At 42.1% G+C, this 72,089-nt stretch overlaps 4 protein-coding genes across 4 annotated transcripts in view; 1 reads left to right on the top strand and 3 right to left on the bottom strand.

Annotated features, from left to right (window-relative positions):
- LOC124038106 (phosphatidylinositide phosphatase SAC2-like) overlaps positions 1-21,826 on the bottom strand; it is a 32,106-nt gene extending 10,280 nt beyond the window's left edge. The window contains exons 1-10 of the mRNA XM_046353573.1: positions 21,481-21,826; positions 18,765-18,845; positions 7,323-7,459; positions 5,767-5,895; positions 5,400-5,567; positions 5,125-5,181; positions 1,628-1,826; positions 1,308-1,487; positions 1,026-1,093; positions 761-885 (exon numbers count right to left, since the gene is read on the bottom strand). Of these exons, the coding sequence (XP_046209529.1) occupies positions 761-885; positions 1,026-1,093; positions 1,308-1,487; positions 1,628-1,826; positions 5,125-5,181; positions 5,400-5,567; positions 5,767-5,895; positions 7,323-7,459; positions 18,765-18,845; positions 21,481-21,577 (1,241 nt within the window). The 5' untranslated portion in view covers positions 21,578-21,826. The remainder of the gene's footprint in view (positions 1-760; positions 886-1,025; positions 1,094-1,307; positions 1,488-1,627; positions 1,827-5,124; positions 5,182-5,399; positions 5,568-5,766; positions 5,896-7,322; positions 7,460-18,764; positions 18,846-21,480) is intronic.
- Positions 21,827-26,909: 5,083 nt separating this feature from the next.
- LOC124038712 (BAG family molecular chaperone regulator 3-like) lies at positions 26,910-36,859 on the bottom strand. The gene is made up of 4 exons (XM_046354795.1): positions 36,791-36,859; positions 29,924-30,262; positions 29,354-29,704; positions 26,910-28,954 (listed from the first exon to the last, which is right to left on the bottom strand). The coding sequence occupies exons 1-4, from the start codon at positions 36,857-36,859 to the stop codon at positions 28,145-28,147; spliced, it is 1,569 nt and encodes a 522-aa protein (XP_046210751.1). The 3' UTR covers positions 26,910-28,144.
- Positions 36,860-39,321: 2,462 nt separating this feature from the next.
- On the bottom strand, positions 39,322-44,753 carry LOC124037177 (BAG family molecular chaperone regulator 3-like). The gene is made up of 4 exons (XM_046351845.1): positions 44,539-44,753; positions 41,181-41,519; positions 40,611-40,961; positions 39,322-40,203 (listed from the first exon to the last, which is right to left on the bottom strand). Exons 1-4 carry the CDS (start codon positions 44,731-44,733, stop codon positions 39,394-39,396), a joined length of 1,695 nt encoding a protein of 564 aa, XP_046207801.1. The 5' UTR covers positions 44,734-44,753; the 3' UTR covers positions 39,322-39,393.
- A 4,859-nt stretch (positions 44,754-49,612) lies between these two features.
- On the top strand, positions 49,613-71,390 carry LOC124038105 (nucleolysin TIAR-like). Its single transcript, XM_046353572.1, is given in 14 exon segments — positions 49,613-49,802; positions 55,045-55,141; positions 57,445-57,594; positions 63,009-63,063; positions 63,561-63,648; positions 67,633-67,708; positions 68,048-68,156; positions 68,257-68,352; positions 68,497-68,581; positions 69,113-69,236; positions 69,361-69,518; positions 69,922-69,960; positions 70,058-70,097; positions 70,099-71,390. Coding segments are annotated over 14 exon segments (1,227 nt in total). The 5' UTR covers positions 49,613-49,773; the 3' UTR covers positions 70,180-71,390.
- Positions 71,391-72,089: the final 699 nt, after the last annotated feature.

Genomic DNA, 72,089 nt, shown 5'->3' with positions numbered 1-72,089 from the left:
TTGAAATAAATGAATAAGTCCCTATGAATTTTACATGAATGGGCAGGGGCACAGCAATGGGTGGACCTGGGAGGACATAGGCCCACCCACTGGGGGGTCAGGCTCAGCCAGTCAGAATTAGTTTTTCCCCATAAAAGAGCTTTATTACAGACAGAAATACTCCTGTTTCATCAGCTGTCCGGGTGGCTGGTCTCAGATGATCCCGCGGGTGAATAAGCCGAAAGTGGAGGTCCTGCGCTGGCGGGGCTACACGTGGTTGTGAGACTGGTTGGACGTACTGCCAAATTTTCTAAAATGGCATTGGAGGTGGCTTATCAGAGAGAAATTAACATTCCATTCTGGCAAGAGCTCTGGTGGACATTTCTGCCGTCCGCATGCATATTGCACTCCCTCAAAATTTGAGACATTGTGCCATTGTGTTGTGTGATAAAACTGCACATTTTAGAGAGTGGCCTTTTATTGTCCCCAGCACCTGTGTAATGACCAGGATGTTTAATCATCTTCTTGATATGCCAAACCTGTCAGGTGGATGGATTATCTTGGCAAAGAAGAAAAGCTCACAAACACGGATGTAAACAAATTTGTGCACAAAATTTGAGAGAAATAAGCTTTTTGTGCATGTGGAAAAATGTCTGGGATCTTTTATTTCAGCTCATGAAACATGGGATCAACAATTTACATGTTGTGTTAATATTTTTGTTCAGTATTAAATGACCTGTGCAGCCAAGAGCTGATTGTTTCTGTGTATCAATTTTCTTACCAGTGCTCATGGAAGTCAAAAGAGACATATGTAAGGTTAGGATTGTTGTACAGAAGGACTTGTTTGAGATATGCGTCGCCAATAATCTTCTCACGCCCACTTTGGTCCACTAAGTTTATGATGACCTGTCAAAACATAGTTGCAAATTGCATCAACTTTACTATAATGATAAGTCTTTACGTAGGTAAGTCTAAGTTAAACTAAAACTCAAGCTTTGGTAGTGATATCAAAGTAATGCCAATGCTGTCTGGCATACGATTCTCACCTGCTTCTTGTAAAGGTTGAGCTGCTCGTCAAAGTGAGCCGCAAAGTAAGGAATGGTCTCCTTTTCTCCTGAAAAGATGATTATAACATAACGGGAAAAAGTATATGATGGGGTCGATTCATTTTAGCTTGCCCAGTGCCCTGGGTGGGTGGAGTATGCATATTTAAGCCCATTGCATTAGTCATAAAAATACATTCGGCCCACCCGGGGCACTGGACATGATTAAACGAATGCACCCATTATTCCCAAGGCAGTATTTTGGATTGTAAATATCCCACTGACCTTTCTCCAGCCGAGGCCTGGGGTTGTAGCGGTAGCCTGCTTGGCTCCAGAAGACAGGCACCGAACCGCGGCTCTGCACAAAGGACAGTGAGTGGTTGTGCACGTGTATCAGCTGCTCTGTCTCCACAAAGTTAGCCACGTGTCCATCTGTGTCTACCCCTCTGCGTTTGTACCGCATCCCTTTGGGGAGAAGAAAACTATGATCATTAAATTCACCCACCAATAATGATCAGAATTTAACTATGACTTAATCAAAGTGTTGCAAATAGACCCTAGCAATTTGGCCTGGGTGTCCATGACCTCTGACCTCTGCACTGTACCTGCACGGTGGCGACTGCGGCGGGAGATGAGGGCCACGGTGAAGCGCGGGTGGATGTCGTCCACGCAGGTGAGCTCCTGGAGCGGCGTATCGGGGCTGCTCTTCTCCTCCTCTGGGCTCTCATTGTAATTCACTACCAGCTCCTGCACCTGCACAAAGCCCTGAATGATGGGTGTCACCCAGAAGTCCACCTCTGGAACCTGCAACACAACAAGAAAAGTTACAACTCTGTACAGTGATGCTAACTTGAGATGTATAAAGATGGAATGCAGTAGTTCAGTATACAGTACCAGTCAAAAGTTGACACACCTACTCATTCAAGGGTTTTTCTTTATTTTTACTATTTTCTACATTGTAGAATAATAGTGGAGACATCAAAACTATGAAATAACACATATGGAATCATGTAGTAACCACAAAAAAAGTGTTATACAAATTAAAATATATTTTATATTTGAGATTCTTCAAAGTAGTCACCCTTTGCCTTGATGACAGCTTTGAACACTTGTAATTATCTCAACCAGCTTCATGAGGAATGGAATGCATTTCAATTAACAGGTGTGCCTTGTTAAAAGTTAATTTGTGGAATTTCTTTCCTTAATGTGTTTGAGCCAATCAGTTGTGTTCTGACAAGGTAGGGGTGGTTTACAGAAGATAGCCCTATTTGGTAAAAGACGAAGTCCATATTATGGCAAGATCAGCTCAAATAAGCAAAGAAAAATGACAGTCCATCAAGTTCATTAGAGTTAACTGCACCTCAGATTGCAGCCCAAATAAATCATTCAGAGTTCAAGTAATAGACACATCTCAACATCAACTGTTTAGAGGACACTGCATGAATCAGTCTTTCATGGTCAAATTGCTGCAAAGAAACCACTACTAAAGGACACCAATAAGAAGAAGAGACTTGCTTGGGCCAATAATTCTGTCCTTTGGTCTAATACCAAATTTGAGACTTTTGGTTTCAACCATTGTGTCTTTGTGATACGCAGAGTAGGTGAACAGAGGATCTCCGCATGTGTGGTTCATACCGTGACGCATGGAGGAGTGATGGTGTGGGGGTGCTTTGCTGGTAACACGGTCTGGGATTTATTTAGAATTCAAGGCACACTTAACCAGCATGGATACCACAGCATTCTACAGCTATACACCATCCCATCTCATTTGCGCTTAGTGGGACTATCATTTGTTTTTCAACAGGACAATGACCCAAAACACACCTCCAGGCTGTGTAAGGGCTATTTGACGAAGGATAGTGATGAGTGCTGCATCAGATGACCTGGCCTCCACAATCACCCGACGTCAACCCAACAGATGGTTTGGGTTAAGTTGGACCGCAGAGTGAAGGAAAAGCAGCCACATGCTCAGCATATGTAGAAACTCATTCAAGAATGTTGGAAAATCATTCCTCATGAAGCTGGTTGAGAGAATGCTAAGAGTGTGCAAAGCTGTAATCAAGGCAAAGGCTGGCTACTTTGAAGAATCTAAAATATATTTTGATTTGTTTAACACTTTTTGGGTTACAACATGATTCCATGTGTTATTTCATAGTTTTGATGTCTTCATTATTATTCTAGAAAATTGAAAAAAAATAAAAATAAAGGAAAAATAAAGAAAAACCTTAAATAAGTAGGTGTGTCCAAACCTTTGGCTGGTACTGTATATTTAACATCGATTAAAAGGAGTATGATTGCTATCCATTCAAATCACTCCAATAATACCTGCCACTAAGTGTTTCCTTGCTAGAACATTTCCCTATTGTTCAGATAGGGTTCTGCAGAAGCGTTCAGTGTCACACCAGTGCACCATGACCATCTGTACTCTTATACAGATCCTTCGGAAAGTATTCAGATCCCTTGACTTTTTACGAATTTTGTTACGTTACAGCCTTACTCTGAAACTGATTTTTTTTATTTATTCCCCTCACCAATCTACACACAATAACTCATAACAAAGCAAAACAATAGGTTTAAAATGTTTTGATATTATATTTAAAAAAACAAAACAGAAATATTACATTTACATAAGTATTCAGACCGTTTACTCAGTACTTTGTTGAAGCACCTTAAGCAGTGATTACAGACTCGAGTCTTGGGTATGACACTACAAGTTTGGCACATCTGTATTTTGGGAGTTTCTCCCATTCTTCTCTGCAGATCCTCTCAAGCTCTGTCAGATTGGATGTGGAGCGTCGCTGCACAGTTATTTTCAGGTCTCGCTAGAGATGTTTGATCGGGTTCAAGGTCAGGCTCTGGCTGGGCCAGTCAAGGACATTCAGAGACTTGTCCCGAAGCCACTCCTTCATTGCCTTGGCTGTGTGCTTAGGGTCATTGTCCTGTTGGAACGTGAACCTTTGTCTGAGGTCCTGAGCACCCTGGAGCAGGTTATCAAAAATGTCTCTGTACTTTGCTCAGTTCATCTTTCCCTTGATCCTGACTAGTATCAAAGTCCCTGGCGCTGAAAAACATGCCCACAGCATGCTGCTGCCACCACGCTTCACAGTAGGGATGGTATTGGCCAGGTGATGAGCGGCACCTGGTTTCCTCCAGACGTGCCTCTTGGCATTCAGGGCAAAGACTTCAATCTTGGTTTCATCAGACCAGAACATCTTGTTTCCTATGGTCTGAGTGTCCTTTAGTTGCCTTTTGGCAAACCCCAAGCGGGTTTTCATGTGCCTTTTACTGAGGAGTTGTTTCTGTTGGGCCACTCTACTATAAAGGCCTGATTTGTGGAGTGCTGCAAAGATAGTAGGGTCTCCCCAGGGTCTCCCATCTCCACAGGGTATCACAGGATATCTCTGGAGCTCTGTCACATTGGCCATCGGGTTCTTGGTCATCTCCCTTACCAAGGCCCTTCTCCCCCGGTTGCTCAGTTTGGCCGGGCGGACTGCTCTAAGAGTCAAACTTCTTCCATTTAAGAATGGTGGAGGCCACTGTGTTCTTGGGGACCTTCAATGCTCCAGACATTAATTGGTACCCTTCAGATCTGTACCTCGAAACTATCCTGTCTCGGAGCTCTATGGACAATTCCTTTGACCTCATGGTTTGGTTTTTGCTCTGACGTGCACTGTCAACTGTGGGACCTTATATGGACAGGTATGTGCCAATTCAAATCATGTCCAATCAATTAAATTTACCACAGGTGGACTCCAATCAAGTTGTAGAAACATCAAGGATGTTTAAATGGGAACAGGATGCACCTGAGCTCAATTTCAAGTCTCATAGCAAAGGGTCTGAATACTTATGTAACTAAGGTATTTCTGTTTAGAATTTGCCAACATTTCTAAAAACCTGTTTTCGCTTTGTCATTATGGGTTATTATCCCGAAGCTAGTCCTGCTTTGTGGATTTTTGTTATTTTTAATAAGGCTGTAATGTAACAAAATGTGGAAAAAGATACAGGGTATGAATACTTTCCGAATGCACTGTATCTGATAATTCACAAATTAATATCTAGTCTATCCATTCCTGCCAAACCAGTCTTGAAATGCATCAGTTACCTGCAGATCAATTAGCTCCTGGACCATGTGTTTGTTCCAGAAGAATCTGTCATCCACCTTGAAGAGGAAAGTAACTATTATCAGTCAAACACAATTACTTTATTTTAATTATTTAAGCTTGGTTAAACTTATCTTAAAAGACAGGAAATGTGTGGCAAAATACTACTGTACTTAAACCAGGCATCTCAAACCGGCGAACCCCAGGCCAAACGTGACCAGCGATCTGATTTAGTAAATGCGACCTGTGTGCTTTGAGTGTAGTAATAACCACTTACCTGTTTCCATTGGGGTAAGTTGGACTTTTCTGTGTCTCCCTGCCGCTGCACAGTGTTGGTGAGGTCATAAGTCATGCTGTAGTAGAAGGAATCGGAGTCCATGAATACCTTGTACAGCTCGTCGAGCAGCCGCCTCTCGAGACGTTCCTTCTCTTTGTTTTCCTTGACCTGAAAGGCAGGGGAATACTGGGTGGTGGACATGGACAGGGATGGTATTAAATTGTCAAAATAATATAGAAAAATAACTAACAAATAACCTATAAATGAAAATAAATAAAAGCAAATGTACCAATTTAAAAAATGTACAAGAGGCATGTAAGATGATAATAAATGGGATATCTGAGCACAGAACTACAAATTCTATAACCTTTTTCTTAGTGGGAGCCCCAACATTGGACTTGATCTGACTCAGAGTTTTCATCAGGTACTTCGACTCATCTGGTGACGGTGCAAGCTTCTCTGGCTTGTCGATCCCAAAGTGATGCTTCTTACAAAGCTAAAAGAAAAAGGAGAGACTTTCTTTTCCACTTTCTATCAAAATTGTACATTGCTAACATACCAGCGTCATCATCCCCTGTAGTGATGTGTAACAGGAATTAAAAAATTAACTATGAGAAATACGCTCACTTTTCCAACCCATCTGAAGGCAGAATTTGAATAAAAATTGTTCTTAACTGACTTGCCTAGTTAAATAAAGGTTCAATTAAAAATGACCCTTAATTCAGATCAGCTTAGGCTAATTGAGTATACCAAAGCATTCTGAATTGACCCCAACTATTAGACTTCCTCATAATTTAGTTAATGATTAAAGTTTTCCAAATATATTTACAGGGAATGATAGACAATTGGGATCATACTGGTGGACATGTCTATGAGGTTGATTGACAGCTAATCACTATGGTGTCTTTGAGTTAATTGGTTCAGTCCCAATGTGATTGCTAGCTAATTACATCAATTCAAAGCTACCAACAGTCAAAAACATCCAAAACAAGTGGTTCAGAAAACTCTAAAACAACTTGACAGGGCTACTGAATTCCTAGACGGGATGGAATAATAATTCTGTGGTATGGACAGTATGTAGGGCTAGGTTCTAGAAACATACCAGAGACACGATTATCCAACACATCCCGTTTACTGGAAAGTTTCACTTACTTTCTCATGATCAGTATCATCTGTATCATCATCATGGCTCACCTGTAAGACTGGCATCTAAGCAAAATCCCGATTTCTCTGAGATCATTTAGCAAAATCACATTACTTTGGTTTCTAATTAAACAATTCTGATTAACATTGGCAATGCAGAAAAATAACACTAATGTAGTGTACCTTGGATGTTCATCTTACAAGGTGATTAATTGGACTCATCAAGGTGTCAATCAAAACAGGGCAATTGAGATACTTACTAGAAACATTGAAATGAAATCATAAAATTGAAAAACACTAAGGGTAGCCTAGATTATAGCGGCAAGCTATGGTTTTCATCTCATCATGGCTGCATCCTACATTAAAGAAAGATGCACTATGCAGAAATCTCTACGCCATTTCCTGGTTGCTAAAATTCTAATAGTATAGTGTAGAGAAGCATTGTACCATCTATTGTATTTTCAGCTGTTTGAAGCTGGTGTACATAACCAAAGGTAAAAGCCATAAAAACAAAACTTAAGAACAGGAAGCATAGAAATAGAGCATATCTACCGTTTCTTTCAATGAGAATGACAGCTCTATAAGACATTTCGATATGAATTTGGTCGGGTCGCCAAAAAAGCTACATATTGCAGCTTTAAAAAAGGAGACAATAGCACATCAGTGGCTACTTCAAAGTGATTACCGCTGCATTTTCACACTTAACGTCACAGTACTGCTTGAATGCTCAGAGCTCCATTAACCTCAAAGATAAAACGTGCCTCACAGACAATCTCTCACCTCCAGCTCCAGATCCAGTGGCTCTTCCTCAGACAGAGGAATGACAGCTATCTTGGTGATCTTGTAGACTTTGTGGTCACCTGGCATCTGGCCAACCAGCGCTTTTTGGCGGATCAGTATGAGACCCAGAGGAAGATCTACCAACAAGAAGGGGTAAGGGGACATCATCACAGGCACAGAATTCCACACATTCCATAAGGTTTGACTTCTAGGGTTGGGCGGTATCCAGACTTTCATATTGTCATATCATCCTTCTCTCACGGGAATTTACCGTTTTAGTACCCAAGGGTGCGCCAATCCCCCCCCCAAAAGACTTGGCGTTTATTACCATTATTATAGCACATGGAGGTTGCTAGCTAAATATGCTAATGAGCATAAACTAAAATAAACGAATTGCAATGACAGGCAATCCAAATCATAAAGTTACACATATATAGGTAGGAGCTACCTAATATCAATTTTGGTGAGTTTGGACATTTACAAGCGAATGTGAACGAGAGACATTGTGCAAAATAATTAAGTTGAGGCATGCTTATCTGATGGAAAAACAGTACTGGCTCTGTAGCAGCATGTGTATGTACAGGCTGTGTCTGTGTGAAGTCGCTAGGGCAACGGGCCTGCTCAGAGAACATGGGGGAGTAGCAAAAGGGCAGAGTATGGAGAGGAGAAAAAAACAAGAAAATGAAGTTAGCAGTGGCAACTGTACAGATAAAGCCCATTGGATGAGTTGACTTTTCAAACATGGCAGAAAGCGAACACAATATGATGCCCCGTCATTAACTGAGCCACTTAGATAACTAGCAAGTTAAACTTGGAGGTCGCATTAACGCAGAATTCAGTGTTTTTCAAGCAAAAAAAAAAAGATAAAATATTTGCGTTATCAGCAGACAGTGCTCTGACTAATGTGTAGCTACTTCTCCTGTGCTTTTCTCAGTGTCGCCAGCCTACTTCTCTCCGGGTAAAATGAAAGATTAACTTTAAACAAAAAATTAGGAAATGGAGCTACATTGTTTCTATGATAAACATTATAAATATGATGGCCATGCATCGTTTCAACCTGGTCTCAGAGCATTTCATATTATTCTGCATGACACTCGTATGGTTACATAAGACAGATGGTTAGTTAAGGCTAAAACTAAAGTCGGGATGGATGGGCATATAACGTGAACGTCTAGCAACCCAAAGGTTGCGAGTTTGAATCTCATCACGGACAACTTTAGCAACTTTTGAACTACTTTTTAGCTACTTTGCAACTACTTAGTATGTTAGCTAACCATTCCCCTAAACATAACCTTAAACCTTTAACATAGCTAGGCAAGGAGTTAACATTTAACGAGATAGCTAACGTTAGTAACCAAGCTAGAATTTAACATATTATACGTTATGCAAATTCGTAACATTGTAATTGTTTCAAATTCATAACATACAATACGAATCGTAATTCATATCATACGAAATTGGTGATGGCCATCTACAAATTAATACATACAGATGAAGTCGGAAGTTTACATACATATTTTCTACCACTCCACAAATTTCTTGTTAAACAAACTATAGTTTTGAAAAGTTGGTTAGGACATCTACTTTGTGCATGACACAGGTAAGATTTACAACAATTGTTTACAGACAGATTATTTCACTTATAATTCACTGTATCACAATTCAAGTGGGTCAGAAGTTTACATACACTAAGTTCACTGTGCCTTTAAACAGCTTGGAAAATTCTAGAAAATTATGTAATGGCTTTAGAAGCTTCTGATAGGCTAATTGACATCATTTGAATCAATTGGAGGTGTACCTGACGATGTATTTCAAGGCCTACCTTCAAACTCATTTGCCTCTTTGCTTGACGTAATGGGAAAATCAAAAGAAAGAAAGACCGCAGATTTTTTATTTAAAAAAAAATCACAAGTCTGGTTCATCCTTGGGAGCAATTTCCAAATGCCTGAAGGTACCACATTCATCTGTACAAACAATAGTACGCAAGTATAAACACCATGGAACCACGCAGCCATCATACCGCTCAGGAAGAAGATGCGTTCTGTCTCCTAGAGATGATCGTACTTTGGTGCAAAAAGTACAAATCAATCCCAGAACAACAGAAAAGGACTTTGTGGAGATGCTGGAGGAAACAGGTACAAAAGTATCTATCTCCACAGTAAAACAAGTCCTTTATCAACATAACCTGAAAGGCTGCTCGGTAAGGAAGAAGCAACTGCTCCAAAACTGCCATAAAAAAAGCCAGACTACAGTTTACAACAACTGCACAAGGGGACAAAGATCGTACTTTTTGGAGAAATGTCCTCTGGTCTGATGAAACAAAAATAGAACTGTTTGGTCATAATGACCATTGTTATGTTTGGAGGGAAAAGGGGAAGACTTGCAAGCCAAAGAACCCATCCCAACCGTGAAGCACGGGGGTGGCAGCATCATCTTATGGGGGTGCTTTGCTGCAGGAGGGACTGGTGCACTTTACAAAATAGATGGCATCATGAGAACAATTATGTGGTTATATTGATGCAACATCTCAAGACATCAGTCAGGAAGTTAAAGCTTGGTCGCAAATGGGTCTTCCAAATGGACAATGACCCCAAGCATACTTCCAAAGTTGTGGCAAAATGGATTAAGGACAACAAAGTCAAGGTATTGGAGTGGCCATCACAAAGCCTTGACCTCAATCCTATAGAAAATGTGTGGGCAGAACTGAAAAAGCATGTGCGAGCAAGGAGGCCTTTAAACCTGACTCAGTTACACCAGCTCTGTCAGGTGGAATGGGTCAAAACTCACCCAACTTATTGTAGGAAGCTTGTGGAAGGCTACCCAAAACATTTGACCCAAGTTAAACAATTTAAAAGGCAATGCTACCAAATACTAATTGAGTGTAGTTTGCACGTGCCCGTCCCTGATCACTCTATTGAAGAAAAACACTTGAATACACTTCAATATAAAACGTGACCTCAGTCAATACACAGCTGAACTCAACCTGCTCTCGCTTTCTCCTGTTGTGCTATTTACAAAACAAACAATGTGACTGGCTCAAATGTTCTGGGGAACTACGGTAAGCTTCACAATGTAAAATAATGGAACAGGTGAAATGAAGCGGATCGCCTAACATATTGCACAAGTTGACTGAAGGTATTTACTTAATGTAGCTAATATTAACATGGTATTGGAAAAACCCTCCCAGGGCCATTTCCAAATGGCCGTATATGGTACATAAACCACCCAAGCCTAGTGATTTATTCACCTTTTCTCTCTCTCACTGTCTGTCTGTGGTGAAACACAGCATCTGGCTTAGCGAACTGAAATTTCAAGCATTCAAATTCAATTGATTCGTTAGAATCAGAGGTATATACATGCTCTTCTCTGGTAAAAAACCAATGTATTATTCATGGACTACAGCTCTGCTTTCAACACCATAGTGACCTCAATTCTCATCACTAAGCTGAGAACCCTGGAACTAAACACCTCCCTCTGCAACTGGAGCGAGGACTTCCTGACGGGCCACCCCCAGGTGGTAAGGGTAGGTAACAACACATCCGGCACGCTGATCCTCAACACGGGGGCCCCTCAGGGGTGCGTGCTCAGTCCCATCCTGTACTCCCTGTTCACTCATGACTGCACAGCTGTCATTGAAAATAAGAATTTGTTCTAAACTGACTTGCCTAGTTAAATAAAGGTTTTTAAAAAGTGCCACAATTTCACCTGGTTAATATTACCTGCTAACCTGGATTTCTAGTAACTAAATATATACTTCTGTGTATTGATTTTAAGAAAGGCATTGGTGTTTATGGTTAGATACACGTTGGAGTAACGACAGTCCTTTCACGCGAATGCGCACTGCATTGATTATATGCAACGCAGGACACGCTAGATAAACTAGTAATATCATCAACCATGTGTAGCTATAACTAGTGATTATGATTGATTAAGTTTAATGCTAGCTAGCAACTTACCTTGGCTTCTTACTGCATTCGCGTAACAGGCGGGCTCCTTGTGAGGCAGGTGGTTAGAGCTTTGGACTAGTTAACCGTAATGTTGCAAGTTTGAATCCTTGAGCTGACAAGGTACAAATCTGTCGTTCTGCCCCTTAACAAGGCAGTTAACCCACCGTTCCTAGGCCTTCATTGAAAATAAGAATGTGTTCTTAACTGACTTGCCTAGTTAAATAAAAATTAAATAAAAAGGTGTCAAAAAAGATAGATAGATACACTGCTCAAAAGAATTAAGGGAACACTAAAATAACACTTCCTAGATCTGAATGAATGAATTATTCTTATTAAATAATTTTTTCTTTACATAGTTGAATGTGCTGACAACAAGATCACACAATTATCAATGGAAATCAAATTTATCAACCCATGGAGGTCTGGATTTGGAGTCACACTCAAAATTCAAGTGGAAAACCACACTACAGGCTGATCCAACTTTGATGTAATGTCCTTAAAATAAGTCAACATGAGGCTCAGTAGTGCGTGTGGCCTCCACGTGCCTGTATGACCTCCCTACAACGCCTGGGCATGCTCCTGATGAGGTGGCGGATGGTCTTCTGAGGGATCTCCTCCCAGACCTGGACTAAAGCATCCGCCATCTCCTGGACAGTCTGTGGTGCAACGTGGCGTTGGTGGATGGAGCGAGACATGATGTCCCAGATGTGCTCAATTGGATTCAGGTCTGTGGAACGGGCGGGCCAGTCCATAGCATCAATGCCTTCCTCTTGCAGGAACTGCTGACACACTCCAGCCACATGAGGTCTAGCATTGTCTTGCATTAGGAGTAACCCAGGGCCAACCGCACCAGCATATGGTCTCACAAGGGGTCTGAGGATCTCACCTAATGGCAGTCAGGCTACCTCTGGCGAGCACATGGAGGGCTGTGCGGGCCCCAAAGAAATGCCACCCCATGACTGACCCACCCCCAAACCGGTCATGCTGGAGGATGTTGCAGGCAGCAGAATGTTCTCCACGGCGTCTCCAGACTGTCACATGTGCTCAGTGTGAACCTGCTTTCATCTGTGAAGAGCACAGGGCGCCAGTGGCAAATTTGTGAATCTTGGTGTTCTCTGGCAAATGCCAAACGTCCTGCACGGTGTTGGGCTGTAAGCACAACCCCCACCTGTGGACGTCAGGCCCTCATACCACCCTCATGGAGTGTTTCTGACCGTTTGAGCAGACACATGCACATTTGTGGCCTGCTGGAGATAATTTTGCAGGGCTCTGGCAGTGCTCCTCCTGCTCCTCCTTGCACAAAGGCGGAGGTAGCGGTCCTGCTGCTGGGTTGTTGCCCTCCTACGGCCTCCTCCATGTCTCCTGATGTACTGGCCTGTCTCCTGGTAGTACCTCCATGCTCTGGACACTACGCTGACAGACACAGCGACTATTCTTGACACAGAATATTGATGTGCCATCCTGGATGAGCTGCACTACGTGCTCCACTTGTGTGGGTTGTAGACTCAGTCTCATGCTACCACTAGAGTGAAAGCACCGCCAGCATTCAAAAGTGACCAAAACATCAGCCAGGAAGCATAGGAACTGAGAAGTGGTCTGTGGTTATCACCTGCAGAACCACTCCTTTATTGGGGGTGTCTTGCTAATTGCCTATAATTTCCACCTGTTGTCTATTCCATTTGCACAACAGCATGTGAAATGTATTGTCAGTGTTGCTTCCTAAGTGGACAGTTTGATTTCACAGAAGTGTGATTGACTTGGAGTTACATTGTGTTGTTTAAGTGGTCCCTTTATTTTTTTGAGCAGTGTATATCAAATAAATAAATAAAAATAATAAAACATTTAAATCGGCAAAAATCGGTGTCCAAAATTACCGATTGTTATGAAAACTTGAAATCGGCCCTAATTAATCGGCGATTCCGATTAATCGGTCGACCTCTAGTGCGTATAGCCCAGTACATCACTGGGGCCAAGCTTCCCGTCATCCAGGACCTAAAAACCATGCGGTTTCAGAGGAAGGTCCTAAAATTGTCCAAGACTCCAGCCACCCTAGTCATAGACTGTTCTCTCTGCTACGCGGACGGCAAGCTGTACCGGAGAGCCAAGTCTAGGTCCAAGAATGTTCTAAACAGTTTCTACCCCCAAGCCATAAGACTCCTGAACATCTAATCAAATGGCTACCCAGACTATGTGCATATAGATGTGTAAAGACAGTTGGACAAGACGTGGTAGGTAACTATCCTGTTAATTGTTTACAAACAAATTAGTGAACGTGCTAGAAAGCTAAACAGCAACCTAGCTAACTTGATGAATGCTGCAGCTAGCCAAAAAGGACTTGTTTTGAAAGTTGGATCATGTTTTCCTTTGAGGGTTTAAAAAGTGTTCTTACACTATGAACATTCAAAGCAACTTGGAAATTTCCATGGCAGGTATTGTCACCTTAGCTTGCTACATAACTTTGAGTGATAGGAAGCATGAGCACCACAAATCAGTCTACACCACTGCGCACACACCCGCCGTTACAATGACAACTAGCGTAGCCATATCAGCAAATGACTGCTTTCTGAACACACAAACACAAATCCAATTTGGTCACTTGTAACTTACTGTTTGGACAGTCAGTATTCAAAAACTGATTTATGCGTTAAGGCCTGCAGTGTGAACATAGCTTTAGAGACCAACACAAAGGACCAGGTTCAAAACATTAAATCAATTAAGGCATGTTTTCATCAGTTCATATTTTCAGTACTGTCATGGTTTTGACCCAAGAACACAAATAAACCATGCGAATATAAAACATACCAAATAACACAACAGAAACAAAAGGCACGGGAGTTGGTGCAGCCCAACGTATCAGAACTCTGGCCACACCTCACAAGTGTGACTAATTGCTCATTACCTCCCCCAAGACATTTCATTGGTTAATTGTGTTTACCTGTATTGTATTTAGAAAGGGTAGGTGGCATAAACTGAACCACATGTAACATATGGAATTGCTTTAGTATACGCATTAAAATTCTCAATGCAAAGTTACACCCCACTTACCTATTTTCTGAGTTATTACATAAAACTGAAGTCAATTGGAAAATGTTTTTCCAGAAATAACTTAAAATGTATAACTTCAAATTAAACTAAATCATTTGCACTCATGACTACTGGTCTCAATAGCATTTTCAGCCAACTTACAAGTAAATTATTTATAACAATCAATTCATAAAGTAACTTGCAAGGTTGCTAGCCAACTAGCCTGTTAACGTTACATTAGCTCTACATGAGTTAACCAGTTGCTATCAACAACTAGCTTACAGCTACATTAAAGTAAACCAAAGTTTTGGAAATACATAACACCATCTTTCAAAGACCTTTAATACTGTTGATCACTCACTGCTAATTCAGAGGCTGTCCTTAAAGGCTGCATGTAACTGGTTTAAACATTACTTGACATAATTCAATGTGTATTTACAGATGGTGTCAAATCAGGTTATGCAGGGGTCAATTCTAGGACCTGTACTTTTTACATTGACAATACTGACCGTCAAAAAAAATGTCCTGCACTTGTATGCCGATGACACTGTAATGTATGCTATTGAACCCACGGTTGACCAGGCTCTATCTTAACTTCAATCTGCCTTCATTGTATTGCAGAAAAACTTTGACCTCAAATTGGTATTGAATGCAGGTAAAACCTTGTATGTTGGACTCGCATAAACATAACTCTGATGATTCAAACATACAGTGGGGCAAAAAAGTATTTAGTCAGCCACCAATTGTGCAAGTTCTCCCACTTAAAAAGATGAGTGGCCTGTAATTTCCATCATAGGCACACTTCAACTATGACAGACAAAATTAGAAAAAAAAACAGAAAATCACATTGTAGGTTATGTAAATGCATTCCAGCTGGTGTAAATTCCACAAGTTACCACCGGCTAAATCTATGACATTAAAAATGCCTATTTACTCTGTTCCATCTGACTGTGCAATCCACTGTATCATCAGCCCAGCCAGGCAATTTATAAACTTGATCTCCACTATAAAACACATCGAGACACTCACATATCTTTTAGACTAACATTTAGTTTAACAGTGGAGATCTGTATAAACCTTGCCGCCTGTCTAACATTTGCAACATTGTTTCAACATTCAAATTCGATCTCCAGCTGTCCCATAGTAATGAACATGTCAGGAGTTGGGACGAGACAGACAGGCAGGCAGCAGCTTTTCTCAGCCAGTCAAAATCCTGAATAGTTTTGTATATATTCTTTAAAATTATCAATAGAAAAACTGGTCAAATTAAACTAATTGCAGCTAGTCTACCGTCTTTCCAGCTTCAGCTTGAAGTGATTGTGTTAGTTGTGTTGTTGGCTAGCTGCTCTGAACAACAGTGTCCTGACAAGAGCACATATTCTATACCAGGAGGAATCGTGCATCATTACCTTATTGTTATGGATGTATCCAAATTAAATGTAACTAGAAAATAGCTTAAACGCAAATGCAGCTACTTTGCGGTTATTCTGGCTGCACTTTTTGACGTGACTGTAAGCTAGCCGTAGTTGGATAGCTAGCAAGACAAGGATAAGAACGTTGCCAGTCAGTATGGCAATGGAACATTTAGAATGAACAACTGGGTCCATAGATACAGAACAAAAAGACTGAACGACTGGGTCGCGTCTCTGGCAACCGAACCGATAGAATGAACGACCAGCCAGCTTGGGTAGCAACCCTAGATTTGTAGCGACTATATCTTGTGGAAGGATGTAAATATTGTGGAAAATAGGTCAATCATTATTTGAATATGTTGGTAACCCGTTATATAAAAGTGATAATGCCCTTGAAGCCGGTGTTTGGAGGATATATTGGCACGGTCCGTCTCAGGCCTAACAACATCCGTGCCAATGTATCCTACAAACACTGGCAACAACAGCTCAGCCGCGAAGTGGTAGGCCACACAAGCTTATAGAACAGGAGCGCTGAGTGCTGAAGTGCATAAAAATCTTCTGTCGTTGGTTGCAACACTTGCTACCAAGTTCAAAACTGCCTCTGGAAGCAACATCAGCACAATAACTGTTCGTCAGGAGTTTCCTGAAATGGGTTTCCATGGCCGAGCAGCTGCACACAAGCCTAAGATATCCATGCACAATGCTAAGCATCGGCTGGTGTGGTTTAAAGCTCACTGCCATTGGACTCTGGAGCAGTGGAAACGCTACCGGCCGAATGCATTGTGCCAACTGTACAGTTTGTTGGAGAAGGAATAAAGGTCTGGAGCGGTTTTTCATAGGTTCGGGCTGGCCCCTTAGTTTCAGTTGGATTCTAGCTTGAAATATACTTGTTCATGTTACCATACTAGAAGTTATTGATTAATTTACATGTATAAGGAAAGTATGTTGGGGTCAATGAAGGGTGGATATGAACTTGACGTATGGAAAGTTACTGAGTGAGACGAGGTGAAGTGCAGAAAGTTCATATTCTGTTCAAACATGTTATTGTTGAATATCAATGTTCCTAAGGAGGGAGGCAAAGGGCAACAGTCTAGTTTCAGTTCCTGATAAGGCAGGCGAGCTGCGGAACTAGGGAGGATTTTGGCTCGAGGTCAAGTCAGATGAAGTGAGAAGAAACCTCCGGGGTGGGGCCAGAGGGACCCACCCCAACGACCATCCTACTAGTCTTATGTCAAATGCATACACTTCCACGCCTATGAAGGGTCTAGCATCATGCAGGGCCATGACAACATCAGTGAGAGAAACCAATGAAGTTCCTGCCTAACAACATTCTGCACTATGTATTGGCTGTCTAGATGTGTAAGGAGTTAACCCCGCTTAGTAGGAGGTTATAAATATATATCCTTGTGTAATTATACCTTCCCTTTGCAGCTGTATGACCCAGGGGGTGAATAAAAACTTGGTTTGAGCTTTTTCTAGTCGTCCGTTAGGTTCTGAACAGAGTAAAAACTCTAACACAGTTAAGGAAAATCTTAACACTACAGCATACACTGATGTTCTAGACAATTCTGTGCTTCCAACTTTGTAGCAACAGTTTGGGGAAGGCCCTTTCCTGTTTCAGCAAGACAATACCCCAGTGCACAAAGTGAGGTCCATAAAGAAATGGTTTGTCGAGATCGGTGTGGAAGGAATTGACTGGCCTTCAGAGGCCTGACCTCAAACCCATTGAACACCTTTGGGATGAATTGGAACAATGACTGCGAGGCAGTGCCTGACCTCAATAATGCTCGTGGCTAAATGTAAGAAAGTCCCCGCAGCAATGTTCCAACATCTAGTGAAAAGCCTTCCCAGAAGAGTGGAGGCTGTTATAGCAGCAAAGGTGGGACCAACTCCATATTAATGCCCATGATTTTGGAATGGGATTTTGGAATGGGATGTTCAACGAGCAGGTAGGTGTAGATCATAGAAAGAATGTAGCTAGCTACATTTCTTAATGTTTTGTTTTAAGTTAAGGGAAAGTACCGGGGGGAAAGTAGCCTACGCATAAGTCAGAGCACTATCTGGTGATTCAATGACCTGAGCAAATATATTTCATCCGAGTGGAAAAGTGCAACTGAAACAAATATTTTACAGTCCTGATTTGGAGCAAACACTGACTGAAGCTGAGCGGGATTTACAATAAGAAGCATTTTAGGTCTGCGTTTACAAAACGCAGCAAGATAGTTATTTCCTTTTCGGTGTGAGAAATGCAGAATCCAGAGTTTAAATGACCAGCGACCTAGGGTAACCAATTCTAAATGGCACTATCAGTTCGCAAAGTACCTTAAGCAGAAAATAGACGGGATGCAATTAATCTGAAACTGCAGATGGTTTTTAGAACACTTATTTTCCTACTTCAATCAACCAGTCCATTTTGAATTTGTGATAAACTGTCATCATTTAGCTTGTGTATCCAATCATTTAGATACCTTTTTAATAGGACTTTGTTTGCACACTGCGTGTGTGGAGGGAGCGGTCAGAACACAATTGAGTGAATGAGACAAGGAGGGGAAAAGGAATTTAGGGAGATAAACATTGTGATGCTTGGCTTCTTTTTTGTGGTGCCCCGCAAATCATATGTACAAATGGAACACTAGAGTCAAACTAAATTAATGTTGTCGTCAAGAGAAAGTTTTACTTTCCCATTTGGGCAGCCACAAAGCGCATTCCACCGTATACAGATTTTTTTTGTTATCTCTGGTTAAAGATCGAGCTTTGACGTCTGTTTGAGTACTCATGCCCATCCCTATTTGGTGCTGTGCAAAGGCCAGAAACCAGACTGGAACCCCTTTTACAACTGATTAGATAATAAATGGAATTGAGGCTGGTTGCAAACACTTTTTCCTGTACATTTGATAGGAAGGAGAGGTTGGAGATGGGCCTGTAGTTGGATAGGATGTCCTGGTCAAGGTTGTGTTTCTCAGTAAGGAAGACTGCAGCTGTTTTGAAGATCGATGGTACCTCTCCAGTCAGCCAATAAGCCAGTACTTGTAGCACAAGGCCTACACCATTTCACTTACCTGTATGAAGTTGTATTTTCCCGATGAGACCCTCAACCAGGCCCAAGCACACTGGGTTCCAAGCTAACAGAAGGTCTGTTGCTGAAATAAAAAGAGAGAAGAGACAAATCAGAGAAAATAAAGACTTATGGAGTGGACACAAATTAAAAACATTTAAGAAAATCGTCCCACAAACTAAGAGCAATTAAGTTATTTAATGATAAACGGCACATGCATATAAGCCTATTTTCCAAACAGAGCACCAAGTTGATGGATTGTAGGCTATCCCTGGTTGTGCCAGTCTTATGCCATCCCAATAATATTTACATTGTGGACCATTTGCTGCACTTTCCATGCAAGTTTTGGACTGAGGGTTTCTGATTATACTGTTAGGAATCATCATGAAGCATTACATTACAGTAGTATCTAGATACCAAGCAGCCAAGTTCAGAAGTATTTAATGCATCCAGTGCTTAAAACATCAAGAGATTATTCTAACAGTTCACATAGACAAGTGTTATCACTTGGGAAGAATACATGTAGAGGTGGAGTATTCAACTCTTACCCTACGAGGTACGGAGCCTGCTGGTTTTCTTTTCTACTTGATAATTAATTGCACCCACCTGGAGTCCCATTCAGTCCCCGATTAGAGGGGAATAATGAAAAAACACAGTGTAACTGGTTTGTGGTCCAGAGTTGGGTTTGAGGGATGTAAAGAATACATTATGACAATTTCTTTGACTGAAGCAGAAGTACAAAAACCAGGTCAGAGGGTCACAGACAGTAGCCATGTTTCTGGCAACACTTTTTATGGCAAACCCATCATCGATAGAGTTTAGAATGAGAAAAAAACCACATGGAACATTCAGGATGTGACATCATTACACTTTTTTTATTCAACAAGTGGATGGAAACCTAGCTAATGTCAGTTTTCATTCTTAAAAAAATTGTGTAGTAACATGATGCACTGAAGCATGACTACATCACTGCCAAATTACTACATCACAACTAGCTAACTGATGCTGATAACTAAAACAACTTTGGTATAACAGAAAACTAGACGTGAAGGGTATGTCAAGCAGTTGAAGAGTTGAGTCATGAATGGGCAACAAAGAGGGTGGAGATTGGAGAACATCTAGGTAGCTGAGACAAAAACTCTTCCTGTTCCATGGAGCCAGAGAACTCTGTACCGACCTCAGCGCTGGAGCCCGGGCAGGGAGGTGGAAAATAGGGGCTGCCCATATATACACACACACACACACACACACACACACACACATCTCTCTGTTTGTACATGATACAAACTCAACCATAGATTTGTTCAGAAATGTGAAATATTGTGGAAATTCATGTCAGTGCTAGTGTCAACAAGTCCAATGAGGAATGGAAACCCTTTTCCAATTAAATAATGGAAGAGCAGTGCAACCCAAAACTGTTCAGGCTGGCTGCACACCCATGTGACCTCAGCTAGCCCACAGGGTAGTCATTTACATCCATACAGTGGCTGCTCCCTCTCAACAGCTTTTTGGTTACAACAGAAAGGCAAGGTTCATCGGCTCAGCTACTGGCTTTGCTGTGAATTGTCCCGGCTTAGCTCGCCACTCTGTCACAGAGAAGGGGGAGGTGTTTTGGCAAGACACAGGTGCAGGTCAGACAGAAGCACAAGAGCTAACGATCTAGCCTAAGGTAGCTACAGATTGTTACACCAGATCATTTGATTTAACCAAAGATTTTTGGTATCCATTACTGGGACTTACAAGGTGCGGTGCATTTGAATTTAGAAAATGCTCTGTTATTAAAATAATTATTTGTTCTCCATTAAGTAATCCAACAATGTGTACACCGCTATCTTGTCTAAATCTTCTCATTGTTCGAGACAGGTGTTATTATGACATTTGGTACTTTGGGGTGGACCCATCTGTCTCAATTAATCTGGCCTAAGTATGCTCGTCTCCCAAGAAGCAGAACAAGTCACGCAAGGTAGTGTGTTGTGTAGCAGAGAGCCCGTAACTAGTCTGTGAATATGTGGAATTCAGTGTAAGGAAATAAGGAACCACAACAGATGCTTGAGTGGCATTTCAGGAAATAATAAATGAACAGTTAACCATGTAGCCAAAGGAATCCAATAAAGCAAGCTCATGTAAGAAGAAAAATGGATGGAGGATGCAGGAATTATGAACCCTAATAACTGTTTTGTTCAATACAAAACAATTTAAAGACAATTAAACATGGAAACATATGGAGCAATGTCACCGTCTGTTTTCTGGCTCATTGTTTGAATGGAACCCTGCTACATAATTTGTACTGTGCCCCTCGAGCATCGCAGTCTGTTTATTCCAAATATCACTATCAGGTCAACTGGGCAGTGCCACACTGGACATGAAAGTATGGTAATAATACACATTTAATGGACTGGCAGTTAACACGAGGATGTTTGTTTAGATAGCCAAATTATTGCAACCAAAAATGGAATGGCACTCGAATTTTAGTAAGGTGCGCTGTTGTTGGATCCACAGCGTCCTATATAGTTGTCATTGTCAACGTGTAAAACAATACTTGCTTGGATAATGAAGACATAGCTAAGACAAGAGGAAATGCTCATGCTATGGGCTTGACGTCATTATAGCTAGCCATTTAGTTATGGGTTTGATGTCCGAGCTTACTGATGTTACGTTAGCAAGCTAATTGATGGCTATGAGAAACTGAATTTTAAAAATGACAAATGTATTTTGCCTACCAGGTCTGGCGTTCATGGTCCCATCTATTCGGCTACACCAAAGAGCATGGTCGCCACTCTGGAGAATATAATGGTCTTTGGCTTGAAACAGCTCCATTTTATCGGTGTACAGTATGTCAAACCATGTAAATATTTCTGTGGTCCAAACCGGTTAGCTAGCTATAGCTAGCACGCCTATCTAACGTTAACGTTACTGACAGGGCGTTTCCCTGGCAAGTTGGCTAACGTTTGCTTTGCTTATTTTAAATATTCTTTATTAGTTCAAAAAGTAGACATAATGAGACACTTATTCTATGTGTGAAAATGTAGCTGGTTATTCATTTCTAGTCGAAAGACCGACTGACTGTCGATTTCCTGCAGAAACAATCACACGTGACTTCTTCTATGGATGTTTGATCGCGATTGGCAAACAACTTTAATGTGCATTACCGCCACCAACTGGATTGGAGTGTGGACCAAAGACATAAGGTCAAACTGCACCTGTCCTCCCCACCTGTCCTCCGCCGATCTATTTGTGAATACAACTACTCCTTCCTCAACAGCTCTTACCTGCTCAGGCAACCCTAGATCTATCACTGGCTGAGGGAGCAACCAAGGTGGGATAGCAGGAAGAACAACAGAGAGTCGAAACTCCCTCCCAAATAATAATAAATAAACAAATAACCCCATCTCCCTCGCCATGCCATTGCCTATCTACCCAAAACTTGTATTCAGATTTCATTCGTGTTTCCAGCTCTCTAGGAGTACCTTTTTTGTAGGATGTGCAACCTTATGTCCTTTTAGATTTACCCATTATATCTTGGTTAGCTGTTGTCTTCTTAATTCTAATGGCATCTCTACCAACTCTACCTGCATCGCTGCCACAACATATTCTTAGGGCTTGGGCATAGATAACATTGAAAAAAAATTTAGCCCAGGGGAATTATACGATCCAGCACAGGGAGATCCCAATCTCGTCTGACCCCACTCATCCTCTTTATCACCTACCATACCTCTCCCACAGGAGTGGTCCTTTTTATGTTACCACAGAACCGGCACCAACACTCCCTCTTGGTGGGGCGGCAGGGTAGCCTAGTGGTTAGAGCATTGGACTAGTAACCGAAAGGTTCCAAGTTCAAACCCCCGAGCTGACAAGGTACAAATCTATCATTCTGCCCCTGAACAGGCAGTTAACCCACTGTTCCTAGACCGTCATTGAAAATAAGAATTTGTTCTTAACTGACTTGCATAGTAAAATAAAGGATAAATAAATTAGCTGTCCTAATGATCCTCCTTACTACTGATTGTGCTTGTTTATACTACACTTGATCCCTCTGATGTCAACAACTACAGACCAGTATCCCTTCTTTCTTTTCTCTCCAAAACACTTGAACGTGCCGTCCTTGGCCAGCTCTCCCGCTATCTCTCAGAATGACCTTCTTGATCCAAATCAGTCAGGTTTCAAGACTAGTCATTCAACTGAGACTGCTCTTCTCTGTATCACGGAGGCGCTCCGCACTGCTAAAGCTAACTCTCTCTCTTCTGCTCTCATCCTTCTAGACCTATCGGCTGCCTTCGATACTGTGAACCATCAGATCCTCCTCTCCACCCTCTCCGAGTTGGGCATCTCCGGCGCGGCCCACGCTTGGATTGCGTCCTACCTGACAGGTCGCTCCTACCAGGTGGCGTGGCGAGAATCTGTCTCCTCACCACGCGCTCTCACCACTGGTGTCCCCCAGGGCTCTGTTATAGGCCCTCTCCTATTCTCGCTATACACCAAGTCACTTGGCTCTGTCATAACCTCACATGGTCTCTCCTATCATTGCTATGCAGACGACACACAATTAATCTTCTCCTTTCCCCCTTCTGATGACCAGGTGGCGAATCGCATCTCTGCATGTCTGGCAGACATATCAGTGTGGATGACGGATCACCACCTCAAGCTGAACCTCGGCAAGACGGAGCTGCTCTTCCTCCCGGGGAAGGACTGCCCGTTCCATGATCTCGCCATCATGGTTGACAACTCCATTGTGTCCTCCTCCCAGAGCGCTAAGAACCTTGGCGTGATCCTGGACAACACCCTGTCGTTCTCAACTAACATCAAGGCGGTGGCCCGTTCTTGTAGGTTCATGCTCTACAACATCCGCAGTGTACGACCCTGCCTCACACAGGAAGCGGCGCAGGTCCTAATCCAGGCACTTGTCATCTCCCGTCTGGATTACTGCAACTCGCTATTGGCTGGGCTCCCTGCCTGTGCCATTAAACCCCTACAACTCATCCAGAACGCCGCAGCCCGTCTGGTGTTCAACCTTCCCAAGTTCTCTCATGTCACCCCGCTCCTCCGCTCTCTCCACTGGCTTCCAGTTGAAGCTCGCATCCGCTACAAGACCATGGTGCTTGCCTACGGAGCTGTGAGGGGAACGGCACCTCAGTACCTCCAGGCTCTGATCAGGCCCTACACCCAAACAAGGGCACTGCGTTCATCCACCTCTGGCCTGCTCGCCTCCCTACCACTGAGGAAATACAGTTCCCGCTCAGCCCAGTCAAAACTGTTCGCTGCTCTGGCCCCCCCAATGGTGGAACAAACTCCCTCACGACGCCAGGACAGCGGAGTCAATCACCACCTTCCGGAGACACCTGAAACCCCACCTCTTTAAGGAATACCTAGGATAGGATAAAGTAATCCTTCTCACCCCCCCCCCCCTTAAAAGATTTAGATGCACTATTGTAAAGTGGCTGCTCCACTGGATGTCATAAAGTGAACGCACCAATTTGTAAGTCGCTCTGGATAAGAGCGTCTGCTAAATGACTTAAATGTAAATGTAAATGTAATACTGAATCAGGTGCTGGTAATTATGGGACCTTTTCAACATTCTGAATGCCCTGTTCCTGCTCTTCACAACTTTTCCACACTCAACCAGGGGACTGCGTTATTCTTTGTCCTCCCTGTACCCATAGGACTCACCTGCCTTGCTCTTTGTCCCCCCCTGTGCCCATAGGAATATCCTGCCCTGCGGCCCCTACTATTGCTCCTCTTACTTCATCATTGACTGTTTCTATATCTGAATTGAGATCAACCTGAGACAGCTCTTGTTCACTCAACTCCTGAAACTGACCCCTCTCTGCTTTCTCAAATATCTCCTCAATCCATTTCCTACTGAATCTTCCACCCTCCGGTTCCCCGGATATCAAGTCTCACAAGACTTTTCTCATCAAGTAGTTCCTCCAACACATGTCCATTTACATCAGTCAGTAACCCTCCACAGAGCGTATTATGAGCATTAAAAACCACACACCACATTAGCTGTCTCCTATCTTGACCTTCTACATTCTCAAAGGCCATCAACTCTAGTCTCTTACACATGTTGTAAAAGTTCACTATTATCATATTCCCCTTCCCAACCACACCTTTACCACTACATACTCCTGTTCAACTCCATCTCTCACACACATATATGGGATCCCCGGCATTATAAAGGTAGCACACCCGCCTCCTTTCCCTGCCACCCTATCTCTACAGACTGGTTTAAGCCATGTCTCCTGGAGACATATCACAATAGGTTTGACCTGTAACTCCTCAAGAAACTGTTTGATCACTTGCCCATTAAGCCATCAAACTTCTGTCATTCCATTGAATGATTAACACCATTATGAAAATTAACCAATACATGATTCCTGGCTGGACTGATTCTCAATCTTATTGAGGTCATTCTGTACATTTTCACATGTCAGTCCTGCGATCCCAAGACACTTCACTGCCTGATCCACTATGATCAGTATCTTCTTAGTCTTAGATTGTAATTATTCTGTGCAATTGATTGCTGCGGTCACAAATGTAACAACCTTCCTCATATCTACTACCAGTGTCACGACTTCTGCCGAAGTCGTTGCCTCTCCTTGTTCAGGCGGTGCTCGGCGGTCGACGTCACTGGTCTTCTAGCCATCATTGATCCATTTTTCATTTTCCATTGGTTTTGTCTTGTCTTCCCACATACCTGTTTTCAATCCCGTCCAACCTGCATCCCGACCTGCCCTGGAATACTTGCTCTACTGTGTGCCCCGTTAGTTTTTGTGTGAACTACCTTCCCTGCTTCTGCATATGAGATTTTATGCTCACGCCACACCTGCTGCACTTCCACCTGTCTTTTCATCAATGCACAACCCCCATATGGCACACAATAGGCGCCACCCAGAGTTACAGCACCTTAACTGGACCCCGTCTCCACATTCCCCATATGCATGTTCTCCCCCACACTTCGCACACCTCCTTTTGCCTTTACGCACCGCCGCCACATGCCCAAACCTTTGACAGTCATAGCAACACAATGGTTTAAGAACGTAAGCTCAAACATAGTAACTCATATACCCAATCCTAACTATTTCTGTCAGTACCAGATCCTAAAAGTTTAGTAGCACTGACAGGCTATTCACCTTCTTCCCATCTGGAGGCGCTGTGCCTCAATAAGAGACCCTCCCTTCACAAGACCTGCAAAGGTGCCTCAGGCTTCCTCTTTTTCTTAACCTTTAATCTCACTATTCTACCTACACGTTTTTCCACTCCACCACTAACTACACTCCATCCCGTCCTCCTCAACACCTCACCCCCTGCCTTTCCATCCATCTCTGCCCCAGTCACAGCCAAGTCAGTGTTGCTCAACCGCCTCCACAGGATTTCACGCTCCAAAACAAAACAATCACACGTGACCTTACTCTTCATTCTATATCGAGCTCCACCAGGTGCACTCGATTTACCTTGCCCAGTGCACCGATTGGTGGATGTCTCTTTTCTGGGACTGTTCAATAGGATCTCCGCCTAGGCTAGAGCAAAATCCAACGTACAGCAAGTTTAAGGTATTCAAATGCTCAGCTGTTTGAGCTGATTGAGTCTGAATTAGTGACACGTCTCTCATCAAAATTCGACATTCAATTAAAATAATGTTTTATTGATATACTGGTATTTGGGTAATTACACATTTAGGCTAACAGTTATTATCAACGTTGATAGGTTGGTTATGAATGTTGAAGGTCGATCATATCAAACTTTCACTTTCCCCTTATGTTTGTATGTTGAAATTGTAGTAGTTCATTATGATATTTATTTCAGGTGGCACTTATAGCAGGGTTATATGCTCTCTTAGTGAAAAAAAAAACAAGTTTGGTGGTGAATGGAATGTATTATTGAATGGAATATATTAAACCTAAAAAAATAAACACCCCATGCCAAGTTAATAGAGTGCTTATTCAATACTGTGCATTCTCCTAAAATGTGTCATTTTTTCCTGGATCTACCATGTGTTGCTTGTCTCACACAAGGTGTTAAGTGATGGAGAGGATACAAGGTGAGGTTTAGATTTGTGTAAACCATATAGAACCACTTGATAGCAAGAATGGCAACATATCACAATACTGTAACCTACTATAAAGTCACTCAATTATAGACAACGTCAAAATAAATCATTTTATTTGCAACCATGCCAATGTGACTCCAAGCTGTCAACACTGCAACAACCTGCAATGCACAAGCTGTGATAAACAATGCCTACTTTTACATTGACCCTTTGAATTGTTATTCTTGATTAGCAGCTGATGCTAATAGTCTCACATCTCATGAGGTTATGCAGCTCACATCCAACATTTCTAAATGCATTCTTAAATTCATATATAATTCCTTTCTTTAAATAACATTACAAGTGAAACTACAAATGTAAAAATGTTGTAAAACATTCTACCAATTCTAAATGATACTTGAATCAAAGGTGACTAGATGTAATTGTTGAATGTAACATATCAAGTTCCCTAATCATTACAAATGAAATATAAACATATTATAATGGTGAAATAAGTGCCAAGAACCCAAAATAGACAATGCACCTACAGGCTGAAACTAATGAAACCCGAAGTAACTCTATCAACCATATAATTTGTTGGGTGTGTGTTAAATAACCCAGAGGAACTGAGAGGAAGAGGAAGATTCTGAGAGGAATCTCTGAGAGGAAGAAAAGGAAGATTCTTTCCTTTAAGTGGCTCTTTGTCCCCTGAGGCCCAAAAATAAATACTTTTCTCTGACTGAATCATTAACATTCACTAACATTTATCCCATTTCTTCATATGGAATCTGAGGTAAATATTGTTTCTCGAAGTAGTGGATTAGAACTAAGAGGGAAATATTAGGCATCTCTAACAATAGCAACTGGAGCCCTTTCTTAGATAGAGAGATGTAGCCTTCTCTATACATACCAACCAGTGTTCTCTTATTGAATATGTACTGAACAACTTTACAACAACCACGTCACATGGTCCAAAGGCAACAACATAGATGTACTTTTTAAAATTTAAATAAGCTATTTTCATAGTATTTTCCTATATGGATGGATAAAGGCCTCTTAGATCATCTCCCTTCTGCATGTGTCTTTAACACACTGAACATGACAATGTTCTTGCAAAAAGACATTGGCACGGCAAAAGGCAACAACAGTGGCTAAACATAATTGCACTCAGATACCACCATCACATATGTGGTGAATACCAGAAAATACCAACACTGGAAATTAAGCAAACACGCATCTTATAGTTCATATGTGATATCTGCCGTAGAAAGGAGGGTATAGGGAACATTGAGAGCAGCCTATTTCCACGTCATATTTGATGACGTTTCTCTTCACTCTTCGCCATAATAAAGCAGTCATTATGAGATCTCCCTGGCCATCTCCACATTCGCTTGGCTGATCGTACTAAGCTGCTCTCCACTCTGTGGCGGGCTCTCGCCCTCCATCGAGGACGAACTGACAGGTTCCGTTGGCCGCTCATCCAGCATCTCCAGTGCATCCAGTATGGTTTGGACCCTCCGGACTCCGTCACGTCGCGCCTGTCGCACATCCAAACGCCCCTCTGGGTCCACTGAGTCCAATGCCAAAAGCTCTTTGGTCAACAGCTCCTCCAGCAGCAAGTACCTCTTATCGTTCTTCTTTCCATCAAAGCATTTCACCTCTTGCTCCAGTTTCGCCACTCTCTCCACTATCTTTTGTACTTTAGCCAAGCCTGGGTGACACTGAGCGGTGGACTCGTTTTCTGCTGTTGTGGACGGGACCTCCTGTGGAGCAGGAGCATCCACTGGCTCCTGGGCTTCTGGTTTTGGGGGCATCTGGACTGTGATGTTTGCTGTCTGTTTCAGCTGCGGTTGTGGCTGTGGTTGTTGTGGAGGTTGTGGTTGTTGTTGGTACTGTTCAGGTTGTTGGTGTTTTTCTGGCTTTTGATATTGTTGTGGTTGTTGGTACTGTTCAGATTGTTGGTATTGTTGTGGCTGTTGGTACTGTTGTGGCTGCTGTGGTTGTGGTTGTTGGTATTGTTGTGGTTGTTGGTATTGTTGTGGCTGTTGTTGTGGTCGTTGTGACATCTGTGGCTGTTGTAGCTGCTGTGTGTCAGCCTCTCTCTGCACTGTTTGGGGATACTGAGAGATCTCCTGCTCCATTCTGTGGGGTGATTCTCTCTGTGGTACCTGGGGAAGAAAGAAGGAATTGTTTGCGTGTTGCCATTTATTGTCATGAATCTTGACCTGGAGGCAGCTCTGCAGAATGGTCACTAACTAGCACAGCTATAAAGTTATATCATCTGATTTTATACCTAACCTTAACCACATTGCTAACCCTAACCTTAAATGTTTACGATATAGACAATTTTGACATTGCAGTTGGCCTATCTAGCTGAAATCACTCAGTTCCACCTCTTGGGCAAGATTCAGGACAATAAATGTCAACCTGCTAATTATTTATCAGGAAAAATGTCAAATTTGCTATTCTGCCATTTATGGCTATGTACATATATTATACTTTTTATATAGATGAATCCTAATGATATTGGACTGGCAATAGGTGAAGCGATGATGGAAAAAAGGTACCTGTGGTCTCTCTGTAATGACCTGTGCACTGAGGGGAGACTGGCTCCTCATATGCGGAGGAATATGGATGGCGGCAGTCTCACGGTGCTGGGGAAGCATGCTCGGGGAGGGGGAGGCACGGTCCCGGGAAGAAGGCGTGGGCCCATGATGACCGCTCCAGTCCTCTGGTTGTAGGTGGTGGAAGGAGGGCTGGAACTCTGAGTAAGCCGGAAAGCGCTGGGTGTAGAGAGTGGAGTTGACAGGGGCTTGTTGTGGGTGACCTCCGGCCCTCTTGTGGATCACTGGGATGGGAATGTAACCTGCCTGGAGGCCTGTGCTGCTGGGTCGTGGGGGCTGGTGGAGGGGGTGGCCCTAAGGAATGAAAGTCTAGCATGAATCAGAGGAAGTACAATTGTATATTCAATATTCCAAGTAGCTCTAGAAGTAGCTGGAGGTTTAGTTTGATTCCGACATCAAACACCAGCATTTAACTACAACTTTCTCTGCAAATCCTCCAATGACATCAATCTATGATTAAATCAAATGGTAAGAGTTAATGCGTAGTAATCTCATTAGCTATATCAATCTCACCTCAGGTCCTTGTGAACTACGCGAACAGGACATGTAGGGCTCAGGGGTAGTGCTCTCGGAGGGACCCTGCAAAGGAGATCTAGGCCTGCAGTGGAGCGTCGGGGTGGGGGAGGGTGTCCGCTCGTCTGCTCGTACATTTTTCAGAGCAGTCGGCTGAATGTACGGGAAACATTGGTGTTGCTGTTGCTGATGTATGTCTCCGCCTTCATGGCAGACTGGGATTGGGATGTAACCCTGACGGAGGGTGGGGTGCTTCATGTCTCTCACGAAGGCCTTCTGCATCTCCTGAGGACTCGGCTCTGGGGGCACACTGGGGCCATTTTGAGACAGCTGGCTGACCTGAAGAAGAAAAAAAGTCTGAATTAATACATATCTAAGACATGCAAATAATAATGTGAGTGAAACCCTAGCCCCAGAGGCAACCAATTACTGCCAATCCATCATAAAATGTGTTTTCTATGAGGGAATGATGTCCAACATCCCAGAAGAATTTGCTATTTTCTCCAAACTTAGACCATTGGGCTATTAAAATTAAATTGTGTCATGTTTTGTCTTATATTGTCTTGTCATTTTGCTTTTCCTTCTGTTCGTTTTCCCCCTGCTGGTCTTTTTAGGTTCGTTCCCCTTTTTTCTCTCTCCCTTCCTCTCTCTCTTCTCTATCGTTCCGTTCCTGCTCCCAGCTGTTCCTATTCCCCTAATCAATCATTTAGTCTTCCCACACCTGTTCCCTATCTTTTCCCCTGATTAGAGTCCCTATTTCTCCCCTTGTTTTCCGTTTCTGCCCTGTCGGATCCTTGTATATTGTTCACCGTGCTGTGTCTTTGTATCGCCCTGTCGTGTCGTGTTTCCCTCAGATGCTGCGTGGTGAGCAGGTGTCTGAGTCTGCTACGGTCAAGTGCCTTCCCGAGGCAACCTGCAGTTTATTATCGAGTCTCCAGTCAGTTCTCGTGATTACGAGTGATATTGTTTTTATGCTTTATTTACCACTCCGATTTGTCTAGGAGTATTGCTATTTCCTTAAACTGGATTAAAGACTCTGTTTTCGCCAAGTCGCTTTTGGGTCCTCATTCACCTGCATAACAGAAGGATCCGACCAAAGAATGGACCCAGCGACTACAGACGCTCGTAACACTGCCGTCGAGATCCAAGGAGCCATGCTCGGCAGACACGAGCAGGAATTGTCTGCTCCTCGTCATGCCATGGAGAACCTGGCCGCTCAGGTTTCCGACCTCTCTGGACAGTTCCAGAGTCTTCGTCTCGTGCCACCTGTTACTTCCTGGTCTGCCGAGCCTCCGGAACCTAGGGTTAATAACCCACCTTGCTACTCCGGGCAGCCCAAGGAGTGCCGCTCCTTTCTCACCCAGTGTGATATTGTGTTCTCTCTCCAACCCAACACATACTCTAGAGAGAGAGCTCGGGTTGCTTACGTCATTTCACTCCTTACTGGCCGGGCTCGAGAGTGGGGCACAGCTATCTGGGAGGCAAGGGCTGATTGTTCAAACAATTACCAGAACTTTAAAGAGGAGATGCTTCGGGTTTTTGACCGATCAGTTTTTGGTAGGGAGGCTTCTAGGGCCCTGGCTTCCCTATGCCAAGGTGATCGATCCATAACGGACTACTCTATAGAGTTTCGCACTCTTGCTGCCTCTAGTGACTGGAACGAGCCGGCGCTGCTCGCTCGTTTTCTGGAGGGACTCCACGCAGTGGTCAAAGATGAGATTCTCTCCCGGGAGGTTCCTTCCAGTGTGGACTCTTTGATTGCTCTCGCCATCCGCATAGAACGACGGGTAGATCTTCATCACCAAGCTCGTGGAAGAGAGCTCGCGTCAACGGTGTTTCCCTGCTCCGCATCGCAACCATCTCCCTCCTCATGCAGCTGGGAGGTATTCGCATCTCGACTAAGGAGAGGGAACGGAGGATCACCAACCGCCTGTGCCTCTATTGCGGATTTGATGGACATTTTGTCAATTCATGTCCAGTAAAAGCCAGAGCTCATCAGTAAGCGGAGGGCTACTGGTGAGTGCTACTACTCAGGTCTCTCCATCTAGATCCTGTACTACTATGTCGGTCCATCTACGCTGGACCGGTTCGGGTGCTACATGCAGTGCCTTGATAGACTCTGGGGCTGAGGGTTGTTTCATGGACGAAGCATGGGCTCGGAAACATGACATTCCTTTCAGACAGTTAGAGAAGCCTACGCCCATGTTCGCCTTAGATGGTAGTCATCATACGTAGAATGTATGCACACATGACTGTAAGTCGCTTTGGATAAAAGCATCTGCTAAATGGCATATATTATTATATTATATTATCTTCCCAGTATCAGATTTGAGACACTACCTTTAACCCTCACAGTATCTGGTAACCACAGTGAGACTATTTCTTTTTTGATTTTTCGTTCACCTTTTACACCTGTTGTTTTGGGTCATCCCTGGCTAGTATGTCATAATCCTTCTATTAATTGGTCTAGTAATTCTATCCTATCCTGGAACGTTTCTTGTCATGTGAAGTGTTTAATGTCTGCCATCCCTCCCATTTCTTCTGTCCCCACTTCTCAGGAGGAACCTGGCGATTTGACAGGAGTGCCGGAGGAATATCATGATCTGCGCACGGTCTTCAGTCGGTCCCGAGCCAACTCCCTTCCTCCTCACCGGTCGTATGATTGTAGTATTGATCTCCTTCCGGGGACCACTCCTCCTCGGGGTAGACTATACTCTCTGTCGGCTCCCGAACGTAAGGCTCTCGAGGACTATTTGTCTGTGTCTCTTGACGCCGGTACCATAGTGCCTTCTTCCTCTCCGGCCGGGGCGGGGTTCTTTTTTGTTAAGAAAAAGGACGGTACTCTGCGCCCCTGCGTGGATTATCGAGGGCTGAATGACATAACGGTTAAGAATCGTTATCCGCTTCCCCTTATGTCATCAGCCTTCGAGATTCTGCAGGGAGCCAGGTGCTTTACTAAGTTGGACCTTCGTAACGCTTACCATCTCGTGCGCATCAGAGAGGGGGACGAGTGGAAAACGGCGTTTAACACTCCGTTAGGGCATTTTGAGTACCGGGTTCTGCCGTTTGGTCTCGCCAATGCGCCAGCTGTTTTTCAGGCATTAGTTAATGATGTTCTGAGAGACATGCTGAACATCTTTGTTTTTGTCTACCTTGACGATATCCTGATTTTTTCACCGTCACTCGAGATTCATGTTCAGCACGTTCGACGTGTTCTCCAGCGCCTTTTAGAGAATTGTCTCTACGTGAAGGCTGAGAAGTGCTCTTTTCATGTCTCCTCCGTTACTTTTCTCGGTTCCGTTATTTCCGCTGAAGGCATTCAGATGGATTCCGCTAAGGTCCAAGCTGTCAGTGAGTGGCCCGTTCCAAGGTCACGTGTCGAGTTGCAGCGCTTTCTAGGTTTCGCTAATTTCTATCGGCGTTTCATTCGTAATTTCGGTCAAGTTGCTGCCCCTCTCACAGCTCTTACTTCTGTCAAGACGTGTTTTAAGTGGTCCGGTTCCGCCCAGGGAGCTTTTGATCTTCTAAAAGAACGTTTTACGTCCGCTCCTATCCTCGTTACTCCTGACGTCACTAGACAATTCATTGTCGAGGTTGACGCTTCAGAGGTAGGCGTGGGAGCCATTCTATCCCAGCGCTTCCAGTCTGACGATAAGGTTCATCCTTGCGCTTATTTTTCTCATCGCCTGTCGCCATCTGAACGCAACTATGATGTGGGTAACCGCGAACTGCTCGCCATCCGCTTAGCCCTAGGCGAATGGCGACAGTGGTTGGAGGGGGCGACCGTTCCTTTTGTCGTTTGGACAGACCATAAGAACCTTGAGTACATCCGTTCTGCCAAACGACTTAATGCTCGTCAAGCTCGTTGGGCGTTATTTTTCGCTCGTTTCGAGTTTGTGATTTCTTACCGTCCGGGTAGCAAGAACACCAAGCCTGATGCCTTATTCCGTCTTTTTAGTTCTTCTGTGGCTTCTACTGATCCCGAGGGGATTCTTCCTTATGGGCGTGTTGTCGGGTTGACAGTCTGGGGAATTGAAAGACAGGTTAAGCAAGCACTCACGCACACTGCGTCGCCGCGCGCTTGTCCTAGTAACCTTCTTTTCGTTCCTGTTTCCACTCGTCTGGCTGTTCTTCAGTGGGCTCACTCTGCCAAGTTAGCTGGTCATCCCGGTGTTCGAGGCACTCTTGCTTCTATTCGCCAGCGCTTTTGGTGGCCGACTCAGGAGCGTGACACGCGCCGTTTCGTGGCTGCTTGTTCGGACTGCGCGCAGACTAAGTCAGGTAACTCTCCTCCTGCCGGTCGTCTCAGACCGCTCCCCATTCCTTCTCGACCATGGTCTCACATCGCCCTAGACTTCATTACCGGTCTGCCTTTGTCTGCGGGGAAGACTGTGATTCTTACGGTTGTCGATAGGTTCTCTAAGGCGGCACATTTCATTCCTCTCGCTAAACTTCCTTCCGCTAAGGAGACGGCACAAATCATCATCGAGAATGTGTTCAGAATTCATGGCCTCCCGTTAGACGCCGTTTCAGACAGAGGTCCGCAATTCACGTCACAGTTTTGGAGGGAGTTCTGTCGTTTGATTGGTGCGTCCGACAGTCTCTCTTCCGGGTTTCATCCCCAGTCTAACGGTCAAGCAGAGAGGGCCAATCAGACGATTGGTCGCATACTACGCAGCCTTTCTTTCAGAAACCCTGCGTCTTGGGCAGAACAGCTCCCCTGGGCAGAATACGCTCACAACTCGCTTCCTTCGTCTGCTACCGGGTTATCTCCGTTTCAGAGTAGTCTGGGTTACCAGCCTCCTCTGTTCTCATCCCAGCTTGCCGAGTCCAGCGTTCCCTCCGCTCAAGCGTTTGTCCAACGTTGTGAGCGCACCTGGAGGAGGGTGAGGTCTGCACTTTGCCGTTACAGGGCACAGACTGTGAGAGCCGACAATAAACGTAGGATTAAGAGTCCAAGGTATTGTTGCGGCCAGAGAGTGTGGCTTTCCACTCGCAACCTTCCTCTTACGACAGCTTCTCGTAAGTTGACTCCACGGTTCATTGGTCCGTTCCGTGTCTCCCAGGTCGTCAATCCTGTCGCTGTGCGACTGCTTCTTCCGCGACATCTTCGTCGCGTCCATCCTGTCTTCCATGTCTCCTGTGTCAAGCCCTTTCTTCGCACCCCCGTTCGTCTTCCCTCCCCCCCTCCCGTCCTTGTCGAGAGCGCACCTATTTACAAGGTATGTAGGATCATGGACATGCGTTCTCGGGGACGGGGTCACCAATACTTAGTGGATTGGGAGGGTTACGGTCCTGAGGAGAGGAGTTGGGTTCCGTCTCGGGACGTGCTGGACCGTTCACTTATTGATGATTTCCTCCGTTGCCGCCAGGATTCCTCCTCGAGTGCGCCAGGAGGCGCTCGGTGAGTGGGGGGTACTGTCATGTTTTGTCTTATATTGTCTTGTCATTTTGCTTTTCCTTCTGTTCGTTTTCCCCCTGCTGGTCTTTTTAGGTTCGTTCCCCTTTTTCTCTCCCTTCCTCTCTCTCTTCTCTCTATCGTTCCGTTCCTGCTCCCAGCTGTTCCTATTCCCCTAATCAATCATTTAGTCTTCCCACACCTGTTCCCTATCTTTTCCCCTGATTAGAGTCCCTATTTCTCCCCTTGTTTTCCGTTTCTGCCCTGTCGGATCCTTGTATATTGTTCACCGTGCTGTGTCTTTGTATCGCCCTGTCGTGTCGTGTTTCCCTCAGATGCTGCGTGGTGAGCAGGTGTCTGAGTCTGCTACGGTCAAGTGCCTTCCCGAGGCAACCTGCAGTTTATTATCGAGTCTCCAGTCAGTTCTCGTGATTACGAGTGATATTGTTTTTATGCTTTATTTACCACTCCGATTTGTCTAGGAGTATTGCTATTTCCTTAAACTGGATTAAAGACTCTGTTTTCGCCAAGTCGCTTTTGGGTCCTCATTCACCTGCATAACAAATTGAGATTGATTGAAAAGAGCCATTTGCTAGAGGCTGAAACAAATATGTCTGCTCTGGAATCTGCTCTGGTATCTATAAGCAAAAAGCATTCGGTACATTGTGAAATATCCCTGGGAGATAAAAAGAAAAGTATCACTTCTCTGACCACTTAGAAGAGGAAACTACACTCTAGGGGGGGAAAAGGTGCTATTTAGAACCAAAAAGGGTTCTTCAGCTGTGCCCATAAGAGAACTCTTTGAATAACCCTTTTTGGTACCAGGAAGAATCATTTTATATATGGGATCCCCGGCATTATAAAGGTAGCACACCCGCCTCCTTTCCCTGCCACCCTATCTCTACAGACTGGTTTAAGCCATGTCTCCTGGAGACATATCACAATAGGTTTGACCTGTAACTCCTCAAGAAACTGTTTGATCACTTGCCCATTAAGCCATCAAACTTCTGTCATTCCATTGAATGATTAACACCATTATGAAAATTAACCAATACATGATTCCTGGCTGGACTGATTCTCAATCTTATTGAGGTCATTCTGTACATTTTCACATGTCAGTCCTGCGATCCCAAGACACTTCACTGCCTGATCCACTATGATCAGTATCTTCTTAGTCTTAGATTGTAATTATTCTGTGCAATTGATTGCTGCGGTCACAAATGTAACAACCTTCCTCATATCTACTACCAGTGTCACGACTTCTGCCGAAGTCGTTGCCTCTCCTTGTTCAGGCGGTGCTCGGCGGTCGACGTCACTGGTCTTCTAGCCATCATTGATCCATTTTTCATTTTCCATTGGTTTTGTCTTGTCTTCCCACATACCTGTTTTCAATCCCGTCCAACCTGCATCCCGACCTGCCCTGGAATACTTGCTCTACTGTGTGCCCCGTTAGTTTTTGTGTGAACTACCTTCCCTGCTTCTGCATATGAGATTTTACGCTCACGCCACACCTGCTGCACTTCCACCTGTCTTTTCATCAATGCACAACCCCCATATGGCACACAATAGGCGCCACCCAGAGTTACAGCACCTTAACTGGACCCCGTCTCCACATTCCCCATATGCATGTTCTCCCCCACACTTCGCACACCTCCTTTTGCCTTTACGCACCGCCGCCACATGCCCAAACCTTTGACAGTCATAGCAACACAATGGTTTAAGAACGTAAGCTCAAACATAGTAACTCATATACCCAATCCTAACTATTTCTGTCAGTACCAGATCCTAAAAGTTTAGTAGCACTGACAGGCTATTCACCTTCTTCCCATCTGGAGGCGCTGTGCCTCAATAAGAGACCCTCCCTTCACAAGACCTGCAAAGGTTCCTCAGGCTTCCTCTTTTTCTTAACCTTTAATCTCACTATTCTACCTACACGTTTTTCCACTCCACCACTAACTACACTCCATCCCGTCCTCCTCAACACCTCACCCCCTGCCTTTCCATCCATCTCTGCCCCAGTCACAGCCAAGTCAGTGTTGCTCAACCGCCTCCACAGGATTTCACGCTCCAAAACAAAACAATCACACGTGACCTTACTCTTCATTCTATATCGAGCTCCACCAGGTGCACTCGATTTACCTTGCCCAGTGCACCGATTGGTGGATGTCTCTTTTCTGGGACTGTTCAATAGGATCTCCGCCTAGGCTAGAGCAAAATCCAACGTACAGCAAGTTTAAGGTATTCAAATGCTCAGCTGTTTGAGCTGATTGAGTCTGAATTAGTGACACGTCTCTCATCAAAATTCGACATTCAATTAAAATAATGTTTTATTGATATACTGGTATTTGGGTAATTACACATTTAGGCTAACAGTTATTATCAACGTTGATAGGTTGGTTATGAATGTTGAAGGTCGATCATATCAAACTTTCACTTTCCCCTTATGTTTGTATGTTGAAATTGTAGTAGTTCATTATGATATTTATTTCAGGTGGCACTTATAGCAGGGTTATATGCTCTCTTAGTGAAAAAAAAAACAAGTTTGGTGGTGAATGGAATGTATTATTGAATGGAATATATTAAACCTAAAAAAATAAACACCCCATGCCAAGTTAATAGAGTGCTTATTCAATACTGTGCATTCTCCTAAAATGTGTCATTTTTTCCTGGATCTACCATGTGTTGCTTGTCTCACACAAGGTGTTAAGTGATGGAGAGGATACAAGGTGAGGTTTAGATTTGTGTAAACCATATAGAACCACTTGATAGCAAGAATGGCAACATATCACAATACTGTAACCTACTATAAAGTCACTCAATTATAGACAACGTCAAAATAAATCATTTTATTTGCAACCATGCCAATGTGACTCCAAGCTGTCAACACTGCAACAACCTGCAATGCACAAGCTGTGATAAACAATGCCTACTTTTACATTGACCCTTTGAATTGTTATTCTTGATTAGCAGCTGATGCTAATAGTCTCACATCTCATGAGGTTATGCAGCTCACATCCAACATTTCTAAATGCATTCTTAAATTCATATATAATTCCTTTCTTTAAATAACATTACAAGTGAAACTACAAATGTAAAAATGTTGTAAAACATTCTACCAATTCTAAATGATACTTGAATCAAAGGTGACTAGATGTAATTGTTGAATGTAACATATCAAGTTCCCTAATCATTACAAATGAAATATAAACATATTATAATGGTGAAATAAGTGCCAAGAACCCAAAATAGACAATGCACCTACAGGCTGAAACTAATGAAACCCGAAGTAACTCTATCAACCATATAATTTGTTGGGTGTGTGTTAAATAACCCAGAGGAACTGAGAGGAAGAGGAAGATTCTGAGAGGAATCTCTGAGAGGAAGAAAAGGAAGATTCTTTCCTTTAAGTGGCTCTTTGTCCCCTGAGGCCCAAAAATAAATACTTTTCTCTGACTGAATCATTAACATTCACTAACATTTATCCCATTTCTTCATATGGAATCTGAGGTAAATATTGTTTCTCGAAGTAGTGGATTAGAACTAAGAGGGAAATATTAGGCATCTCTAACAATAGCAACTGGAGCCCTTTCTTAGATAGAGAGATGTAGCCTTCTCTATACATACCAACCAGTGTTCTCTTATTGAATATGTACTGAACAACTTTACAACAACCACGTCACATGGTCCAAAGGCAACAACATAGATGTACTTTTTAAAATTTAAATAAGCTATTTTCATAGTATTTTCCTATATGGATGGATAAAGGCCTCTTAGATCATCTCCCTTCTGCATGTGTCTTTAACACACTGAACATGACAATGTTCTTGCAAAAAGACATTGGCACGGCAAAAGGCAACAACAGTGGCTAAACATAATTGCACTCAGATACCACCATCACATATGTGGTGAATACCAGAAAATACCAACACTGGAAATTAAGCAAACACGCATCTTATAGTTCATATGTGATATCTGCCGTAGAAAGGGGGGAATAGGGAACATTGAGAGCAGCCTATTTCCACGTCATATTTGATGACGTTTCTCTTCACTCTTCGCCATAATAAAGCAGTCATTATGAGATCTCCCTGGCCATCTCCACATTCGCTTGGCTGATCGTACTAAGCTGCTCTCCACTCTGTGGCGGGCTCTCGCCCTCCATCGAGGACGAACTGACAGGTTCCGTTGGCCGCTCATCCAGCATCTCCAGTGCATCCAGTATGGTTTGGACCCTCCGGACTCCGTCACGTCGCGCCTGTCGCACATCCAAACGCCCCTCTGGGTCCACTGAGTCCAATGCCAAAAGCTCTTTGGTCAACAGCTCCTCCAGCAGCAAGTACCTCTTATCGTTCTTCTTTCCATCAAAGCATTTCACCTCTTGCTCCAGTTTCGCCACTCTCTCCACTATCTTTTGTACTTTAGCCAAGCCTGGGTGACACTGAGCGGTGGACTCGTTTTCTGCTGTTGTGGACGGGACCTCCTGTGGAGCAGGAGCATCCACTGGCTCCTGGGCTTCTGGTTTTGGGGGCATCTGGACTGTGATGTTTGCTGTCTGTTTCAGCTGCGGTTGTGGCTGTGGTTGTTGTGGAGGTTGTGGTTGTTGTTGGTACTGTTCAGGTTGTTGGTGTTTTTCTGGCTTTTGATATTGTTGTGGTTGTTGGTACTGTTCAGATTGTTGGTATTGTTGTGGCTGTTGGTACTGTTGTGGCTGCTGTGGTTGTGGTTGTTGGTATTGTTGTGGTTGTTGGTATTGTTGTGGCTGTTGTTGTGGTCGTTGTGACATCTGTGGCTGTTGTAGCTGCTGTGTGTCAGCCTCTCTCTGCACTGTTTGGGGATACTGAGAGATCTCCTGCTCCATTCTGTGGGGTGATTCTCTCTGTGGTACCTGGGGAAGAAAGAAGGAATTGTTTGCGTGTTGCCATTTATTGTCATGAATCTTGACCTGGAGGCAGCTCTGCAGAATGGTCACTAACTAGCACAGCTATAAAGTTATATCATCTGATTTTATACCTAACCTTAACCACATTGATACATTGCTAACCCTAACCTTAAATGTTTACGATATAGACAATTTTGACATTGCAGTTGGCCTATCTAGCTGAAATCACTCAGTTCCACCTCTTGGGCAAGATTCAGGACAATAAATGTCAACCTGCTAATTATTTATCAGGAAAAATGTCAAATTTGCTATTCTGCCATTTATGGCTATGTACATATATTATACTTTTTATATAGATGAATCCTAATGATATTGGACTGGCAATAGGTGAAGCGATGATGGAAAAAAGGTACCTGTGGTCTCTCTGTAATGACCTGTGCACTGAGGGGAGACTGGCTCCTCATATGCGGAGGGATATGGATGGCGGCAGTCTCACGGTGCTGGGGAAGCATGCTCGGGGAGGGGGAGGCACGGTCCCGGGAAGAAGGCGTGGGCCCATGATGACAGCTCCAGTCCTCTGGTTGTAGGTGGTGGAAGGAGGGCTGGAACTCTGAGTAAGCCGGAAAGCGCTGGGTGTAGAGAGTGGAGTTGACAGGGGCTTGTTGTGGGTGACCTCCGGCCCTCTTGTGGATCACTGGGATGGGGATGTAACCTGCCTGGAGGCCTGTGCTGCTGGGTCGTGGGGGCTGGTGGAGGGGGTGGCCCTAAGGAATGAAAGTCTAGCATGAATCAGAGGAAGTACAATTGTATATTCAATATTCCAAGTAGCTCTAGAAGTAGCTGGAGGTTTAGTTTGATTCCGACATCAAACACCAGCATTTAACTACAACTTTCTCTGCAAATCCTCCAATGACATCAATCTATGATTAAATCAAATGGTAAGAGTTAATGCGTAGTAATCTCATTAGCTATATCAATCTCACCTCAGGTCCTTGTGAACTACGCGAACAGGACATGTAGGGCTCAGGGGTAGTGCTCTCGGAGGGACCCTGCAAAGGAGATCTAGGCCTGCAGTGGAGCGTCGGGGTGGGGGAGGGTGTCCGCTCGTCTGCTCGTACATTTTTCAGAGCAGTCGGCTGAATGTACGGGAAACATTGGTGTTGCTGTTGCTGATGTATGTCTCCGCCTTCATGGCAGACTGGGATTGGGATGTAACCCTGACGGAGGGTGGGGTGCTTCATGTCTCTCACGAAGGCCTTCTGCATCTCCTGAGGACTCGGCTCTGGGGGCACACTGGGGCCATTTTGAGACAGCTGGCTGACCTGAAGAAGAAAAAAAGTCTGAATTAATACATATCTAAGACATGCAAATAATAATGTGAGTGAAACCCTAGCCCCAGAGGCAACCAATTACTGCCAATCCATCATAAAATGTGTTTTCTATGAGGGAATGATGTCCAACATCCCAGAAGAATTTGCTATTTTCTCCAAACTTAGACCATTGGGCTATTAAAATTAAATTGAGATTGATTGAAAAGAGCCATTTGCTAGAGGCTGAAACAAATATGTCTGCTCTAGAATCTGCTCTGGTATCTATAAGCAAAAAGCATTCGGTACATTGTGAAATATCCCTGGGAGATAAAAAGAAAAGTATCACTTCTCTGACCACTTAGAAGAGGAAACTACACTCTAGGGGGGAAAAGGTGCTATTTAGAACCAAAAAGGGTTCTTCAGCTGTGCCCATAAGAGAACTCTTTGAATAACCCTTTTTGGTACCAGGAAGAATCATTTTGGATTCCATGTAGAACCCTTTCCACAGAGGGTTCTCTTCTAAATGAAACCCAAAAGGGTTCTACCTGGAACCAAAAAGGATTCTGCTATGGGGACAGCCAAAGAACCCTTTTGGAACCATTTTTTCTAAGAGTGTAGTTCTTATCCAATTGCAAGTCTGTGCCTGTCAGAAGAAGCAAGCCATCACTACATGTGGGTATGTAGGCTCTGCATTTTTTGGTTTGCTAGGCAGTGTTTACTATCATAAAACATAACAAATCATAGTTGTCTCATGTCCTCACATGCATGTTGATCATAATTCACAGTGGAGACAAAAAAAAACTCCATGATGCTGTCTTGGTGATCACCAGGACAACCAATTAAGCGGTCAACTGTCAGAGGGAGACCCCTGACTGTGACAGCAGGGAACAGTATCTCTGTGATATCACTACATGATCAGTTTTGGGATAAATCCTAGAAGCGTGCCAGTGGCCATCGAAGGTGAGCATTTGCCAACTGACGTCGGTTACGATTCCAAACTGCAGTCAGGTCAACACCCTGGTGAGGACGACGAGCACGCAGATTAGCTTCCCTAAGACGGTTTCTGACAGTTTGTGCAAAAATTCTTCAGTTGTGCAAACCCACAGTTTCATGGCTAGTCTCAGATGATCCCGCAGGTGAAGAAGCCAGAGGTGGAGGTCCTGGGCTTGTGTGATTACACGTGGTCTGCGGTTGTGAGGCCGGTTGGACGTACTGCCAAATTCTCAAAAACGACATTGGAGGCATGCCAATTGCACGCTCCCTCAAAATTTGGAGATATCTGTGGCATTGTGTTGTGTGACAAAACTGCACATTTTAGAGTGGTCTTTTATTGTCCCCAGCACAAGGTGCACCTTTGTAATGATCATGCTGTTTAATCCGCTTCTTGATATGCCACTGCTGTCATGTGGATGGATTATCTTGGCAAAGGAGAAATTCTCACTAACAGGCATGTAAAAAAAATGTGTGCATAAAATTTGAGAGAAATAAGCTTTTTATGCGTGTGGAACACTTCTGGGATCTTTTATTTCAGCTCATGAAACATGGGACCAACACTACATCTTCCGTTTATATATTTGTTCAGTATAAGTCCACACAGTTTGATACAACAAAGACAAACGTTTGTCCACAAGACTGTTGGCCCATTGGACTCACTGTATTGGAACAGTCTCAAGATGCCATGACTATGTAATAACAAAATTGCTGTATATTGCATGGTAATAAGAATTACAATTAAATATGACTTAAGAGTGATGTGTGGGGTATATTCTACCTTTTCTTTACATCGTTCCTTGACTTTTTTTATAAAACAAAAGTAGTTATGACACATCCAATAGCTCTGAACGACCCTTTGCCCTCTGCCATTTTGGCATGGTCCCTGTGCACTGCCAGCATTGCACCAATTTTATCCCCTGACAGCTGTGTCTTTCCAGCAGATTCTTAGTGACACTAACTTCGGACAGCAGAAAGTGTTGATCTTCCTAATGCAAGACGCCAACTGGCAGCCTAGGGTCTGCTCCTCCAACCCTTCAACATTTAAAGTTGACACATAGCACTTCTGCACAGTTCAATGGTGTAAAAACATGTCAACAAATTAAACGATTTGTTAATTTAATGTAGGCTATTGTAGGTTTCTTGGAGCTGTTATATATGGGTGGGTGATGAACACCTTCAAAAGTTTTAGTAAAAAAATATGCTATCTAAAAACCTAAATGGGTTCTTTGGCTGTCCTGGTAGAAGAACCCTTTGAAGAACCCCTTTTGATACCAGGTAGATCCCATTTGAGTTCAATGTTGAACCCTACACATAACCCTTTTCTACATGGAACCCAAAATAATTCTACCTGGAACCAAAAAGGGTTATCCTATGTGGGGACAGCCAAATAACCCTTTTGGAACCCCTATTTTCTACGAGTGTAAGAAATATGAACAAATGCAGTTTGGAGTCTGCTTGGCCTAATAGGCTTTAAATAAACATTATGGAAATGATCAAACACTCAAAGGCATGGCTTTACATATGACTGTGCGTCATCAACAAACCTGCCAGCTTAGATCATAACACAATATCATAGCCTTTTACAACAGCAGTTGCTCAGTTTAGATCATAACACAAGAACATAGCCGTTTATAACAGCTATTGCTATTGTTAGTTAACCCGTTATAATGCATGTGGGAGAGCGCTGGAGCCTTCCATAGACAACATTCCATTGCGTTGGCGTATATTAAGTCTTAGCAGAGACAATTTGTAGCCCATGTTTTTAAAGTAAATAAAAATGTATAGAAGCATAGCCTACTATAAATAGAATATGCCCACTCTGTCTCCCCTATAATATAAGCCAGTGCTTATCAGAAGCGGTGACCATCATTATTAACCACTGAAGCGCTTAATCGAGGACCGTGCCATATATTAGAGAGATTATGTGTTGTGTCTGCCATGCTGTCAAGCTGACATGACATTTCACTCCAACTTTGAATATATATCACACGAGCCCTCCCACGGTACACATCAAGTTACTACACATCCATGATCCTACCTTTTTGGAATCGTGTCTTGGGTCATTCCAGCTTGTTTTGCGATTAATGTGATCCACAAAAAAATGCCATCCTGTCTGTGGGTCAATTTTTATTTCCCATCCTGGCGGTAGAGGATCGTTATTATTGACCAAATCTACCATTGGTGACTGTGTGTTCATGCTGCTCAAACTCCTTGATCCTTTATACCGTGCCATTTTATTCAGTCAACGGACCCTTTAAAGATTCCGCACGGTGACGTGTGGGAGATGGGGCTGGAAGTTTCTCGAAATAAATAGCAAGGTCAACGTTGCGTAAAAGTTGCAAGTGTGTCTCGAGATTCAAGAGATTCCAGCCTGACAGTAAGGCGACTGGAATTTCAGTCAGGAAACTCAAAGTTCTGTTTGTATATATCCTTCACACGTGGTGGCTATAATGTATGCAGCTCAGATGGTGGCTACAATTACAAATGTATCGTCGGTCAATGTTGATTAAGTAACGTTATAATTGACATTATATATACACTACCGGTCAAACGTTTTAGAACACCTATTCATTCAAGGGTTTTTCTTTACTCTTACTATTTTCTACATTGTAGAATAATAGCAAAGATATCAACACTTTGAAATAACAAAAAAAACATATTTAAGATTTGAGATTCTTCAAAGTAGCCACTCTGCCTTGATGACAGCTTTGCACACTTTTGGCATTCTCTCAACCAGTTTCAAGAGGTAGTCACCTTGAATATATTTCAATTAACAAGTGTGCCTTGTTAGAAGTTCATTTGCGGACCTCCCGTGTGGCGCAGTGGACTAAGGCAAAGAAAGAAAAGGCCATATCTCAGACTGGCCAATGAAAAGAAAAGACTAAGATGGGAAAAATAACACATACACTGGACAGAGGAAGATTGAAAAAAAGTTTCATTGACAATTAATCTAAGTTTGAGGTGTTTGGATCACAAAGAATAGCATATTTGAGACACAAAAAAATTAAAAGATGCTGGAGGAGTGCTTGACGCCATCTGTCAAGCATGGGGCAAGCAATGTGATGGTCTGGGGGTGCGCTTTGGTGGTGGTAAAGTGGGAGATTTGTGCAAGGTAAAAAGGATCTTGAAGAAGGAGGTCTATCACTCCATTTTGCAACGCCATGGCGCTTAATTGGAGCCAATTTGTGGTCCCTTACAAATGTCCTTGTTTTTGAAAGAAAAGCACATTTTTTTGCCCATTAAAATAACCTCAAATTGATCAGAAATAAAGTGTAGATATTGTTAATGTTGTAAATGACTATTGTAGCTGGAAACGGCTGATTGCTGATGGAATATCTACATAGGCGTACAGAGGCCCATTATCAGCAACCATCACTCCTGTGTTCCAATGGGACGTTGTGTTAGCTAATCCAAGTTTATTATTTTAAAAGGCAAATAGATCATTAGAAAACCCTTTTGCAATTATGTTAGTACAGCTGAAAACTGTTGTTCTGATTAAAGAAGCAATTAAACTGGCCTTCTTTAGACTAGTTGAGTATCTGCAGCATCAGCATTTGTGGGTTTGATTACAGGCTCAAAGTGGCCAGAAACAAAGAACTTTCTCCTGAAACTTGCCCTGGTGCACAACTGAGCAAGAAGACAAGCACATTAGAGTGTCTAGTTTGAGAAACAGATGCCTCACAAGTCCTCAACTGTCAGCTTCATTAAATAGTACCTGCATAACACAAGTCTCAACGTCAACAATGAAGAGGTGACTCCGCGATGCTGGTCTTCGGTCTTCTAGGCAGAGTTGCAAAGAACAAGCCATATCTCAGACTGGCCAATAAAAATAAAATATTAATATGGGCAAAAGAACATAGACACTGGACAGAGGAAGATGTGGGAAAAAAGTGTTATGAACAGACAAATCTAAGTTTGATGTGGAAAACAAGAAAGTGACCCCAAACTTTTGACCGGTAGTATATATATATATATATATACTACCGGTCAAATGTTTTAGAACACCTACTCATTCAAGGGTTTTCCTTAACTTGGACTATTTTTATAGAATAATAGTGAAGACATCAAAACTATGAAATAACACATATGGATCATGTAGTAAACCAAAAAAGTGTTAAACAAATCAAAATATATTTTAGATTCTTCAAAGTAGCCACCCTTTGAATTGATGACAGTTTTGCACACTATTGGCATTGTCTCAACCAGCTTCACCTAGAATGCTTTTCCAAACGTCTTTAAGGGGTTCTCACATATGCTGAGCACTTGTTGGCTGCTTTTCCTTCACTCTGTGGTCCAACTAATTTTTTATTTTATTTCACCTTATTTCACCTATTTAACCAGGTAGGCTAGTTGAGAACATTGTTCTCATTTACAACTACGTCCTGGCCAAGATAAAGCAAAGCAGTGCATCACAAACAACAACACAGAGTTACACATGGAATAAACATACATACAGTCAATAATACAATAGAAAAAAGTCTATAAACAATGTGTGCAAATGAGGTAGGACAAGGGAGGTAAGGCAATAAATAGGCCATAGTGGCTAAATAATTACAATATAGCAATCAAACAATGGAATGGTAAATGTGCAGAAGATGAATGTGCAAGTAGAGATACTGGGGTGCAAAGGAGCAAAATAAATAAGATAAATAACAGTATAGGGATGATGTAGTTGGATGGGCTATTTACAGATGGGCTTAAGTACAGGTGCTCCAGCATGTATACTGAGATAAGGTAGGGCTTTACCTAGCAAAGACTTATAGATAACCTGGAGCCAGTGGGTTTGGCGACGAATATGAAGTGAGGGCCAGCCAACGAGAGCATACAGGTCGCAGGGGTGGGTAGTATATGGGGCTTTGGTGACAAAACGGATGGCACTGTGATAGACTGCATCCAATTTGCTGAGTAGAGTGTTGCAGGCTATTTTGTACATGACACCGCCGAAATCAAGGATCGGTAGGATAGTCAGTTTTATGAGGGTATGTTTGGCAGCATGAGTGAAGGATGCTTTGTTGCAAAATAAGAAGCCGATTCTGGATTTAATTTTGGATTGGAGATGCTTAACGTGAGTCTGGAATGAGAGTTTACAGTCTAACCAGAAACCTAGGTATTTGTAGTTGTCCACATATTCTAACTGAAAACCATCCAGAGTAGTGATGCTGGACGGGCGGGCAGGTGTGGGCAGCGATCGGTTGGAGAGCATGCATTTAGTTTTACATGTGTTTAAGAGCAGTTGGAGGCCACGGAAGAAGAGTTGTATGCATTGAAGATCGTCTAGAGGTTAGTTAACACAGTTTCCAAAGAAGGGACAGAAATATACAGAATGGTGTCGTCTGCATAGAGGTGGATCAGAGAAGCACCAGCAGCCAGAGCGACATCCCAAATCATCTCAATTGGTTTGAGGTCATTTGATTGGAGGCCAGGTCATCTGATGCAGCACTCCATCACTCTCCTTCTTGGTCAAATAGCCCTTACAAAGCCTGGAAGTGTGTTGGATCATTGTTCTGTTGAAAAACAAATGATAGTGGGACTAAGTGCAAACCAGATGGAATGGTGAATCGTTGCAGAATGCTGTAGTAGCTATGCTGGTTTAATGTGCATTGAATTCTAAATAATTCACTGACAGTGTCACCAGCAAAGCACCATCACACCTCCTCCTCCATGCTTTACGGTGGGAACCACACATACAGAGATCATCTGTTCACCTACTCTGCGTCTCACAAAGACACAGTGGTTGGAACCAAAAATCTCACATTTGGACTCATCAGACCAAAAGACAGATTTCCACCGCAGCGAGTCTCTTCTTAATATTGGTGTCCTTTATTAGTGGTTTCTTTGCAGCAATTTGACCATGAATTCCTGATTCACACGGTCTCTTCTGAACAGTTGATATTGAGATGTGTCTATTACTTTAACTCTGTGAAGCATTTATTTGGGCTGCAATTTCGGAGGCTGGTAACTCTAATGAACGTATCCTCTGCAGCAGAGGTAACTCTTGGTCTTCCTTTCTTGTGGCGGTCCTCATGAGAGCCAGTTTCATCATAGTTCTGAATGTTTTTTTTTGACTGCACTTGAAGGAACTTTCAAAGTTCTTGAAATTATCCATATTGACTGACCTTCATTTCTTAAAGTATTGATGGGCTGTCATTTCTCTTTGCTTATTTGAGCTGTTCTTGCTTGGACTTGGTCTTTAACCAAAAAGGGCTATCTTCTGTATACCACCCCTACCTTGTCACAGCACAACTGATTGGCTCAAAAGCATTAAGAAAGAAATTCCACAAATTAACTTTTAACAAGGCACACCTGTTAATTGAACTGCATTCCAGGTGACTAACTCATCGAGTGGTGCAGTGGTCTAAGGCACTGCATCTCAGTGCTAGATGTGTTGCTACAGACACCCTTGCTCAAATCCAGGTAGTATCACAACTGGCTGTGATTGGGAGTCCCATAGGGTGGTGCACAATTGGCCCAGTGTCATCTGGGTTTGGCCAGAGTGTGGGCTGTAATTGTAAATAAGAATTTGTTCTTAACTGACTTGCCTAATTACATTTAATTTAAAAAACATTGGTAAAAAGCTGTTTGAGAAAATGCCAAAGATGTCATCAATGCAAAAAATAATCTCAAATATAAAATATATGTTTATTTGTTTAAGATTCCACGTGTTATTTCATGGTTTTGATGTCTTCACTATTATTCTACAATTTTGAAAATAGTTCAAATAAAGAATGAGTTGAATGAGTAGTCCAAACGTTTGACTGTCACTGTGTGTATATATATAGGACATGAAATACTGTAAAAATCTGCAGGGAATGAGCTCAAAGTAGTTTTAATTTAGAAAATCTATTCCCAGGTATTCCCATACATAGATGTTTATGTGATCGTATCCCACTGTAAGGTATGAAACGGTTCTGTTTTTGTCAAATAGCCTAACGTACTATATCTGTTTGGGATTCTTGCTGTCAATTTGCAGTGTATGCTACTATTTTTAACTATGTTCCCGCTGCCTCATTCGGGCGCTGCATCATTTGTGAGTGTTTACTGTTGCCTTGTTGTATTCTAGTGCTGACTCAACTTTATTTTTCACTCCCAGTCCCTCTGTAGGCGACATGCGCATGTGCATCAGTCAGCTTCCTGGCTCTCCGGTTTGCGCCATTTTCTTTCTCTTAGCTAGCTAGCTTAGATAACGTAGAAATACATTGATTTACGTCCTCTTCTTATTTAATTCAGCACACCCAGTTCGTTAGTCGACATTTATGCCAATCGATTTCTGAACATGGAAGACGAATGCCACCCCAAAACCCTGTAAGTAGTCAACACAACAGTCACGACGTTGCCAAGTTAGCATGCTAATGTTAGTTAGCTATCGACCTCAACAGCTTCCTCATTTCAACCTCTCACTCATCAGCATACTGTTTCTCTCCAAGTGAAACAAAGGTTACAGAACTATCAAGTAGGCTGACCAAACTATATACATTAACTTATATAATAATATATTGCATGACACATCAGCTAGTTAGAATTACTTAGCTAGCAAGCTATGTGTATCTTCTTAACTAGCTACCTTCATGTTGAAATGTCTCAATCATGGCTGGTCTAAGCTGAAGTCGGCACGCTCAACTTCGTTCTTATATCGAGAACGGAGTTGAACGTTCCTCAGTTTAGCTGGCTTTGGATAACGTTAGCTGTCAGCGTGGTGCTTTTAAACATGTCAAAATAAAAGTCCTGCACGTACGTCATATGTGGACAATAAGTGAATCATTTGTGGTGGACTTTTATTTTGACATGAGGTAAACAGAGGAAGTGAGTCTCCAACAGACTCACGTTTCAATCTGTTTTAATAATACGATTCTTTAAATATTTCTCAAATTCCCCCGTTATAATGATCAACCTTCCTGCCCGCCAGCGCAGTATATTAATGGAATTGTATTTAAATTCTGGCTTCCCATGGACTGGTTTTGTCCAACCTAATACATTTGAAAGCAAAGCTAATGTATGTAAATCTTCCGCACCAACGAATTGTTTTTAGCAACGCAGGTGTATTTACTGTTGACTAACCCCATTCCGTACAAACTTTCTCAAACGAGGCAGCAATGAAAACAAATGGGACTGTGTTGGCGTCAAAATCTGGGGTGCGAACTATGTTTCTATTCATGCGTTGATTGACATGGTAATTGCCCGATTGTATTGGAGAAAAGTTGAAAAAACGGAATCCTCTGACGCTGTACATTAAATTGTGAAGTCTCATGACATAACATACAGCACGCAAATGCAAATCATTCTGTGTCGTACAGTCTCTCCACCTGGTGTAGCTCTTCTTTATTCAATTATAAATAAGAAAGGGTACCTAGTACCAACACCTAGTTAATTGTACAACTGAATGTATTCGTTTTTTGCGTCATCACTGTAAGTCAACATGACTCAAAAGCTGCGACAGCCGCTGTTTACTTCTGAAGATAACTTTAGCGCCGCCCTAAAAACGATTCATATTCGACACAAATCTTCAAATAGGTATGTAATGACATTTTATATAAACTCTTTATAGTGTTTTATTTAGAGCTTAGAGGTGATAAGTTGGACAGATAAGCCATGTGGGAAACTGCTTTTTTCACCTTATCTCCCCCTTTCACACAGTAGGTTTTGCTTCCCCTCCCGTCATTTAAAAAAAGACCATACGGAGCTCATTGCCTTCTTCAATCATGCAGAGACGTGCAGCATGAAGGTCTCGTCATTCATTTTGCTGAAAAAGGGAGAAATTGTGCTTTACAATGGTGTTCATATTCCAGTTGACCTGGAAGTATTACTTTTTCCATGCACTAAAATAAGGTCAATTGTACGTTACAGCACGATGTACAAAGTGCGTCAGCTAACTATGCGTACATTGGTGTTAAGTGATCCCTTCCACTTGTCTCCATACTGAGGTGGTGAGGTGAAAGTGTGTTATTTTAAATTAATTATCTAATGTTAGGTAGTATCAAGGGCGGCAGGGTAGCCTAGTGGTTAGAGCGTTGGACTAGTAACCGAAAAGTTGTAAGTTCAAATCCCCGAGCTGACAAGGTACACAATCTGTCGTTCTGCCCCTGAACAGGCACTGTTCCTAGGCCGTCATTGGAAATAATAATTTGTTCTTAACTGACTTGCCTAGTAAAATAAAGGTTAATAAAAAATAAAATCAACTCAAGTAGATATGTTAGCTAGCTACAGTTCTAACTGTTAGTCTAGCTAGCTATAATAAATAATTAGGCTTTAATTAATTTCAAACAGAGTACCTTGGTCCTCCTTGTTAAATCAATTTAGGTCTTAATTGTTAACAGCTGGTGCGCAATCTCTAATTATGTAAGTCTCAAGGTTCTGCTTGCATGAGTTAGAATACCTCAGCTAAGAAAAAATTCGATAAACTCTCTTGGTAAATAGTATGGTCTATACTATTTACCAAGAGATTTTTCATCAAAATGTTACCACCACAAACCAAGACCGCACTCAATGAGCTGTATAGAGTACCAGAGTATGAGTCATAATATGGGAAATGGTTCCAATAATTTTTCCACCATTCATTTCTCCCATAGGGGATTTTAGAAACATTTAAAATAAGGGCTGTGTAGCATGTAGGCTTACCCTGGCGTGACGTTTTGATAACCATGTAACTCTATCTAGGACAAGGTGACTATAATATAGTCAATATATTCGCCTGTAGTTACCCCCCCTCCCCTTCAAAAAAAAAAGGAACCGCCAATGTGAATATCATAAAGAACTACAAATACCATGATGATATGAACGAGACTGTCAAATTGAGGCAATGGTAAGAATCTCTGGATGAATTATCTAATTGTTAGCTAAATGTAGTAATTAATAAATTGGCTACATTAATTTAAATAAAAAATGATGTGAACTGTCTTATGCAAGTTTTCAATTGACACAATACCTGTTAGCAAAGGTGTCATCTAGAGATGACGTGCAGGTTTTGCATGTCTACTTTGATGCTTAATAGAATTTTCGAATCTGAGAGTAAATAGAGCCGAATATATTGATAACACACCTTGTCCGAAAGAGATTTACATGGTTATCAACATGTCACTTCAGGGTAAGCCTACTTGAAACGCAGCCCTTATTTTAAGTGTTTCTAAAATCCCCTATGGGAAAAATGTATGGTGGGAAAATGATTGGAACCATTTCCCTGTTTGACCACTAGGTTTAAAGGATATTATGGCATCTCCACTGAGGGACTCTGTATGGCCATAACCATAAGAAAACAAGAAAATGTTCACCCAGAGGCGGCGCTCCTAGTGGTTGGTGGCTTTAAGGCAAGAAAACTGAAATCCATTTGACCTAATTTCTACCAGCATGTCACCTGTGCAGGTGGAAAAACTCTAGATCATCTTTATTCTACATACAAAGCTCACCCTCAGTCCCTCGCCCTGCATTTGGCAAATCTGACAATAACTTCATCCTCCTGATTCCTACTTACAAGCAAAAACTAAAACAGGAAGTACCAATGACTTGCTCAATACGGAAGTGGTTCAGGGTCAGCGTGGAGGAGGTGTTGTTGCTTACCCTCACCACCTGGTGGCAGCCCGTCAAGAAGTCCAGGAACCAGTTGCAGAGGGAGGTGTTCAATCACAGGGTCCTTAGCCTAGTCATGAGCTTGGAGGGCACTATGGTATTGAATGCTGAGCTGTAGTCAATGAACAGCATTCTCAAATAGGTGATCCTGTTGTCCAGGTGAATCTATTGAGGCGGTATGTGAATTGGAGTGGGTCCAGGGTGTCTGGGATGATGGTGTTGATGTGAGCCATGACCAGCCTTTCCAAGCATTTCATGGCTACAGGTGCTACGGGGCGATAGTCATTTAGACAGGTTACCTTGGCGTTCTTGGGCACAGGGACTATGCTGGTCTGCTTGAAACATGTAGGTATTACAGACTGGGTCAGGGAGAGGTAAAAAAATGTCAGCGATGAAGATTGCCAGCTGGTCAGCGCATGTTCTGAGTAGGTGCCCTGGTAATCAGCTGGTCCTGAAGCCTTGTGAATTAATGTTAATATTAGTGTTATGTAACACTGTAAATGATAGGAATTAGTGGTTTTGGGTGGATTTTTCCATTAACATCCACTTCATCACGGGGGCCCCTCAGGGGTCTGTGCTTAGTCCCCTCCTGTACTCCTTGTACACCCACGACTGTGACCGCCACTACTCCAACACCAGACGACAACGGTGGTAGGCCTGATCACCGACAACAACAGGGATGAGGTCAGAAACCTGTCAGTGTGGTTCCAAAAACCTCTCCTTCAACGTCAGCAAGACAAAGGAACTGATCGAGCACTACAGAGGGCAGAGCACTCCCCCATCCACATCGACAGGGCTGTAGTGGAGCAGTTAGAGTTCCTCGGTGTCCACATCACGAAGGAATAATCATGGTCCACACACACCAACACAGTTGTGAAGAAGGCACGACAACGCCGTGTCCTCCGCCTCAGGAGGCTGAAAAGATTTGGCATGGGCCCTCAGATCCTCAAAGTTCTACAGCTGCACCATTGAGAGCATCTTGACTGGCTGCATCACCGCTTGGTATGACAACTGCTTTCCATCTGACCTCAAAGCTCTACAAACGGTAGTGCGTACAGCGCAGTACATCACTGAGGCCAAGCTCCCTGCCATCCAGGACCTCTATACCAGGCAGTGTCAGAGGAAGACCCTAAAAATGTTCAGAGTCCAGCCACCCAGGTCATAGACTGTTCTCTCTGCTACTGCACGGCAAGCGGTACCGATGCACCAAGTCGGGACCTTACAGGACCCTAAACTGCTTCTACCCCCAAGCCATAAGACTGCTAAGTAATTCATCCGGGTAGCTATTGGTTAACTATTTAACTACCTTCATTAACCCATCACATACACTGATGTTACTGTTTATTATGTATTCAGTTGCCTAGTCACTTTATCACTACCTATATGTACAAATCTACCTCAACTACTTCGTACCTCTGCACGTCGACTTGGTAATGGTACCCTGTGTATATAGCCAAGTTATCGTTACTCATTGTGTATTTATTCCTCGTGTTATTATTTTTATATTATTTCTCATTTTTGTCTCTCTACATTGTTGGGAAGGGTCCATAAGCATTTCACTTTTAGTCAACCTGTTGTTTACATAGCATGTGACTGATAAAATTTGAAATAACTCTTTGTCTACATTTTGTCAGATCTAGAGGCTATACAGACCTATAGGCTAAACTTTAAAATTCATATTCAGACCTTTTGCCTTTGGGAGTGCTCTATTGCTAAAAGGGGTCTCCTAGGCCTAGAGCCAAAAGTCCCCTAAATGGACAGAATTATTTTCCAGATATGTCCTCATTGTACAGACAGGGCCACACCTTACCACAACCATTAACAAAGGCAGATTTGTGTGCCTAAAACTAAAGATTCATGAGATATTATTCCATAAATAACATTCAAAGAAACATTTTAAGCAACTGAACTTCCATGGTGTAGCCTATCCTTAAATCATCAGCTTCCAACCTTCTAAGATCACTAATTTACCCCATCTTTTTCCTAGGTATGTTGGTAACCTGTCCAGAGATGTAACAGAAATTTTGATTCTTCAGCTGTTCACCCAAATTGGACCTTGCAAAAGTTGTAAAATGATAACTGAGGTAAGATGTATTCTGCTCTATTAACTTTGATATATGGAGACAATTATTTTAATGGATTATGTACTAGGTCTAGGAATTCAAGTCAGTATACAGGGTACCTACTATGGTTAACCTTTGACTGTAACAACTGTCATTAGCTAGGTTTCCATCCAATTGGTGACAGATTTTCATGCAAATATGCAAAAATCTGCATCAAGAAAATATATGCATTTCCCACCAGTGGTGTGTTTCCACCAAATAGAGTTGTTGTGGAGAAAAATCAGTGCGTGATGACTTAGCGCACACAATATCCTTTTTCGCTTAAGTTTTCATGTACTGAATAAAATCTACATTTCAATGTGTTTCCATTGCATTTTCAACTACCAATAGTTTTGTGGGAGGAAAAATTATGTTAAATAGCAAATGTGCCTGCTCTGGTCTTGGCACATGCACTCTAGCCAACAGCTCACAGATACATTGCGGGTAGGCTAGTCTACATGAGATTATTATGGATAACATGTTGACTAGACCGCTTGCGTGTGTGCGTTGATTTTGTCCAGAAGCGTTCAGGACACGCAGGTTAAAATATCAAAACAAGCTCTGAACCAACATTTAGCTAGCTAGCTTGCTGTTGCTAGCTAATTTGTCCTGGGATATAAACATTGGGTTGTTTATTTTCCCTGAAATGCACAAGGTCCTCTACTCTGACAATTAATCCACAGATTAAAGGGTCAAAGTTTGTTTCTAGTAATCTCTCCTCCTTCTTCCAAAGAAGAAGCCTGGCAACCAACTTTAAGGTGCATTACCACTGCCAACTGGACTGGGGTGTGGACCTCAGTTCATCTTTCAATCACCCACGTGGGTATATGCTCCTAAAAAGAGGCGGGACTTGCAGCGCATCAAGCGTCACAAATAGAACCAAGTTCTATTTTAGCGCCTGGCTACGCAGACGCTTGTTTGCGTAAGCGAGCAGTGAGGGTGCAATGATTGAATAAAATGTATGTGTACATTTATTTTGCAACCCATGCGCACGGTGTGGTCAGCATGTAAGAGTGAGAATAATTTTTATTTGTCAAATGGCAGTCAACCATCAATCATGATGTCACCAGAATAAGACCCTTGGAAAGGAGCATCAAGCTCCTCAGCGTTTACGTCAATTTCAATGGTATGACTTTACTCTCATAACCACGTTTCCATCCACTGTATTTATGGCACATACCAGTTTCACATTGTGTCCCATTTTCCATAAAATTTGAATGTTGCCTTTGTTCTTATTTTTCACTTAAAACTGATTTCCATCATGTTGATAAACACCATAATCTAGAGGCAAAGAAACACACACCTTTTTAGGCGAGGTGCTGGCTAGCGGAGTGGAACACTTAAAAAAAATAAAGGAGAGCCACACACTCTAGGAGCTCAGATGCAAAAATATTTATGTCCAACGTTTCGACAGACAAGCTGTCTTCATCAGGGTATAATGACAAACACTGCGGGATGACTCATTTATATAGTGTCAAAAGACACACACAGGTGTCTAATCATGGCCGGGTGTGGCCTGATATCATTGGTTAATTCTCATATATTAAAATGGCATACAAAAAACATAAATGGATAACGTACGATCATAGATACAATTTGGCTACATAAGCCTACAAAACATTTACAATAGGAAAATCACAATCACATGAATGGCTTCAGATCAAATTGTATCTATGATCATACTCTATCCATTTGTTTTTTTGAATGCTATTTTAATATGGTCTACCATGGGATGCTGATGTAATGGCCTCTAGTGGACCTGTCCTCGAGTTTCTCAACTTCTCCAGCATAGCTGGGTGAGACGGTATAGGCTACCATCCATATGAACTAGATGACAGTCTTTGGTTTGATCTCTTCTTTTTTTTGTCCTGAATGTCTTGTTTAGTCAGATATATCGGGATATTTACTAATCTAAATGGGGTGTTTTCTGTTTCTGATACTTTTCTCTCCCCTTTAGTAAATGTATGATTAGGCCTTTTTCAAGGCCTCTACTATTATAGTGGGTTATATCTAGATATGTGCAATGAATGCAATCAGATCAAATTGCTTTTTTTTTTTATGTACAGAACAGCCTTTAGGTTAGCCTTTGGCATATCTGTCCCAAAGAGGAAAGCTAGGGTTATTGAATCCCAGCCTTTTAAACAATGTTACATATTGCAAGACAATGTTGATGATACATGGTAATCCCCCGAGTAGAGTAACATGGTTACTCAGTTCTTGCAGTTGTATTCCAAATAATGTTATGTGTTTGGCAATAATATACTCTTCCAACTTTTTTCCCTCAGCAACCCGATAGCAGGAGGATGAACTCTTCTGTCGGATTTTCTGTTTTGCAGCAATCAAGCAATGACCCGTATTGCTTTGTGGAGTTCTTTGAACATAGAGATGCTGCTGCTGCCCTAGCAGCCATGAACGGGAGGAAGATATTGGGAAAGGTAATTTTTCCATTCAAATGTAGTACTCTGTGTGGAGGCAGTTTTCTTGCTAAGAAGCGCTGGTTATAACTAGGATGGAATGGCAGGATCCCAATTACTGAGATTTACCGGGATTTACCGCACAACACCACTCCCTTTTCCCCGGGATAAATAACTGTAAGAAACCGGTAGATTATTTATAAAGGATGGTGTGAAATGGAACTGTTAAATTACGTGCCATGTCTAAATCGAGATTGCATGTAGACGTATCAGCTCAACATGGTAAATTTTGTACTTGTGACAGGTAGGCCTACATTTTCTGCAGCATAGCCTATGCTACAGTAATATAAAGACAGAGTGTGTGTCTAATTTACCCATCTCTATCTGGCTTTTGTGGGTCACCTTGTTTTTTTTAAATTGTGAAGATAAAAAAAACATTTTATTTCAGCTGCAGAGTTTTTAAACAGCCTGTCACTCGAATGTCATTGCCATAAATTAGTGCACGTGCAAGCACTCTTCTCAGTCTCTCTCCCTCTATCAACTCCATTCAAATTGCATCCAAATAGATCATCCTGTTCTAGATTGCTATATAGGCCTATATATAGATGTCCTAGCCTACCTCTTTCAGGTAATACATTCAATGCAGTATCAGCCTTATATTTAGCTAGTTAATGATGGGTTGTGCATAATAAGCTTTTAACTTATAACCTATGTGTGTGCATATTGCACAAGAGACCTGTGCTCCGCTGGCCTCTCCTTAAAAATGCTCCTTAGCTCTTGTAGTCCCATGCAGGAAAAGCTAGACTAGAATAGCTTGCTGGACATACTTCTTTTGAGCATTTTTTTTATACCAATAGACTATTTGAAGAGGGACGCAAGCTCTTTTTTGCTGAATGTTAAATACAGCAGCCAATAGAACTCACGGGTAGTTTAAAAGAAGAGCGAATGCGCAATGGCGGTAGGCTATAGCAGTTATTTATTCATACCCATGACCATTCTTGAAGAGAAGTGAAAGCCTTCTGCATCTAATTCTAGACCTATATTATTCAAGGATGTCATTAGAATGATGAAGACAAGGACAACAACTTATTTTATTTAACTTTTGAAAGCGAGGAAGGAATGAAGCAACAATAGAGTTTAAGGAGGTAGGCTAATAACAGGGGAAATATTATGAAAGGTATATAGTGCATTTGGAAAGTATTCAGACTCCTTGACATTTTCCACAATTTGTTACGTTCCAGCCTTATTCTAAAATGAATTAAATAAAACAATTTCCTCAGCAATCTACACACAATACCCCATGATGACGAAGCGAAAGCAGATTTTTAGACATTTTTGCTAGAGTTTAAAATAAAAACTGAAATGCCTTATTTACATAAGTATTCAGACCCTTTGCTATGAGACTCAAAGTTGAGCTCTGGTGCATCCTGTTTCCATTGATCATCCTTGATGTTTCTACTACTTGATTGGAGTCCACCTGTGGTAAATACAGTTTATTGGACAAGATTTGGAAATGCAAACGCCTGTCTATATAAGGTCCCACAGTTGACAGTGCTTGTCAGAGCATAAACCAAGCCATGAGGTTGAACGAATTGTCCTTAGAGCTCCGAGACAGGTTTGTGTCGAGGCACAGATCTGGGGAAGGGTACCAAAACATTTCTGCAGCATTGAAGGTCCCCAAGAACACAGTGGCCTCCATCATTCTTAAATGGAAGAAATATGTAACCACCAAGACTCTTCCTAGATCTGGCAATCCAGGCAGACTGGGCAATCGGGGGAGAAGGGCCTTGGTCAAGGGGGTGACCAAGAACCCGATGGTCACTCTGACAGAGTTCCTCTGTGGAGATGGGAGAACCTTCCAGAAGGACAACCATCTCTGCAGCAATCCACCAATCAGGCCATTATAGTAGAGTGAAGCCAGACAAAGCCACTCCTCAGTAAAAGGCACCTGACAGCCTGCTTGGAGTTTGCCAAAAGGCACCTAAGGACTCAGACCATGAGAAACAAGATTCTCTGGTCTGATGAAACCAAGATTGAACTCTTTGGCCTGAATGCCAAGCGTCACGTTTGGAGGAAACCTGGCACCATCCCTACGGTGAAGCATGGTGTTGGCTGCATCATGCTGTGGGCATGTTTTTCAGCGGCAGGGACTGGGAGACTAGTCAGGATCCAAGCAAAGATGAATAGAGAAAAGTACAGAGGGATCCTTGATGAAAACCTGCTTCAGAGTGCTCAGGCCCTCAGACTTTGGCGAAGGTTCACCTTCCAACAGGACAATGACACTAAGCACACAGTTAAGACAATGCAGAAGTAGCTTTGGGACAAGTCTCTGAATGTCCTTGAGTGGCCCAGCTAGGACTTGTACCTGATCGAACATCTCTGGGGAGACTTGAAAATAGCGGTGCAGCAACTCTCCCCATCCAACTTGACAGAGCTTGAGAGGATCTGCAGAGAAGAATGGGAGAGGCTCCTCTGTCCTTCACTCGTTACCTGTATTAATGGCACCTGTTTGAACTTGTTATCAGTATAAAAGACACCTGTCCACAACCTTAAACAGTCACACTCCAAACTCCACTATGGCCAAGACCAAAGAGCTGTCAAAGGACACCAGAAACAACATTGTAGACCTGCAGCAGGCTGGGAAGACTGAATTTGCAATAGGTAAGCAGCTTGGTTTGAAGAAATCAACTGTGGGAGCAAATATTAGGAAATGGAAGACATACAAGACCACTGATAATCTCCCTTGATCTGGGGCTCCACGCAAGATCTCACCCCGTGGGGTCAAAATGATCACAAGAATGGTGAGCAAAAATCCCAGAACCACACGGGGGGACCTAGTGAATGACCTGCAGAGAGCTGGGACCAAAGTAACAAAGCCTACCATCAGTAACACACTACGCCGCCAGGGACTCAAATCCTGCAGTTCCAGACGTGTCCCCCCTGCTTAAGCCAGTACATGTCCAGGCGCGTCTGAAGTTTGATAGAGAGCATTCGGATGATCCAGAAGAAGATTGGGAGAATGTCATATGGTCAGATGAAACCAAAATATAACTTTTTGGTAAAAATTCAACTCGTCGTGTTTGGAGGACAAAGAATGCTGGGTTGCATCCAAAGAACACCATACCTACTGTGAAGCATGGGGGTGGAAACATCATGCTTTGGGGTTGTTTTTCTGCAAAGGGACCCGGACGACTGATCCGTGTAAAGAAAGAATGGGGCCATGTATCGTGAGATTTTGAGTGAAAACCTCCTTCCATCAGCAAGGGCATTGAAGATGAAACGTGGCTGGGTCTTTCAGCATGACAAAGACCCCAAACACCACGCCCGGGCAACGAAGGAGTGGCTTCGTAAGAAGCATTTCAAGGTCCTGGAGTGGCCTAGCTAGTCTCCAGATCTCAACCCCATAGAAAATCTTTGGAGGGAGTTGAAAGTCTGTTGCCCAGCAACAGCCCCAAAACATCACTGCTCTAGAGGAGATCTGCATGGAGGAATGGGCCAAAATACCAGCAACAGTGTGTGAAGACTTACAGAAAACACTTGACCTCTGTCATTGCCAACAAAGGGTATGTAACAAAGTATTGAAACTTTTATTATTGACCACATACTTATTTTCCACCATAATTTGCAAATTAATTAATTAAAAATCCTACAATGTGATTTTCTGAAGAAAATAAATTCTCATTTTGTCTGTCATAGTTGAAGTGTACTACCTATGATGGAAATTACAGGCCTCATCTTTTTAAGTGGGTGAACTTGCACAATTGGTGGCTGACTAAATACTTTTTTGCCCCACTGTATATACACATTTGCAAACATTTCTAAAAACCTGTTTTTGCTTTGTCATTATGGGGTCATGTGTGTAGATTGAGGTTAAACAACAATTGAATAAATATTATAAGGCTGTAACATAACAAAATGTGGAAAAAGTCTAGGGGTCTGAATACTTTCCGAATGCACGCGTCAGCCTAATAACTATGCAAATGGTCCCTAATATAAAAAATATTAAAATACGGAAGCCTATACCTATGCTGCACCAGAATCATGTGTTTTATTCTGCTTTATAATGGTTTGAACGAGGTGCGTACTTTGGTGCGAAAAATGCAAATCAATCCCAGAACAACAACAAAGGACCTTGTGAAGATGCTGGAGGAAACGGGTACAAAAAGTATCTAAATCCACAGTAAAATTAGTCTTATTCCGACATAACCCGAATGGCCGCTCAGCAAGGAAGAAGCCACTGCTCCAATACCGCCATAAAAAAATCCAGACTACGGTTTGCAACTGCACATGGGGACAAAGATCCTACTTTTTGGAGAAATGTCCTCTCGTCTGATGAAACAAAAATATAACTTTTGGCCATAATGACCATTGTTATGTTTGGAGGAAAAAGGGGGAGGCTTGCAAGCCGAAGAACACCATCCCAAACATGAAGCACGGGGGTGGCAGCATCATGTTGTGGGGGTGCTTTGCTGCAGGAGGGACTGGTGCGCTTCATAAAATAGAGAATCATGAAGGAAAATTATGTGGATATATTGAAGCAACATCCCAAGACATCAGTCAGGAAATTAAAGCTTGGTTGCAAATGGGTCTTCCAAATGGACAATAACAAAATGGCTTAAGGACAACAAAGTCCAGGTATTGAAGTGGCCATCACTAAGCCCAGACTGAAAAAGCGTGTGCGAGCAAGGAGGCCTACAAACCGGACTCTGTTACACCAGCTCTGTCAGGAGGAATGGGCCAAAATTCACCCAACTTATTGTGGGAAGCTTGTGGAAGGCTACCCAAAACTTTTGACCCAAGTTAAACCATTTAAAGGCAATGCTACCAAATACTAATTGAGTGTTTGTAAACTTTTGACCCACTGGGGATCTGATGAAAGAAATAAAAGCTTAAATAAATTACTCTCTACTATTATTCTTAAAATAAAGTGGTGATCCTATCTGACCTAAGACGGAATTTTTACTAGGATTAAATGTCAGGAATTGTGAAAAACTGTGTGTAAATGTATTTGGCCAAGTTGTATGTAAACTTCCGACTTCAACTGTATATATTGGAAAACTGCACAATCATTTGGCCATTTTTGGGCTTGGGCTCATTCAATATCGTTAATGTAGGGATCATAAAATGTATTTAATATGTGGCTCATCAGGCTCCGGTAGCATCAGGTTAGAATGTTCTTGCTGATCAAAGCTCTAATCAAATCCAGACATATTTATATGCCTTATAATGCTTTTGAATGACACTTCCGGTTTTGGCTGGAAACACAGTCACCTGGGAGAAAAGTGATTTATTTTCAGGATGGAACATCTGTGAAATACCGGAATAATATTCAACCATAGTTGTAAAACCTTTCACAGTTGCTTTAAGGGACATGGAATGAATGTCTTTGCTCCACTTACGTTTCATTGTTCTGTGAACTGTTTTTTTTTCTTCAGGAGGTCAAAGTAAATTGGGCAACCACTCCAAGTAGCCAGAAGAAAGACACATCTAGTAAGTGTTTACATTTGAACCTTTTCATCTTTTACTACAAAGGCAGTAAAAAATAATAAAAACAATTCTAAATGCACTCGCACATCTGAGCTATCTTTAGTTTATTTTATCTCAGTAAAAATATCTATACGATTTATTGTCACATACACCGGATAAGTGCAGTGAAATTTAGTAGTACGGTCACATAAGTGTTTAGTGGGTGTAGCTAAATGCTTGTGCTTCTAGCTCCGACAGTGCAGTAATATCTAACATATTCATAACATATACCCAATACACACATCTAAGTAAAGGAATGGAATTAAGAATATATAAATATAAGGACAAGCAACGCTTTAAATGCCTTGTTCAAGGATACATTGACAGATTTTCGACGTTGTCGGCTCGGGTATTCGAACCAGCGACCTTTCAGTTACTCACCCACCGCTCTAACTGCTAGGCTACCTGCCACCCAGTAGCTACATTAGAGAATAATAGTTATTCTGTCTTGATAATTTCAGATCACTTCCATGTATTTGTTGGAGACCTGAGCCCTGAGATCACCACGGAGGATATCAAAGCTGCATTTGCACCTTTTGGGAAAATCTCGTAAGTTGCTTTGTGTTTTAAGCTTGTCGGATTTAGTATGTTGTATCCAGACTTGACATCCCCTGGAAATGGTTTTTCTCTGTTATTTTTTAGAATCATTCGAGTAACTTTAGAGATCTTCTCATAGTAAATGTGTTTGTAAGAGGTCCATGAACAGAATAGATGTGTAACTATATACGGTGCATTCGGAAAGTATTCAGACCCCTTGACTTTTTCTACGTTTTGTTACATTACAGCCTTATTTTAAAATGTATTAAATAGTTTCCCCCCCTCATCAATCTACACACAATTCCCCACAATGACAAAGTAAAAACAATTATTTTATTTAATAAATTTGAAGAAAAAAAAATAACTGAAATATATAATATTTACTTAAGTATTCCTTTACCTAGTACTCTGTTGAAGTACTTTTGGCAGCGATTACAGCCTCGAGTCTTCTTGGGTATGACGCTACAAGCTTGGCACAACTGTATTTTTTTAATTTTTAAATAAATTTTACCCCTTTTTTCTCCCCAATTTCGTGGTATCCAATTGTTGTAGTAGCTACTATCTTGTCTCATCGCTACAACTCCCGTACGGGCTCGGGAGAGACGAAGGTTGAAAGTCATGCGTCCTCCGATACACAACCCAACCAGCCGTACTGCTTCTTAACACAGCGCGCATCCAACCCGGAAGCCAGCCGCACCAATGTGTCGGAGGTTACACCGTGCACCTGGCAACCTTGGCTAGTGCGCACTGGCCCGCCACAGGAGTCGCTGGTGCGGGATGAGACAAGGACATCCCTACCGACCAAGCCCTCCCTAACCCGGACGACGCTAGGCCAATTGTGCGTCGCCCCACGGACCTCCCGGTCGCGGCCAGTTACGACAGAGCCTGGGCGCGAACCCAGGGACTCTGATGGCACAGCTGGCGCTGCAGTACAGCGCTCTTAACCACTGCGCCACCCGGGAGGCCGGCACAACTGTATTTGGGGAGTTTCTCCCATTCTTCTCTGCAGATCCTCTCAAGCTCTGGGAGGTTGGGGAGAGTTACTGCACAGCTATTTTCAGGTCTCTAGAGTTCAAGTCCTCTGGCTGGGCCACTCAAGGACATTCAGAGACTTTGTCCCTAAGCCACTCCTGCGTTGTCTTGGCTGTGTGCTTAGCATCGTTATCCTGTTGGAAGGTGAACCTTTGCCCCGGTCCCGAATGCTCTGGAGCAAGTTTTCATCAAGGATCTCTCTGTACTCTCGATCCTGACTAGTCTCCCAGTCCCTGCTGCTGAAAAACATCCTCATATCATGATACTGCCACCACCATGCTTCACTTTAGGGATCGTGTCAGGTTTCCTCCAGACATGACACTTGGCATTCAGGGCAAAAAGTTCAATCTTGGTTTCATGAGACCAGAGAATCTTGTTCCTCATGGTCTGAGAGTCCTTTAGGTGCCTTTTGGCAAACTCCAAGTTTGCTATCATGTGCCTTTTACCGAGGAGTGGTGGCCAGCTCTAGGAAGAGTCTTAGTGGTTTCAAACTTCTTCCATTTAAGAATGATGTAGGCCACAGGGTTCTTGGGGACTTTCAATGTTGCAGAAATTCTTTGGTACCCTTCCCCAGATCTGTGTCACAACACAATCCTGTCTCGGAGCATATGGACAATTCCTTCGACCCCTTGGGGTGATTTTTTTTTTGCTCTGACATGCACTGTCAGCTGTTGGACCTTATTATAGACAGGTGTGTGCCTTTCCAAGTCATGTCCAATCAATAGAATTTACCACAGGTGGACTCCAAGTTGAAGAAACATCTTAAGGATGATCAATTGAAACAGGATGTACCTGAGCTCAATTTAGAGTCTTAACAGCAAAGGGTCTGAATACTTATGTAAGTAAGATATTTCTGTGTTTTATTTGTAATACATTTGAAAAAGTTTCTAATCTTGTTTTTGCTTTGTCATTATGGGGTATTGTGTATAGATTGAGGATTTTTCTTTAGTCCATTATAGAATAAGTCAAGGGGTCTGAATACTTTCCGAATGTGTTGTATACTGTAGATGTAATTTCTTTGATTATTGGTTGAAATAACATTTTAAAGCACATCACACCCAGTCTTGATACATACATCTCTATCCCTGTTTGAATCATTTATGAAAAGCAGGATGACAGAACATTTTCAATTGTAATTCGTTGACTAAAACCCCCACTAATTTCACAACTCATCTATTTTCACTGACAACATTGAATGTCAGCTTTCTGTTTTCCCCTTGTGCTTTTTTGATAAATGTAGGAAATGGTAAGTAGTTTGGTATGTCAAATATAAGATTGCAGGTCAAGCTTTGTATGTGTAACCCTGAAAAGCATTCAGCCTTTCAGTATAGTTGTGAGTCTCAGTTAAGTAATAGCGTTCTGGTTATTTTTACAGAAATGCTCATAGGATTGGACAGGAGCTTGAAGTCTAACAGCAAGGAACTGTGCACACTGGAAACTCAGATGTAGACTTTTTCTCTATCTATTTATTCTATTCCTCTCTTTTTGTGTTTTTGTATTAACATGACCTAGTTTAGTATAACAAATTCCAATATTCAATACATATACTTAAAGATTTGTGTAAAACTGATTCTGGTTTGTTAATGTTGATAGTTTTTATGCTCCTTTCCTAAAAATCTGAAAATGTTTTCAAATTTGCAGCTCACCAAACTCCATAATGGTGGTAAAGAATTTACCAGGAAAAATAAAGAAATCTGTTAACAGGCCATGTATGCCATTTTAATTCCTTTTTTCTCTTTGATATTTATATATATTTATATTGGTAGGATGAGCACCATCAGCAGATATTAGGAATGCATGGTAGTCCATAAGAAGTGTTGTGGATTATAATGGGTGCACTGTTTGACAGGGAACCCTTAACTGAAAATGAATCTGGAGAAAGAAGCAGTTAAACTATCAGTGTAGGTTGCATTTGTTTGTACTTGTTTTTGTTTTCAAATGCTGCCTTTTTATCAGTAATCAGTTGAGGGTTTTTAAGGTAGTTAAAGGTGCTTGAATAGTGTTTTACAGTATTACTTACTGTACCTGCCAGTGTTGTGATTGGCTGTGATATCATTCTGTTGATTTCTCCCGCCAAACTGGGAAAGCTGTTCTGACTGTGGCATTGTTATCTAGTGGAAATCGCTCTGTCCTTTTCTGGTTGCAAAAATTCTACACTGTTCGTAAAATTACAGTTTAAGTTCTGTAGCTCAGTTGGTAGAGCATGGCGCTTTTCTGGTGGGTTCGATCAAAAAGAATGTCTGACACTGTTCTGCTAAATGGCATATGTTAAGTGAGAAAACTAGCACTGAATAGTGTAGGGAATCATTGTACCATCTAAATTGCTGTGTATTATTGCTGTTGTATTGCTGTGTCTTTTCAATAACAAAATGTTATTTTTTTTATTCTGTTGTTTGAAGCTGGTGGACCAAAACTGAAACGGTTACAGCTTCAAACAGCTGTAAAAACGGTATTTATTGTTTTTGAAAATATATTTCACAGCGATTTAGATTGTAAAATGATTCCCTACACTATTCAGTGCTTGTTTTCTCACATAAACTGAAGTTAAGTGAACAGTGTAGAATTTTTGCAACCAGGAAAGGACAGAGCGATTTCCACTAGATAACAATGCCACATAGTCAGAACAGCTTTCCCATTTTGACGACAGATGCTGTTCTGGCAGGAGAAATCAATAGACTATCACAGCCAATCACAACACTGGCAGGTACAGTAAGTAATACTGTAAAACACTATCATTACACTGTTAATGCAGATATATTATGGCAGATATATTATGGACCTTTTCTGAAATTACAAAGCAAAGATTTAACCAAATCCTATGTGTAGCACCTTTAAGATATTTATTGGGATTTTAGGGGACAATGTAGTCGATTCGAAGTTCAGTGTGTGTGTGTGGTTCCTTTTAATTTATGCATGTTATACAGTGGTGCAATGGTCTGATGCTATTGTCTTGTGTCCTTCCAGGGATGCTCGTGTTGTGAAGGACATGACTACAGCGAAATCTAAGGGGTATGGATTTGTGTCCTTCTATAACAAACTGGTAAGGCTCCGGTGCAGGAACACAAGATGAAGGTTATTTCTATTTCTGTTTACTATTTTCTATTTTCAGTAGATTTGATCTTAAGATAATTGTTAAGTTTTATAAATAAGTACACTGTAAATGCACATTTTGTGTGCTCTGTTGGTTGTTTTGTAACTTAAGTACAAGTTGTAGTTTATTTGATAATTATTCCTGTTGAATATATATTATTCTCCATCGTTTAGTATGCAAAACATGTTTTAAATGACATAATAATAATAATAGCACATAGTTTATAGAATATGTATAGATCAATGTAGAATCTGGAGAGGAAACGTTGTCTTTTGTTTTAAACAACAGGATGCAGAGAATGCCATTGTGCACATGGGGGGACAGTGGTTAGGGGGACGCCAGATAAGGACCAACTGGGCAACTCGCAAGCCACCCGCCCCAAAGAATGTGCAAGACAGTAAGTATGAGTGAGATAAGACTGTGTTGATTTAATAGAGTTGAAAGGGGAGTTATGAGGCTGAGTGTTCATATTTATCTCCTTTGTATATTTACACCAGATGGCTCGAAGCAGCTGAGGTTTGAAGATGTAGTGAACCAATCCAGTCCCCAGAACTGCACCGTGTACTGTGGAGGAATCCAGTCCGGACTATCAGGCAAGTTAAGTTAAACATGAAAAGTTACTCAGACTGTTTAGAATCAATCGTTAGATGTTCCCAACAAATAGAGTTTGGGGAAACAAAGACTGGGTTGGCAGACAAAGGTGGATGATTGTTTCATTGAAATCTTTTTCCTTGCAGAGCATCTCATGCGACAGACATTTTCACCCTTTGGACAAATCATGGAAATAAGAGTTTTCCCAGAGAAAGGTTACTCTTTCATCAGGTACCGTTTTATTCTGAGCAAAGATTCCCTATTTTATTCATGTACAACACTATGTATTGCCTCATTCTGCCTGTAGATGGCAGTACCGATATATGACTCAATAATACATCTTCTAATACTACACCAAAAGCCCCCAATAATAATGTCTACTGTAGAATCCAATCAGATTTATTTGTGGAAGTAGTTAAATGGTTTTATTACATCCTTTTTTGGTTATGCTTTATAATAACTTGGATATTATTATTATATATCCTTATAAATTATTTTAAGCATGTTTTAAATGGTCATGAATGAAATATTAATTTATGAATAGTATGTACACTCTTTATAAATAGTTTGTTTATTCACGAGTTATTACAGTGTGTTTTCCTATGATTGGTATTCTTGAAACGGTACTTATTCTTTAACACTATCAACCATTAAAAAAACAAATTCCTCTCATGTTGCACATTTTTTATTTTACACTGATTGCAGTGCTGAATTACTTTTCTTGACCACTGTTTCTTGTCGACATTTGTGTTCTTCTGACAGGTTTTCCTCCCATGAAAGTGCTGCCCATGCAATTGTTTCTGTAAATGGAACATCCATCGAATGCCACATAGTGAAGTGCTACTGGGGCAAAGAATCCCCCGACATTGCCAAAAGCGTACCACAGGTAGGACATAAGTATCTTTAATTGAGATACTGCTCAATTAAAATATTGACATTTCCAAGTACACTTTTTTTTTTTTACTCACCCAGAAAGGTATTGGATTGTGATCAATTGTATCTTTAAACAGATGGAGTATGGTCAGGGTCAGTGGGGACAATGGAGCCAAATGTATGGAAGCCCCCAGGCCCAGCAGTATGGACAACAGTACATGGCAAATGGTTGGCAAGTGCCCTCTTATGGAGTGTCTTATGGACAGTCTTGGAATCAGCAAGGATTTGGTGTAGAGTAAGTATAAACTAATTACTCAGATCATGCACATTGTGAAATGCTTTTGAAAGGAGAATTATTTCCTTATAGTATCCAAACTCGTTCAGTTGTTTGCAGCACTTGTTCATTAGGGAGCTCTGTTCTTTTTTCAGACTATACCGTAGGCTTCCTGGTGTGATTGCACAAAAGAGGCTCACATTGCTGGTTACATTCAGAACATTTTTATCAAGGCTGTTTGCTTTCCTCAACAGTATCTATTTAACATTTCAACACCATTATTACTTTTCTGTCAACAATATTCTCCTTTACCACCGTTTCTTGTTGACATTTGCAAGCATAGGCCTATATCCAGTGTCATTGGCGAACCTTGTGAAATGGTTTGACTCCAGAGCTACACTAAACTATGAGATCTTGTTCACAGGGACTCCATTCTGGCTGCAGCAGCACAGAACCTTTCAAGGTGACAAATGCAATCAGTGTTTTATAGCCCAAAGCTTTCACTTACCAGCCTCTGTGTCATTCCTTGACCCATATTGTGGTTGTCTTCTCTCTTGCAGACAGTCCCAGTCCCCAGCCTGGGTTGGAGGGTTTGGATCCCCCGGCACCGTCCCAGCCCCAGACCGGTCCTGTGATGCCCAACCAGGGAAACTTCAACATGGCTGGCTACCAGACACAGTGAGCAGGCTCTCACTCATATCAATAACACAGGCATGTCACCAATTCAGAATTAGTGGACTTTCAATTAGGAGAAGATAAAGAAATTAGCATTGTAATCTAATCATCTGGAGAGATTGTGTTAAAGCATAGAAGATCAGGAACAATAGCTTAACTCTCAGATATATGAGGAAGCAAATGTTATTTATAAAACAAGTAGTGGGGGGGGGGGTGTTTTTATTGGCTGAAGTTATGTACAAATGAAATGTCAACAGGTGGTTGAAACAAAACGTGGACTGAATTTATGCTTTTATATAGGGGATATCTTAAAAAATAAAAAATAAATAAAAAAATGAGTTTTTGTTTACTACTTAATGTAGCCTAAAATGGACTTAAAACGTCATTTGAATACCCTAGTTTGTCACAGGACATTGCATAGGAACATAAAGCTCTTTAAATGGTTAGTTTCTCTCCATCAACTCTGATTGTGCGTTTGCTGATTTAAATCACTTTCTGAACTTTTGACAGATGTGAGTAAACACATTTTCAGTCTCCTGTTTTAAGAAGCACTTTTAGGGTTCACATGTTAGCTGTATATCTTCGAATGAGTATGGATTTGCGTGCCATTATGTATATTTACATTTTATTTGCTTCACTCTCTTTATCTCTTGACATTGTACTAGCCGAATTTCTTGAAAATGCGTGTAAATCTGTATGTTATTATTTGATTATACCTGTAAATGTCACTTATAAAGGAAAAGGGTCAGGAAGGCCAAACATTTATATAACCCTCAACCTGATTTTAAAATAAGGATTTCCAAGCATGTACTCTTTAACACAGGACCTCCACAAACCTAATTCTGTATATACTGTAGATGGGTGTGCAATGCAGGGCTGACATATTGAATATATTCAATATAATTTACAAAGAAGCCTTAATTTAAATGTCAGTTACGTCACCATTCATTATTTTACTCACTGAAGCCCTGTTAGAAACCTGAACTCTAGATTTTAGAAATGATGTTGTGTGCCATTTTCAGCTAATAGCAGGCGACGAGGAGTTAACATTTCCTGGAAACATTGAGGGTGTATTGCACGTTTTTGAAAATGTATTATCTTGGTTGCTCAAAGTAATTGAATGTAAATGGCAGAATTGTTTTAATGATGAATAAAGCTCAGCGATTGACAAAATTCCCTTTTCAATGTAAAAGGGTCTCAATAAAAATGATTATTGGAAGAAAATAAGCTGATCCCCTGTCTTGTTTGTGTTCGGTGCATTTACTGTAACTACTACAAGTCTTGAGCTGTTTGCCTAAATGGGGAGTAAATATTGTAAAGCTAATGTTTTATAACAATTTATGAATTACACTACTCAAAATACTACATATTACTTGACGCTAAAAACTGTACAATTAATATATGAATAGTTAAAATGACCTGTGATCCTTAAAATAGCCAAATGCTCCTTTTTAAAATAATACAATTTCTAGTGAAAAGAAAGGTTTGGACACCTTTTAAAATAAAACCTAATTATTAGTCACTAGTCCTATGGTTTTGAAGACAAGGCAGTTTCCCAAACTTGCGTTCCCCACTCTGGTCCTTGAGTAACTCCCTCAGCTTTGGGACATTTGTGCAAATGGGATGAAAGAGGGGTGATTTGGGATTCAGACACTGACATAGGTGACTGAGCGAGCTATGTACATCTCATTGTACAAAGCACTTCATTCAATAGACACAACCAATACTGACCACCAGCACTGCCAGGATGACCATGATGATTCTGAATGCCCTCATCTTTGATTGGTCCCTCCGCTCCCTGTCCCGCCTCCAACCCTGGACGAATCAGAGCTGTCAGAACAGTCACGCTGCAGAAGCACATGATCATAATAGCCAGTAGGAACCGACCAAAAAAAAGTTGTTTGGTAAGAAGATAAA

The sequence above is a fragment of the Oncorhynchus gorbuscha genome, linkage group LG06 (assembly GCF_021184085.1).
Source record: "Oncorhynchus gorbuscha isolate QuinsamMale2020 ecotype Even-year linkage group LG06, OgorEven_v1.0, whole genome shotgun sequence".
Lineage (NCBI taxonomy): Eukaryota > Metazoa > Chordata > Actinopteri > Salmoniformes > Salmonidae > Oncorhynchus > Oncorhynchus gorbuscha.
Note: the sequence above shows the minus strand (reverse complement) of the source record. Positions and strands in the feature narration are given on the sequence as shown.

Excerpts from the sequence above, each read along its gene's own strand:
- LOC124037177 (XM_046351845.1), bottom strand. The coding sequence starts at position 44,733 with ATGGCACGGTATAAAGGATCAAGGAGTTTGAGCAGCATGAACACACAG. Across the intron at positions 41,520-44,538 it reads CAAGACACGATTCCAAAAAG|GTCAGCCAGCTGTCTCAAAA; the intron begins GTAGGATCATGG and ends TTTCTTCTTCAG. Across the intron at positions 40,962-41,180 it reads GTAGTTCACAAGGACCTGAG|GGCCACCCCCTCCACCAGCC; the intron begins GTGAGATTGATA and ends TTCATTCCTTAG.
- LOC124038712 (XM_046354795.1), bottom strand. The coding sequence starts at position 36,859 with ATGAAAAGACAGGTGGAAGTGCAGCAGGTGTGGCGTGAGCGTAAAATC. Across the intron at positions 29,705-29,923 it reads GTAGTTCACAAGGACCTGAG|GGCCACCCCCTCCACCAGCC; the intron begins GTGAGATTGATA and ends TTCATTCCTTAG. Across the intron at positions 28,955-29,353 it reads TCATTACAGAGAGACCACAG|GTACCACAGAGAGAATCACC; the intron begins GTACCTTTTTTC and ends TTTCTTCCCCAG.